Source organism: Colossoma macropomum, unplaced genomic scaffold (assembly GCF_904425465.1).
Source record: "Colossoma macropomum unplaced genomic scaffold, Colossoma_macropomum, whole genome shotgun sequence".
Taxonomy (NCBI): Eukaryota; Metazoa; Chordata; class Actinopteri; order Characiformes; family Serrasalmidae; genus Colossoma; species Colossoma macropomum.
This window is the reverse complement of record NW_023494798.1, coordinates 28059909-28131997: the sequence shown is the minus strand read 5'-3', so window position 1 is coordinate 28131997 and position 72089 is coordinate 28059909. Positions and strand designations below refer to the sequence as shown.

Here is a 72089-nt window from a genome sequence, read left to right as displayed (position 1 = left end):
ATAATTCAGTTTAAGTCAGTTTGCTTATTGACACAGTTCAGATTACTAAATAATAAGCCTCCTAGTGTAACAAGTAAATTCAATGGGGAATTTTAATGGGGAATTCTCTCAAAATGTCTACATGAAAAATTGGTTTTCAACAAAGTAATTCAGAGTGCTTTGATGTGAAATTATCCGTTCTTCAGAAACTCAGAATTCTGAATTGCCCCTAACAGTGGTGATAGGAACCAGACATCCAAAGTGTTTAACCCTGTCAAACTGAGCATTCAATCCATTTGAGGAATTTGGTGATAGCCCCTTAAACACGTTTAAATCTGCAGTCAGAGGCTGTTGGCGGGAGTGAAGCATGTCTATGTGTAGAATCTGAGCTTTTTGTGTCATACAGTGTTTTCTGTCACTGCATATAACATGCATGATGCTCTCTTTATTGTTGGATGCACTGTACATTTTTTCTTCGTAAGTGCAGAAGCTCATTCAGAGTGCAGTTTGGGACCCAGTTAGTCAAACAAAATAAAAATCCACAGATTTTTTGGCTGATCACATTCTTTGCATGTCAAATAAATGCAACAGCTTTGAGAAATCATAATGAAAAACAGCAAATAAAACAGCATCGAGCACCTACTTTTTAGAGATATTAAAGCAGACATTTTTTTAAACAGCACTCAAAGAAAACTTTTTTGGCTATTCTATTATTTTCCAGCTTTCAAAAATACATATAAAAGCATAGATGACGTTTAGATTTGGATAGTAGATAAAATGGCTATTTTTGTGTTGCAGACATCGCAACCCTTGTTCATTTTACCATCAGTGTGAGGCTGCGATCAGCGTATTCCAGCTAAAATAGCATTATATCCTACGGCAGGATGTGGATTCTGTGGACTCTGAATGTATTTATTTCTGCTTGGATTGAGTTAAAAAATTTCAACTTCAGTGGAAAACCTCCACACAACACGCTTTTCACGAGGTAATCAATCAGAAAAGAGGGCAGGTCAAGTTTAACAGGAGAATGAATGTGGGGCAGTAAGACATTTTTGCTCACACTTGAGATTTAAAAAATATTCAGCTCAAAAAGAACTATTTATTAATTCGCGTTTCACCCCATCTTTCCCCTCCAAAAAGAAGCGCGGTAAGTGCTCGTTTTTGGAGTCTATGCATTCAGGGTGATGTGTGATGTGGTGTTGAACTTCCTGCCCATTACCATCCAGCCTGCTCCACTTCCTTGCAGTTCAAATATTTATGGAAAATATTTCGCCATCTGAACGTAGCCTAAAGAAATCTGAGTTGGAAAGTTTCTCTACAATGAACTACTTTGCAAAACACATTCTGAACACCTGTGATTGCAGCAATTGGATTATGCAGATTTTTGAACATTAATTGGTTGAATTCTCATTTAGGCAAGTGTAAGTGTTTTTAAAAATAGACTCAAAACGTATCTGTTCAACTGTGCCTTTCACACAAATTAATCATCTGTCAGCACTTTATTCTGCACTTTATTGAGTGTATTGTCAAAATTTTAATTAGATTTGTAATTATCCCAGTTTAATTTCTAATTTGATCTTTAAATTAAGATTTTCTCTTTCAAATATATTGTTTTTAATCATTTTTAATCATGTTCTTAATTTTTTATTCCCTTTTACTTTACTTTTTAAATGACTCCCATTTTTAAATGACTCTCATTTTCTCATTTCTCAGTCACTTTGAATGACTGCAGTGTATGAAATGTGCTATATAAATAAACTTTCCTTGCTTTAAGATGCAATTTAAAACCTGAACATCATTTTTTTTTTTATTTCTGCATAGTTGCATGAATCAAATATAAGTCTTTGGAAGATTAAATAAATAAATAAATAAATAAATAAAATGCTAGGTGAGTTTGCATGGAATAACCCAATTGGCTGCAGGTTTAAAAGTAAATGTGTATAAGAGAGACTGTGTGAGTGTGTGTGAGTGTAAGCCTATGCGTGAGAGTGGCTGAGCAGCAGAGAAAGAGAGCAGTTGATTGTAACCAGACGTGGATGTGTTATGTGGCGGCCTGGCGCCTGGATCCAGACCTTATATATGGAAACTGTTAAAAAATCATTACGTCACCAGCAGAGTTTCTCTCCTTTCCATGATCTAGAGCAAGTGACTAATGCGGCCTTAAAAATAAACAGCATTTCTCGTCCCCCTTTTCCCCTTGCCCCTCCTCCAGAGCTTACATAACCTCCATTCAGCGTCCGACTTTTCTCCTCTTCGCCATCCATCGGGGGACGAGAAAATGAGGCTGGTGCACGAATGTGATGGAGGTGTTAGAGCGAATCGATCTACATTCGGTCAATAAAAAGAAATGTGCGCTAACATGATTGTATCACTCAAAAAGGACACTGGTTAATAAGCAGGGGACATTCTGTCTTTCGCTATGCCACATAACATTTGCTTCACTGAGGGAGAATTATCACTTACCTCACACATGCATTGTAGACGAAAGCCCAAAACTATGCGCTTTCATCATCGCTCAGTCTTCTCCAGGCAGAAAGATGCACACATCCATTTTATGCTTTGCACTCTGCAAGATGAGAGTAGAAATTAATTACATTGCTGCATAGCAATTAAGCTCATTACACTGCTACAACTTCCTTCTAGTGCAAAGTAGCACTGACCTTCAATATATTGAAAAGTCCATCGAAAAAAAAAAGATGAATTGATTTACTTGATTCAAATTTATAGATTAATTCTGAAGGAAATAATACATACACTCATGTGAAGAAGTAAGTATACCCTATGAAAACTTTAGACTTTTTCAGCATGTTTGGTGATAAGAGTATGAAGTGTTCATTTAACCCTTGTGTGGTGTTCAGGTCTGTGGGGACCCATTTTCAGTGTTTACCAAAAGAAAAATGATGTGATTTATTATTATTTCAACCTCAAACTTCTTAGCCTTGGTTCATTTTCTGTGAAGAACATGTAAACAAATTTTCATTGACTTCACACTGTACACCCCCCCCTCCTATGCATTTATATTACACATGTGGTGTTCGGGTCCACATGTAATAAAAGTGTGAAGGTGTTCTGTCCCTTCACTCTGTCCTCCTCCTATATGGCTTGCTGGTGAGACCTCAAATCCAGAGAAGACAACACATCCCAAGAGGCCCAGCTTCTATAGCCATCCTGAGCAGGATTCAGGAGGAGGAGGCTGGTGTCCCATCAGCCCACAGACCCACAGAACAACCATCTGCAGAAGCTGAGGGAGTGTGAGATGCTGTTGCATGTGTTATGTCTTACTTTCTTACCTTGACCAACTATAATGTGTGTGTGTGTGTGTGAGAGAGAGAGAGAGAGAGAGAGAGAGAGAGAGAGAGAGAGAGAGAGAGAGAGAGAGAGAGAGAGAGAGAGAGAGAGAGAGAGACAGACAGACAGAGATACAGACAGAGAGACAGAGAGAGAGATGTGAGGAAAAATTCCTGATCTCAGTATTTTCATCATTCTAGGTTGTGGCCAGTAGCAACAAAAAGAAGCACTGTGAGGTGTGTGGACCCAAGATGGACAGAAGGACACAGCATACATGCATCATGTGCAAGAAACACATATGCAACACACACCCAGTAAAACTCTGTCCCCTCATGTGTTGTATAGGCTGGCATGAGTAGACTATGTGTTCAATGGGGCTGGTGTCTTATGTAGACTGATGTGGATACTGTAGGTGATCAGTGGTGCTGATGTTTTTCAGATTAATATAAATGTTTTTTTCTTAGTATTGCTTCATTTAGATTTGTTCAAAATAAATGTTTTTCCACCCTTATGTTGATATTGATTTTCCTATTTTTTTGCATTTTATCACAAAAAATGGATAGCACTATTGTTTATAGATATGGACTAACAGAGGTAAATGGTAAATATTAATGGTAAATGGTAAATATTATATGCTGTCTTTATTGCTTGTAATTGGGACAATTAAACAGTGTTGACAGATAAACGTGAATAGAACCAAAATAAACAGCATGAATCACTACTTCAAACATGTCAAATTGAAATCAGGTGCACTCATTCAGGTGCAAATGATTAGAACACCATTAGAGAACTTCTTGTAGAAACCTGTCTTGTTTAAACCTCAGATACCTGGTCTGGTTTGTTCTTTGTTATTGGAGTGTCTGGTATCATCGTGACTAGATCAAAAGAGCTCTCTGTGGCTCTCTCTCTCTTCAGAAAGAAAGTTGTGGATGCCTATGAGTCTGGGAAGGGGTTTAAGAAGATATTCAAAATATTGGGAATCAATCATTCCACTCTCTGGAAGATCATCTACAAGTGGAGAAGATTTAAAACCACTGCCATTTTGTCCAGGCCATGCCGCTCCTCCAAATTTAACCCCGGAACAGATTAAAAGAGCTGAGATTTCATCACAGGACCTGCAGGTAGCTTTTGCACCGTGGGTGCATGCATCTACCGTTAGAACAAAGCTGCACAAAATTGACCCACATGTGAGGTGCGCCAGGAGGAAGGCTTTCCTGTCTAAAAAGAACATCAGGGCAAGACTCAAGTTTGCTAATCAGCATCTAGGCAAGGACCAGGACTTCTGGAACAATGTGCCATTGACAGACTAGTCAAAGATGGATTTGTTTGGCCAGAGCACCAAAAACCCTGTTTGGCAAAATCCAAAGAAAGCATTTGTTCAGAAGAACTTCATACTAGCTGTAAGGCATGATGGTGGAAACGCTACCTTCTAGGGCTGCTTAGCTGCCTCAGGGCCTGGCCAACTTGCAATCATAGAATCAACTATGAATTCTTTTTCATACCAAAGAGTTCTTTAGGACATTCTGAGACCATCTATAAAAAAAAATTAAAGCTGAAGAAGTGAACCTTCCAACAGGATAATGATCCCAAACATACAAGTTAGGAATTACTCAAAAGAAAAAAAGGAGGGTCAGGTAATGGCCTAATCAAAGCCCAGATTTGAATCCCATGTTGCGACAGGGATTAGAAACCAGTTGTACATACAAGAGGCCCTTAAAACATTGCACAGAAAAGAATAATGCATGGCGGTAGGGGCAAAAATGTATGCCAGTAGATGTCCGAAGCTGGTAGACAGTTATAGGAAACACCTACATAAAGTTGTTTCAGCCAAAGGGGGTAATACCAGTTACTGAAGCAAGGGGTGTACTTATTTTTTCAACAGACAGAAATGACATCTCAGTTCATTTTTTAAAAGTTGAATGATCATAAAGTAAAATTTGCTTTGTTTTTTGTTCTATTATGTAGTGTTTATCGATACATACTGTTTAACTGAAGATAACATACTGATATGTCCACATATATCAAAAAAGAGAAACAATTCACAGGGTGTTACTTCTTCACATTTTATATATATATATATATATATATATATATATATATATATATATATATACATATATATATATATATATATACATATATATATATATATATATATATATGTATATATATACATATATGTATGTTACATCAACATCAGAAAAAAAACAAAAAACAAACACGTGCCCTGTGCAAAAGGTATGGCATATTTTATATTTAAGATTTTTTTCCAATGTGTTAAAAAAATTTAAATTCATAGAAATTGTGCACTACAGTTTGCAGACAAATGCAATACTTAAGTCTGTTCCAAGTAGAGAGGATGTATTGAAAGTCACATTATGTAAGTTTTTGTTTTGTTAAAATTAAGTAGCATTATTGACTTAGTAGAGAAAATATTGCGCGTGTGCACTACTGCAAGTCACCCTGTAAAAAAATAATAATAATTTTAAAATAATAATAAAATTTTGAAATAATAATAAATTTAGAAGTCAGACGTGTTGGGTCGAGTTCGTGGGAGTTGTTCAGGCCATGTCTGACATCTTTATGTATAATTCACTCTCATCCTCAGAAGACACGTCTTTCACCACGTTTTGAGTTCTCTTTGAATACTCTTTCAACACACTCAATCATCAGATTCATCCACTTGGGAAAGGAGTTTGAAGAACAATCCACAAAATGCTCTACTGCACATTGTATGCAATTGTACTTTTCGACCAGGGATCCCCAAATCTTACGTAGTGTAGCTTTAACTTATTTTCACTTTGAAAATCAACTTTTGCATAATACTGTGTTTATATGGTGAACACATTTAAAATGAATTGAATTCATGTTTTTTCAATATAGATAGATAGATAGATAGATAGATAGATAGATAGTCTAAAAGATAGTCTAAAGTCAAAGCTGCTGATGTTCTCAGAACAATGGGCTGTCTACCTCAGAGTCCAGACCTCCACAACAGTGAATGTGTTTGAGATTGCTTGGATTGTGAGAAGCAGGAAATGCAACCAACTTCTAAGACTGAACTTTGGAGGTATGGAAAAATATCCCTGCAGATTTCTTTGAAATATAACAAGCATAATATATAGAATGTGTCATATGTAGTATACAAATATTACAAAAAGCTGTAAAAAGGTATAGAACAGATGTATACTGGGATATATTAATGTATGCTACTATTTGATGGACATTGTGCAACATTTTATTTTTTCCCTTCAGTGTCCCATTTGAAGCCTCTGGTTCCTCCCTGGGTGTCTCTGCCCTTTCCTGCCCACAAAGTCACCCAAGTTCAATCATGGAACCTATTTTTGCAGCCAAAGCAAAGAGTGATAGCCCCCTATCCCATTTATTATGCATGAGTACGCAATGTAATGCTTTCTCAACCCTTATGTCCTTTAATGGTCTCTTGCACAACAGCACCATTTATGAATAAGTAATGGCAGTACAGTTCAGCCTTTGTCAGGATGTATAGGCAGACATGAATCAGAAGGCGCCGTCAGTGCAGCATTGCACTGTTGGAGCATTTGCTGTAAATAATAAAATACCTATTTGAACATTGAATAGCTGTTTGTATAGAATATGTATGCGCCTTGGACTGTTGGAGTGCTTTATACATAGTGTAATGTAAGAAGTCTAACTAACTTCTGTGTGGACATGTCAAGGGTGATGTTTCCAACATAGTCTTTCTCCCAGAGACTAGACTTACAGCCAGTTTTGCTGCATCCTTTACATCAGATATCAGAACTCGCTCATAATTGACTTATTTACATCAGTTACTTAAAACTACAATTAGGACTCTGCTAAACTAAAGGTTGCCAGTTGTGAACTCAAAAAGAAGAACTTGTTGAACAATTTGATCACTTTAACTGTTAAATATACAGTATTTTTTTTACTTAATCTGGTTATTGAATTTCAACATTGGGGTTTATGGTATTTAATAGGAGGTCCAGCAGCCTGCAAACAGCTATCAGTGAGACATGATTATTTCTATTATGAAATGCTAGTCAATGAAGGCACTGTGGAAACTGAATTTTCTCATTGTGATAGAACTTCTACTACTGTAAAAGCAGACATGGTGATATCTTCACTATTTTCTAATTATAAATCTATTTTTTTTTTAGAAGTGTTTAAAGTGTAGATAACAGTGTTTACAGCACTAGAGGGCCTGCGTGAAAAGGCTACAGGTGATGCGTCTTTGTAGCCACAGTGCTGATGCTGTTGAACGGCCTAACACTGAACATTGCTTTTAACACAGGGCTTAACACACGCTTCTTTACATCAGGGCTCCTGTGTATTTGAGGCATTCCGTACCATAACATAGAGTTGTAGGCAAAGGTTGCAGGCAAAGTGATAGTAAATTAAACAAATGTAGGAAGTAAACAGACAAACTACACACACAGTGTTTAGTTTATGTGAGTATGCATTTTTGTGTGAGTGGGCATATGCTTTGTGTGTGTGTAGCATGTGTAGTTTGTGTACTTGGGTAGTTTGTGTGTGCATGTGCAGTTTGTGTATGGTTTGTGTGTATGTGTAATTTAGCATGATTAATCACATTATTTTGTGTAGTCCATCGCAATTTGTCTTATTTTTCTTTTAAAAACCAACACATTTTGTAAAAGCTATATAAGAGAATGAAATAAACTACACCCTACTTTCAATAATTCAATAATATCTTTTTCACAAACCTGATTTCATCTGATTTCTATAGCTACTTCAAGTTTTCGTCACCGACGTCCAGTGAGAGCAACAGGAGCTGCATGTTTCCACTCCTCTGAGATAGACTAACATTTGCTAACATTTTCGGCACTGAGTTTTCTTTTTCAAAACTCTTCATGTAGTTGCACTGTTAGAAATAAAGGTATTCTGCTGGTACATTTTTCATTCATGAAGGTACAAACAATGTAAATGTACCCTCAAAGGTACAACAGTGGTTTTAAGGTCCAGTTGTGAACCTTAAATTAGTCTTTCCCAGGTGAAAAGTACAGATTTCTACCTTTTTCATAACCTAATGTTTTAAAACAGAACAAGAAAATAAAAAGCCTGGAGACGAGACGGGGTGTGTGGAATTAATACAGCTTAGAAAATATAGTTTCAATGGATTATGGTAGTTATGTTCCCTGACTAAAGGTACTGAGATGTACCCTTGAGGGTACCACCCTAGTGACAAGAGGGATACTGCCCCAGTGACAGTTTCGTACCTTTATTTCTGAGAGTGTAGCACGACGCTGTTTGAACCAAAGCATGAATATAGAATGCATTCAGTGACCACAATGGTAACACTTTCTATGAATGTCACCTTTGTATGCATCTATAAACACATTTATAACATGTTATAATGTATTCATAAGGCATTAAAAACATGGTTATAAATATTTATAAAAATGAATTACACTGAATTACACTTTATAGCCATGTTTATTATACATTATGAATTGTTAATATAATGCATTATAAAAAGTGTTAATAACATGTTATAATGTCAGTGCCAAAGAAGTCAGTCCCAGCTTGGAGAGCATAAAGTAAAGACAAATACCAAGCTAACGGTGGTGTACATTTACTTTCCCACATTGGGTAAAACACTGATGGCAGCACTAGTTTAAACTCTGACATTTGAAGCCTGTAATGTGCTTTATTGTGTATGTTTTAGTGTTTCAGTAAATCCTTCAGTAAATACTTCAACTTGAAGCCTCACTCTTAACACTGGAGGAGGCTTTAGTACAGTACGCTTCACTTTACTTAGAGCGGATAAATACAACTTATGAGCTCTTATAATTTGTTATGATCAGTACTTATAATGTATTATGTTAATTCATAATGCATAATAAACATGGCTATAATGTATAATGCATTTTTATCAATATTTATAGCTATGTTTATAATGTCTTACGAATGCATTATAACATGTTATGAATGTGTTTATAGATGCTTACAAAGGTGACATTCATAGAAAGTGTTACCACCACAATTTCCAAAATTTTTTCATGAACCTCTCACTCAGTCCCAGCCTTTAGTAAAACTGTGTGTTTCCATAGCTCAGTTTGGAAACACTTGTGTACACTATTACAAAACTATATATCTCATCACATATCACTTATCACATATCACATATCTCCAGAACCTAACATGAAATATACTCGACATCAATTTGCTAAATCAATAATAATAATAATACAATATCAGACAAGAAACAAAGCCCACCAAATGATAATGCTTATGAAGACAAACTAACTGAATGTATCTAAATAGTCCAATCACAACAGATTCCCATCTCTACTGAAGTCCTGCCCAGGTGTTGACCATCTATAAAAGAGGTCACAGGACTTATTTTGTTCATGATGGATGGTCCATTTTGGGCCCAGCACATAATCAGCAAGTGCTTATTCATATGTGAATAAGCAAGAGAGGACATTCAGTGTGATGTAAATGAGAACATGTGGTCAAATGATGCAGATCAGGTAGAGTAAGCATTTATTGTATCTCTGATGTTTTTTCTTTGCTAGGTAACAGCTGGGACTGGCTTTTTTTTAGTTCCTTTTTCTTCACTTGTTCCTGTACGATAAAGATGTTCTGTTTGCAATGTTGTATAATGATGTAATGAGTTTTTTTTTTCATTCACTGTAAAAAAAAAGATGAGGTTAGATGAGCAATATCAATATTTTACATCAATTCAAACCTCAAAAGTTAAATTCTTCTGCCCTGATCCACTTTTACAGTGTTGTTTACATGATCAGCCAAAGAACTGCAGACTAATTACAATATGAAACAAAACTACTTATCAAAAAAGTCTTTGATATGTCATAGACTTACATAAAATAGTGGAACTACCATTCAAATCACCCGTCATATGATTTTTTTTCAGATTAGGATTACATGGTTTTTGGTATGTGCCAATACTGATTTGCTTCATGTCATTTTTGTACAGCTGTAAGTAAAGTACATTTCAATTTTTATCTGTGCTCCTCATCTGTCCATTTCAACAACAGTCTCTTTAGCACAGTGACAGCAGGAATCACATCCAAGGCTAACTCATGTGAGGAGCTCACTTGTCAAGTTTTATGTTTTTTGGAGTCTGTTCATTGGCTGGTTGAGCTGTAGTTGAATGTCCACTAAAGCCTGATATACACTGTGCGATTTCAGAAATATTGTTCTTTGATGACTCACATTGTACATTTGAATATACCATTGTGTACAGACAAAGCCTGTGATTTAAATGCTCACACTGGACGAAATCGATCAGTCCGACTGCCATGTTACACTGTGGGTGCTCACCAGTGTGCAAAACATCTCTTGGTATTTGGGGGTCTAATGTTGGCTGGCTATCCCAGCTTTGGCTGGCTGCTAACTCACTCACCATGGCGGCACTGATGCTCCAGTAGAAACAAAATATTTGGTTAAACAATTCTTCTTCTGGAAATGCTCTTTTCTAGTTTGGTAATGAGCTCTTCCACACACTAACTGAGATCTTCTCATCATTGGTTTTTGGTTTGAGAAATGGCAAATAATTCATTCTTTCCACCAATATCTTGGGAAATTGGCCAAGTTTTCAAATGTACAAATATGCAGCAGCATATAGTAATGTTTTTCAGAGGTATCCCAGGCACAGTTACAGCTGCTAGGCTATGAAGGACCAATTGAGTGAACCAGTTTGCTACAGCGCCACCCTGAGGCAGACCAGTGTTGCATCTCTTGTTAGTTAAGAATACCGAAAACAGAAGCTGATTGTAGGTGAAGCAGCTAAACAAAGGCCTTTTACTGAATTTGCATTTGAGGGTCTATTTTTCCCTAATAAACTGCATAATGTCATAAGTTTATTTTCACTGACCCCACATAATTTAGATTTTGAGACATTCAGGGGGTCCAAGAGGTTAACTAGGGGGTCTTGAACCCCCCCAAAATGCCCCCATTTTTCTCACAGTGCAAGTGAAACACAGCCCTACGGACAGCTCTGTCTACAGACAATTTTCAATAAAGCTGTTTCATGCAAAACAACACATAATAAGACAAATTAAAAAAAAATCAATATATTAATATTTGTACCTTACTAATCTGTTCAGTCAAAGTAAAGTCGGCATGTACGGACTATAGTTCGTCAAGGTTTTTGCCTCCGTTTTGCTAGCCTATGTGTGTTTAGGTTAAATGGTTGTGATTGCTTCAAAATGGGTTAAATCCCACACTGTATGCCTGGCAGGAATATGCCAGGGCAGAATGCTTAAAGTGACCAATGACTTTGGGTCTGACTGCCATAGTGCCAGCAGTGCTTCGCTGTGTGAACAGATCCTCATTCACTGCCAGCTTCAGTCATTTGCTAATTAGCATGGCAATGTATACAGTAGGCTTACATCACATGGTATCAGGTGATATCAGATGTTGGTATCCATTTTATGGATATGGAGTCTGAGTATGAGTAAATGAGCGAGCACCGTACTGGGTGAAAACCCGATACCAGGAGTGATACTGATGCATCCCTTATGTCAGCAGTTGTTTGAGTTTTTGTTTCTGAGATGATTCCTGTTGCAAGAATGCTAACATTTCTTTTGAGATATTTCTGCAGTGTTTTTGAAGACTCAACGTCCTTCAGTGATAAACAAATTCACCATTGCAGTAGCTGCAAATAACTGACAGTAGGTGAAGGCCGTCTTTCACTTATCTTTCAAAAGCTGTAGTTGAATGAGGGGATCTATAGTTGCATAACCATGGCAACAGCATGTGAGCAGCTGGGCTTCAGGCTGAAACTACTGATGATTCAATTGTCAAACTATGAAAAATAGTTAATGGCGTTAAAAAAAAAAATAGAAGTCATAATAATGTATCACAATAACTCATTATTAACACATTAATTTTGACACCACTAATATACACTGATTTATATATTAATTATGTACATCACTTCAACTACTGTTTTGTTAAATATGCTTCACAAATACTTTGCACACACAGATACACACTCACACTGCAGGAACGGAGAGGGGACACAGAAGGGATCGGAAGTGGGTAGGTGAGGTCATGGCTCTGATTGAGCTGAGCTGGTAGGGAAAGCTCCGGCAGCAGGCTCAGATGTTTTCCAATCGATCAGGACGACCTTGTCTGGCCTGCAGGTGTCATTTCAGCTCCGCAGCACAGAGACTTCGGAGTGCTTCAGTAAGAGATGAGCGCCAGTCTGGCACCGACACTGCAGTGTCATCGCACCCACAGAAAATAAAAAAAAAGCATGACAAGAGCCCTCTGCCATCATCTCGCCGGGATCTTTCAGTATTTCAGTCTTCTTATGGAGGTCAAATGGAGGTGAGCAATGCAATCTGGAAGCTAGAACTCAGAGAACTGATAAGAACGCCTGTGGAGCAGATCTACAAGCACATTCCAAGTAGTTTTGAAATCGTTCTGTTATCTTACGAGAGATATGGGCACATCTACACTACTGCAAATAAAATTCCATACTATGAATACAAGATAGATTAACTGTGTAGGCTGTGAGTCAGAGACGGTTCTGGTATTGATTTTTTTTTTTGGGGACCACCAGCAATGCTTGTTTTACATGAGATGGCAGAAATCCTTAACCAAAGACTAATAAATGAGGACATTATTAAATACATTTATAAAACTACTACTTTTATAGTCTCATTTTAAATATTTTCAATCATGTATTTATTTTTTATACTAGAATAAACCTCAGACCTTACTGTCCTTACTGACTCCAAATAGGCTATGTGCCTAAATATTTGTAGATTTTGGTAGAAGAAAGTAGGTCAAAACTTAACTTACCTTGGCAACCAGCTACAATAACATAGCAATGGCCTAGTAACACTTTAGCAACTTTCCTCTTCTAGTTAATTCAACACAGTCTCTGTTGTTTGAACCAGACAAGCTTTCCCACTTAAATACATACATATACACCGATCAGGCATAACATTATGCTCATTGTCCATTTTATCAGCTCCACTTACTATATAGGTGCACTTTGTAGTTCTACAGTTACAGACTGTAGTCCATCTGTTTCTCTGCATACTTTGTTAGCCCCCTTTTACCCTGTTCTTCAGTGGTCAGGACCCCCAGGTATTATTCGGGTGGTGGATCATTCTCAGCACTGCAGTAACACTGATGTGGTGGTGGTGTGTTAGTGTGTGTTGCGCTGGTCTGAGTGGATCAGACACAGCAGTGCTGCTGGAGTTTTTAAACACCTCAGTGTCACTGCTGGACTGAGAATTGTCCACCAACCAAAAATATCCAGCCAACAGCGTCTTGTGGGCAGCGTCCTGTGACCACTGATGAAGGACTAGATAATTAGCTCATACTGTACAGCAAGAGATGAGTGGACAGAGAGTGGACACAGTGTTTAAAAACTCCAGCAGCATTGCTGTGTCTGATCCACTCGTACCAGCACAACACACACTAACATACCACCACCATGTCAGTGTTACTGCAGTGCTGAGAATGATCCACCAGCCAAATAGTACCTGTTCTATGAGGCTCAGTGGGGGTCCATGGGGGTCCTGACCACTGAAGAACAGGGTAAAAGGGGGCTAACAAAGTATGCAGAGAAACAGATGGACTACAGTCTGTAATTGTAAAACTACAAACTGCACCTGTATAGTAAGAGGAGCTGATAAAATGGACAATGAGCGTAGAGACAAGGAGTTGGTCATAATGTTATGCCTGGTTGGTGTATATTTCTCAAAATAAATATATGATGATGATTAATCATATATGATTATAATTAAAATGTGATTAGCAGACAGAGGTGTGCCAAATTAATTATTTTTCACCACAAAGTGAGAGCAAATATAAAATAATAAAACTGAAACATAATGAAACATAGTGAAAATAATATTTCTGTGGCATCTAGTGTAAGTTTTTGATGAAACTGTTTTATTCATATGAGGAGGATATGGACTTTTCTCATTGTTTACTTTAGGAGGCTGGGTTGTAACACTGTATTATAACTAACCCTGTTATGTGAATTATTTTGTGACTTATATGCACAACTCAGTAATCAAAACTTTTATGGCACAAAAAAGTATGAAATACTTGTTTCATTGCTATCAACGTTTGCAGATGATGTTCTTATGAGATTACAAGAACAAGATTAAAAGCATGCTCTACTAGAACCTGTTTAATTATATACCCATGTTACATTTTACTCCACCTTGGTGCCCCAACCTAAATATGCTCTCCCTTTATGTAGATGTTTAGTCCTCTTTATATCATTTCCTTTGTGTGTGGTGAAGTTTATACATGTTCACTTTAAGGGATACAAAAAGGTATAAAAAGTGCTCTTGAGGATGGAACTCGATTTTCTTTTGTATACAATCAGCGCCCTCTGCTGGGTGACAGTGGAGTTAAAAAATCACCCTCACAGTAGACTAATGTATTGATGTAATGGCTCTCGATCCTAGTCCTAAAGGACCACTACCCTGCTCAGTTAAAAAGGTGAACTGGGTATGTTGGAGCAGGGAGAACACCACAGTATGCAAGGCAGTAGTACTCCAAGACCAGGATTGAGACCCAGTTTGTAGGGAAGGATGGGTTCACCTTTACATTCTTGGATTCTGTCAGTGTTTCTCCCTCAAGCTCTTAGGTTTTGGGTCTTGGTTCCTCTCTGTCTTTCTTTTGCACACTCTTGGGGAGTTTTTCCATTTTGAGTCTTGGTTCCTCCTTATGTTTCTTCCTCATGTTTCATCTGTATGCTCTAAGGGAGTTTCTTCTTTTGTATCTTCGTTCCTCTCCATGGTTCCTCCTCGTACTCTTAGGGAGTTTCTCTGTTAGAGTCCTAGTTCCTGTAAGTGTTTCTCCATCATGGTTTTAGGGAGCTTTTCCTTTTGAGCCTGGCTTTCTCTCAGTGTTTAATGCTCCTAGGGATCTGCTTCTTTTGAGTCTTGGTTCCTCTCACCATATCTATGTCATATATATAGGGGGGGGTATGCTTTGTATGCTGGAAAAGTACGATCACATCTCCTCTGGTCACACTGGGGAAACATATTACTGAAAAGTGTCAACGGAATCAAAGTTTATCCATATGATGATATGACACATGTAAATGCAAGGTATAAACAGGCTCTTGCTTCCTCTCAGTGTTTCTTCCTCATGGTTTTAAAGATTTTGTCCTTTTGAATTTTGGTTCCTCTCAGCATTTCTTCCTAAAGCTCTTGAGGTTTTTCCTTTTGGGTCTTGATGTTTTTTTCCACATGCACTTACGGAGTAAGTCTCCCTCAGCAACACTCATTAGATGGCTCAACCCACATTTCTGCTTTAGGGCCATGTCTGTTGTACAGAGCGCCAGTAAAACTGAATTGATTATCTATTGTGGCAGCTGCCACTTACAGAAGGGGCCTTTAGAGACGTGCTATGCAAAGAGTTTCCGGCTGTATTTCCGTGGCCTTTACTGTCTTGTTCAATAGAAAGAGCATTTCCAAAGCAGAAATTGTGGCCTCTGGTTCTCCTCTGTCAAGATGCCAAACTATTTTACAAAAACAGTAAACACGTATTAAAGACGAATATTCGAGTGTAGAATAATCAATTGTTAATAATTAATAGTTAATATCTAAACTAATATAAACGATACTCGCTATCAAAGCGTTCATTTAAGTACATAAACTACTAAAAACTACAAATCCCATCAAGCTATGCGCCACATCCGCGGCGCCGGACCCGTGTTTACTTCCGGATTTCCTGTATATGGCAGAGCTCTTTAGCGGCGGCAGTAGCTCTCACTGCAACCTTAAAAAGGACCTCAAAACCACCGAAACACGGCATCCACGACCTTTGCCGCTCCTTGGGGATGATTTTTGGATGACCGAAGAGTCGTCTCGAGCTCAGACGACGGCTCAGGACCACCTCTGACGGGAGAAAGTGGGTGAAAAAAACACAAATCCTCCCGCTTTACCCTCCTGGCAAAAACGGCAAAGTCAATGCGGCGCTTGAGGACTCGGCTGCAGCTCCGTCACCTCTCACTCTCTGCTGGTCACATTTAACTTCAACAGCAAGGAACACGGCACTTGGGCAGCCTTTGGAGCCGACGAACGACCTTTTCTGGCCGAGACGGAGGCAGACAGCTGGCCCGGGCTGAGATAAGATAAAAGAAGAGGGGGAAGGCCAGCTCTCCGTTGGGTTTCACCCCTTTTTCAGCCTTTTCAGCCACTATGGATTGGCTTATGGGGTGAGTGCTGGCATTGCCGTTCAAATTATGTCTTCAGAAATGACAAACAGCAGCCTTTTCTTTCTGCCATGAGCTCTAAATGCTTCATACTCCAGCCGAAGTTCGTACGAGGCTTGTGCAGCTAACCTGTCCAGGCTTATCTGGTGTGTCTGGTGTAGTTGTGCACAAACTCCACCAGAAAAGCAGCGTTTATGTACAGGTTTGGCTCCCCAAATGTTGGCTGGGATGCAGAGGCGAGTTTCAGCGTCCCACATTGGCGAGGCTGCCTTTACTATTTATAGTAGAGATCTCTGGGCTCTTTCTCTGGGTGTGTGTGTGTGTGTGTGTGTGTGTGTGTGTGTGTGTGTGTGTGTGTGTGTGCACTGCTGGGCACAGCTTTTTCAGCTTTTTGTCCTGAATTTGCAAACTGAGGTGGATTGAGAGTGTGGAGCTACCACGTGTTGTACTCCCTGTTACAATGGCTGGCAAAGTTGGTACAGATACATAATTCTGGCACATATAGGCTGTGAGAGGGAATTTTGTTGATCATCTTAATAGGCATGATGCAACTCGACAGCGTTTAAGCTTGGGAAAAATGGAAAGCAGAAATAGTGCAGCATGATTCTGGGTGAGGTTTTAACCCATGTGTCAACACAGTCTTTGACCTCAAACAACTCTATTTAACTCTATTTTTGTTACCACCGTATACGGTTTGTCTGCAGTACAGTCTTAAAAGTAGGGTTCTGCCTGGGTACCTGCAGGCTGATGATGAGGCAGTGAAGGCCTTCCTCTGATCAGGTGGGGATTGAAAACAATATACAGAAAAGAACACTTTTCTCAGCTGCCTTAAGTTAAAACTATCCTTTTCCTGAATTTAATTTATTTCCTGAGGTCTTTTTATGACATTTATGTGATTTTATGCACCAAAAGGTCATAATTCATTCTTCATGATTTCCAACCTCTCTTTAGAATGAAACAGACTGTTTTTATTACTGTGTCTTTCAAATTAATATATGTAACAGAGGTCTGCTCTGATTGGCTGCCTTGTATTTTGCCCTCTTTTCAACACTCTTTATAACATCAGCATGTGTGGGCGGGGCTAAGCTGCAGTAGGCCGAATAGGCTGATATATGTAAATGTTGTTGTTGTTGTTGTTGTTGTTGTGTTGTTGTCACCAAAAATGAGCTGTTTCTGTATATACTGGGATGTGATCAGTAAATTTTGTTACTTTAACAGTGTTTATATGCTACATGAAGCTCTTTTATTACAAAAAAGTGAGGAAAGTTCAGTGATCCTTTTAAATTTTTAATCCAAAGTTTCTGACACTAGTATTGTTGCATTCATTATACACTACATTTACTCATATTTGCTTCTGTATTCACATTGCATCTCTTCTACACTGAGGTTTGTAATGGTTTAAAATTGAGCTGGACTGATGTAACCCAACAACAATGGGAATACTTCACATGCTTTTTACGTATTACAGTCGTCAGATGTTAGATGTGAAGACTGGAGCTGCATGTCTGAAGGTGCATGTAGCCTATTCATGCAAAAGAATGTCAGATTTGGGCCTCCATGTCTCTGCTCTAAATAGATGAGAGATAGGCCTACACAGGAACTCACTGAAGCACTTTTTTGAGGTTAAATGCATGCACTTTCTGTTTTGCAGTAACACTGATGAGCAGATCATGTTTTTTTAAATTTAAATGAAATATACTTTCAAAAATAACCATGAAGATGCAGCTTTCTGCCCTTCTCCAGACATTGTCCCTCATGCTTATCTTGATCTACAGTCATACTGTTTGCCTTATGTGACTCTCCCCATATACACCCTGGTGAAGTCTGTTTCTTTCCCAGTTATTGCTGCCCAGGCTGCTGCAAGCAGCAGCGTCCACTCTGAGTCACCTGCAGACTCACCAGGACTCACCTCTGACGCAATCAGGCTGCCCAGGGGAGCAGCTGTAAGCCCGTTCAGCATGCTCGCTTCTATTTGTGTTTAGTAAGTACTGTTTAGGTGGCAATGAAGAGCAAGTTCTATCGAGATAAGTGGAGCTGCAGTGCAAGTTCTGCAGTAATTAGGGTGAGGGATGAGCTGCTCTCATGGCACTTCCTTTTCTTTGTGAGAGTGGTTTGAGGGGAAAATGGTTGAGAACTGATGCGTGGGGTGCTCCGAGATGTTTTGATGGAAATGAACTGAAACAATAGTGTAGAACTCTTGGTTATGAAATGGAAAGGCACAGGAGGCAGGTGTGGCTTAACGCAGCGTTGTCACATTTTCTTTTTCAAATCACCTTAGAAACTGCGCTTTATTTAAGGATTACAAAATAAAACGACTGCATACGAAACCACATACTGAAAAGTATGCAAAAAATGGTACACCACCAAGTCCAATCATGTAGTGTAGTATGTGTAGTATAATAGTAGCTTTGGATGCAGCTTATGTATATTTGGTGCTCAGACTTTTCAGTGTCAGGCTCTGTATCGTGGGTCCTCTCTCTCTAGTCTCTGACAGCCTACTGATTGAAAAATGCACATTAGCAGGCCGCCTTTAACCACACACAGGTGCAGACCATTATTGATTATCTGCTTGTTCGCACAGCCCGCCTCTCCATCCTCTAGCCGATGCTCAATCGCACCCCTGCTGACACAAAGAGGATCGTCAGATTATTCTTTTCTTGGCTTTTCAATGTCACCTTTTCACCCTGATGCTTACCTATGTCAGGACAATTGGTCATCCCCAGTGGGCTAACAGGGAATTCCACTGATTTTGAACATTTATGTTCAAAAAGTTCAGTCATTGAGATGTAAACCAAGTCCTTCAGAATGTTTTGATGTGAAGTAGTTTGTAAAGAAAGGTGGTTTTACAGGTGTGGTGATAAGAAACAGGGGTTGCAATGTCTACAGTGCAAATATTGTTATTTGATTTGCTACTAAAATGACTAGTAAACCTTTCCTTTTTTCTTTTTACACAGTTTTTATATGTAACATTTGGAAAGGCTTTTCCTTTGACACATCGTTGCATGTATCTCTCTGCCAAAATTTGTTTTATGCCAAACTTTATCAGAAAACTAGAATAAAATGTCTCAGGCAGCATGTGTAGGACCATTTCATGTAATTTATGTAAGGTAGCTTTTATAGGCAGTAAATGCTTCAGATGTCTGGTCCCTGTGTTTACATGATGTTTGCATGATTGAAGTGGAGTAAATCCAGCTTTTTTGCCTAAATGTGAACACACAAAAATCTGACCTTTTTTCAGATCATGTTTGTGCCGTTTTTGTAAGGTAGTTCTTAGTCAGATTGATATTCAATACATGGGTATGTTAACATTTTTTGCATCATACTTCACCCCCGTGTCACTGTAGTCATCATTTGTTGTGGACAGTGGTTTAGCAATGGCCAACTTGAAAAAAAATGTGCACATGCTGGTCCTTTCAGGACAGAGGTGTGGCCGATATGGGTCACTTGCCTGCACAAATGTGAACCAGCAGGACAGAGAGATCAGACCTGAACATTCTCCAGATCCTTCTTCTGTTCTAAGAACTGGAAGATTAGACTTGGATTGCTACCAGCGTGGATGCAGTGTTTGGTCTGATTTGAGAAAAGCAGAGAGAGACATGAGCCTACATATGCTGGAGGTGTGTTCATGCAGGGCAGGTCCATGACCTCGTTCTGCTCTGATGAGAGACTGTTTTTACAGTGAGGCCTGCCAGCTGACAGCTTTGACCAGTAACGGTTAAATAAAGAGCCTCAGATTGGCCATGCGTAACGAAGAGAGAGAGAAGGCGAGAGAGGAGGGAAGGGCCAAAGTACCCAATTTCACCGCCTTCGTCTCCCTCACACTTGGGTTTTTCTGTCTTCTGAACACAAAGCATGAACATACAGTATAACCTTCAGTCTGGACTTTAAAGTCACAGCATTGTAATTTAACTCATTGTCTATTTATAGAAAATGGAACCAGCTGAGTGATCACTCTTAGGTCAGCATGCTGTGTGTTTGGTGTTAAATTGGCAGCGGGCAGGGCAGTTAGAAGACTGGCTAAAGGTCACGGCTCAGGAGATGCAGTAGGTAATCAAAATCTGTAAGCTTTGCTTGTGTAAGGATGCAGATATGTAAGAACATGTGCACTAGTGCTGTCACTGTTGAGTATATTAGGAATCAAGGGAGCTGCTGATTTTGTTGATTACTCAAGTAGTCCAGAGTTTTTATAAGACAAAATAAAAATAAAAGGCTGTTAATTTGGGATATAAATGCCAAATCTTGGTCAAAACATGAAAAAAAACCCTCTTCTACAGTAAAGCTATGGGATTCTAGTAGTAGCACTAAGCTAATGGCGATTTGCATGGGTGTGTTTGGGCCATTCTAGATTAAGCGCAGACCTCGAAGCTTCTGAAAGACATTCTGTGTTTAACTTAAGCTTTTGACAGACATTAGCATACATATTTTAAACTGAAGTAGTTTGACAGTGACTCTAAGTAGAAAGGCTGGTGTAGAGCTGCCGCCACTGTTTTTAGTTTTTATCAGCCCGTTGACTAAGCTACTGCTTGTATTCAGTCAAAGGCACATTAAGGAAACATCTAGGACATGTATTTTATTTTTTAGTTCTCAGAAATCATTAAAGCCTAGAGGGCCCTGAGGGTTCCCCTTGGACCCCCCTTTCAGAAATTTCAAGATATGAACAAAAAAAAAAAAGAAAAATGTGGCAAAATGCATATTAATGTGTTATTTTTTAAACCAGTAGAATTTAAATAGAAAATAGACAAATAGAAGAGTCATGGCTGCTGTAGCTAATTCTGTTAGGAGTTTGTTAAAGTTAATCTGGCATGTTTTCGACATGCCCGCTTCTCTCTTGTAGTGGTTAAGGTTTACATGTGGGCTTTAATTACTGATCGTAGATTAGGACGACAGAGAAACCCTAAATATTCAGTCCGGCCTGAAGTCCTCGAAGACACCTGATCAGAGCATGTCATTGGTGTCTGGCTCCAGGAAGTGTCTGTTAATCCAGAGCAGTTATCTGGCTGAACAAGTTCTGTTTGTGGATACATAGACGACTCATAGGATCAGACATTCCTGAAGTGCAGTCTGTTGATTGATGAGCAGATAAACCGTCAAGGTGGGCTGTGTTAGGGCTCGCTTCATCATTTGAGAAATTAAACATTAAGTAGGCGTGACCTGTTTCTTAGTTGAAGATGTTTGTTTTGTTGGTATTGGCATGTAATACAGCCATTAAAGGTTATAGTCAGCATGGTTTCAAGTACAGGTGTTTTGTCTTTTTGCTCCATTTAACAGCTTTATTCCTTTGTGATTAAACAGCTACCAGTTAGTCCACAACTATTTGAGGGTGACCCCCCTATGTTCTATCAATAATTTTGCCTCTTTGAACTTGTACCACTCAGCAGGGGTCTTCAGTTCTGGAGGGATGGAGTTCAAAAGTCTTCAAACTGCACCCAAAATGTAGTAACTTCTGTCAACACAGTTGTTGGAGTTGGAGTCCAACACAGTTGAATTCCTTGCTATAACACATTAACTAAACCTAGTAACTGACCATTGAGTTGAACCAGGTATGCTTGAGCGTGAAAGTCATTGGACCGTGCTGGACTTTCCAGGACCAGAGCAGATAACCCCGAAAAGTTTGGTAATAAACTGGAAGACTATAGAAGTTGACTGAAGTCAACTGTAAAATGCAAGTTTCAGTCTGATGATTTTTCATACAATCCGAGACTGACAGCAGCACTTGCAGCTGTGACCTCACTGAGAACTTCCCCTTTCATTCAGTTAAGCTCTGTTTTCCTGCTGCACCAGTTTAATTCAGTTCAGTTTTCCCACTTCAACAATTTGTCAGTTCAATTTTCTCTTTTTACCAGTTCAGTTAGGTTCAATGTCTGTTGATATTGACAAACTGCACCAGAGTTTGTTTGCAACAAAGCCGAGACCGACCTCCTCAGAGAGTCTTGGTCCTCTAAGTTGGCTCACCAGTGTTCGAATGTTAGCGTTCTCACCTGTTCTAATGAGCCGCACTGACGGAGCAGTTGCACCAGGTTTGACTGTAATGAAACCAAACCTGCCAAGTTTGAACAAGCCCTAATAAACGAGCCTAGGATGGCAGTGGCAGAGAAAAACAGCTCCACTTGAAGAGATCAGGTGGGTTCCATAAAAATGCTAATGATGCAAACATTAGATGTTAATGAAAATGAAGTGTTATTGATTAGCATTATTTATATTGCATAATGCTAATGGGTGTCTACTGGGTTCCGTTCATTCTTAGCAACCTTAGCACATTTATTTGAACTATTCCTTTAACAGCGACTCGAAGGAGAGCTAGAGCTCCCCCAATGTGCTTTCTCCTGTTTCACATCCAGAGCAGCTAAATTTGCTGTTCTGTTCATCGTAGACGGAGAAAAACCGTCACAAGGTCATTCTAGAGGTCATTTACAAGGCTCTGTGCATTTGGGCATCTAATGTCCAGATTAGCACAGTCATATTCCAGTGACCATTCTAGACTCTTGTTTGGATTACAGACAAGCTTTGGAATCCAGATACACTGGACTCCATTTAAAAGTTCATAGTGTAAACATTTTAAGCCCAGGCGCTTCCAACCTGCGCATTACAGAGTACCACTTTAAGGGCGACTGAGTTAGACAGATTCAAGTTGACACAAGTTGTTTGGCATACATATTTTAATAAAAGCTGAAGTGCATGAGTTGATGAAGTGTTCTGCTTCTTTTGAGTCTTCAGAAGTGTGAGGGAAACTGGGGTGATGTGTTCTATTCACACAGTGATGTCGGGATGGAAAAAATAGCGTTTTTCACTTCCTCTCACTTCCTGCCTCAGCCAGCATCTCGTCTTAGGCCACAGAGGGAGCAAAAGAACATGTTGTGGTGAGTCCCCTTCCCCAGGCAACCACAGTGTACTTTTCTACATCCAGCTCACCCCAGAGCAATGCTTTGGCTGTGTGACTGGGGATGTGGTGACACATGAACATCCTCTAGTGGGTGTGACTACTGTCTGTTTTGTTTTTTGTTTTCGTTTGCCTGAAACAAATGCTGGGACATAACATGTTGTGTGTGGATGTGTGTGCATTTGGGGGAAGCAATGGATTGTTTTTACCAAAAATTAAAATTGAAAATTAGGCCTGTCAAACAATGAAAATAATGAATTGTGATTAATCACATAGTACATATTTACCTACATATTTATACTTATTTGCTCTAAATCTCATATAACAAACACAAGGCCTGCAGGCCAGATCAGGCCCGCAGGACAATCCTTTCCGGCCCAGGAAAGTATTTTAATTTTTTACTATCATAAGCCCGTTTCACAATGCTCTGCACTACAATCCCCAGCATGCACTGCAACACAATGTGTGCTTCCACCCCCTCTCCCAACAACGATGTATGGGCCAGCAGATGAACCACAGATCTAGCAGTCATGTCACCAAACACACTAGACCTTTAGACCTCTTAGGGATATTTAAGGAGGTTTAGTCTAGCCTAGCGTTTTATATATATATATAACTTGAATATTTTGTTTTAATTATAACAGTTAATGAATTGGGAAAAAAAAAACAGGTGCTCTCTGGCCCATGGATTTGTTGAGACTTTTTAATATGGCCCTTTTATTGGTTGAGTTAAACACCCCTGCTCTAAATTGACCTTTTTTTCATGTGAAAGCAGTGCAAGGTATAGCTGTGTAGTGGACAAAATAAGCTTCATGGGAATGTATTTATGACCTTCAGTAATTCAACCTGAACATAAAAGTCACATGACCTTGGAAAAAGGTGAAATTGGAAACTGTCTTCACTTTTTTTGGTCACCAACGTTTAGTGAGAGCAACAGTGACTCTGTGACTGTAGTCTTCTTGCTCACATAGTCCTACCACTGCGTTACAATCTTGTTTCAAAGAAAACTGAGCAAAAAGAGTTTTCCACTTTGCCATTGGTTTTGTAAGTTTGCATGGTTGTTGTTGTCCTAGTTCTTCCGTGAGTGTAGTGTGCCCCATACTGTCCATTCAGGCAGTTGCTGGACACTCCAGAGCCTGCAAGTCAGGCCTTATCTGTCCATCTCTGTTTTTCCCTCGTGCTTTCTCTATCCCTCCCTCCCATCCCGTTGCTCCATGAGTGTTCAGTGTGACTCGTGTTACTGGTCTGAGCCCAGGGCGCTCGTTGGGAACATGTGTCCACTCTGCCTGCGTGCGGATGAGCCACTCTCCACTCGGACTTCGCTTCTGCCACTGGGGCTTTTTATAGAGCACGGCCTCAGCTGAGGAGAGTGAGCGAGTTTTCTGAAGGGTTGATGTGCGTGGATGGGAAGAAGGGACGGGAGGGGGATTGTGAACCATCTTAGCTTCTGTTTAAGGAGTTCTCCTCTCCTACATGCTCCTACATGCTGGGTTATCTGCAACAGTGACCCTGACCCGGGATGTCTTTATTGCTTCACTGTTCTTGCATTTTGCCCAAGTGAGCACTGGGGGCAGGCCAGGTTGCTTTCCACTGGCAAGATGGGTCAGTATGAGTTCACTGTACTTTTGGATTGCTTAACTTACTGTTACTGAATGCTGCAGGACAGCTGTACTTGGCCTTCACTGAGGGTGACAATGAGCTAAAGCCAGTGCAGTGATTGCATGGAGAGGCTTGTATTTGCCCTCGTAGAAGCAGCAATGGGCTTTAATTGGATTATTGTGCATTTATATCAGGCTCCTTACAGGCTTCCCCCAAAGCCCACAGATCAGCAGAGAGCTAGATGTAAGCATTTATGTGTGTGTGCGTGTGTATGCATGCGTGCATGTCTGGCTGTGTGTGTGTGTGTGGATCCCAATTTCCCAACATGTTTATGAGCTGGTAAATATATATACGGACAGTAAATTAGTCCACTCTCTAATTCTCTAATTCACTGTTTTTTGCCTTTTACACATCACCATCGAGTAACTTGTCCATCATTGATGGTATCAGGTTATATTGCCGTATCCCCCAGACCTATACTAGATAAAACATAATCCCCCTGCATAAGGAGGTGGAAAGTCAAAGAAACAATAAGTGGACAGAAAAACAAACGTTTTTAAAACTGAATTTTAAAATATTATTGAAAGAAACAGAAAAAAATGGACTCATAACAACCAAGCAAGACCTGGTAGACCACGAAAACTGTCCCCATCATATAAACAGCACTTAAAGCTCTCATCTTTGAGAGACACTATCCTTTTTTTCAGAAAGCGATTCCATAGAAGAACTCCATTGCTTCCCTAAAGAACTGTGTTTAATGAAGAGATTTGTACATATTAAAAACCTTTTAAAAGGTTTAAAGAACCTCCACATAATGTACAAGTTCTAGAAATAACCATTAAGCTGGCAGACGACCTTTATTACATATACAGGACCTTTACAACTCTTGTGTGTAGATATACTGTAGCATTTAGCGTTTCCTGCTTACCTGCCATTAACCTCTCTGTCTTAACATGCAGAAACACACAAGCTGTCCGTGTCTTGGGTCAGTGAGCTTATTATGGCTCTTATGGAAGAAGTGGAAGCTGAGGGGAAGTGTGAGCAGCTGTGTTTAACCTCGAGCTGCTTATCTAGAGCAGGGACAGGCCAGAAAAAGGTGCAGAAGGTGGGGTAGCTGTCAGTCAGAAAGGAGAACCACTTTGCGTACCCTGCATTCGTTTGGTTGGACATTTTGATTGACATCTCTGTTGGTTAGGAATTTCAAGAATGAATTTAACTTGTCTATTCAGTTTAGCTCAGCAGAGAAAGTAGGACATGGTAGCAGTCTAAAAAACATCTAGACTGCTACGTAATCAACCTGTAGAACTGGGCTAAGACTGGTCCTGTAGGGATGTTATTGCTGCTCTCACATGCTCATCAGTTAGTCCTGTGTACACACAGGTCATTCACTCACGAGTGCGCTAGTTAGCTAGTTAGTCAGCTCTGCTGATCTGTTTTTGGTATCTTTTTAACATTTTCCCTCTTTGTAAATTGCAGTACAGTTACGAAGTCTTTGTGTTGAAATACTTGGTAGTCAGAAAGGTGATTAGCTAGTTAGCTAGCCTAATCCATTTTATTTATATATTATTTATTTTGCCCTGTTTTTTGTTACAGATGTAACTTATGCCTATCAATGCAGTAACTAAACAGTGATTATACAGGTTCAACAAAATGTTTAAGAATTTGTATTTTTGTATCTGCTATACTCCCTCCACCATGCTTCACATTTGTATTTTTTTTTGCTGATGGTTTGCAGTGTTTTGTATTGTCCTTTTCATAAAAGCTTAATGAATGGTTTAAACATTTGTCCACAGAACATCCCAGGATTGCTGTGTAACATTCTCTTTTCAAGAAGTCATTATCCAAAATATTGTCCTACAAATATTACATTTTCCATCAACGACTTTGGCTCTTTGAATAATTTGTTCAGTAAAAGACAGCGTGTCCATTTTATGAGGTACACCTACTTTGTACCTATGCTCATTGGCCATTTTAGCTCGTAGAGATGAATATAAAAAATGAAAGAATTAGCTGCCTTTGACTATTGAAACAGTCACTTCCTCCATCGCAAGTCAATTATAAAGGTTTGTTTATCTAGGCTTAGTTACTAAACTTGTTTTCCACTGTTTCAACTTTAGAGATCTAAATGATTAACATGAGCTGTTCTAATAACATCATTTAAAAAAAAAAAGTTAATTTAATTTAATTTCCAATAAACAACAGTCCTATTTGAATAGACTGGTTTATCTTTCAAGTTGAACAGTTCTGCTAGATAGGCCTGCAAAAATAATGAGGCACACCCAGCTAAAAATAGTGGTGTTTAGGACCACTTTTCGAGAGGACAGTAGCACAACGACAACAATGTACCACTTTGAAAAAGAACATCCACAAACAATAAATAAGTCACGCAAGAGTGTGTCGAGTTATAGAGAAGGAAGTGGTGCTTTCAAGGGCTGCTGAGCCAAAACTAGTCCAGGTCATGGCATTTATGTTCATTTTACCTTGGGCTAATAACGAGTGGTAAATATAACCTTATAACTTTACAATATGGGACTTTCAGTATATTAGATATCTTCGTCAGCTATTTAGTTTTAGTTATATAATCATGTTGCAGTTGTCAGCTCCTCAATTTCACAAGACCAGGTTCTCATATTGGATATGTTTTAATATGCTTTAGGGCCATTTACTGTATGTAAGCGCTAATGCTTGGCTGCACCTATCACTACTACATCCACGGTCAATACAATACTGGTGCAAAAACACAGAATGCAGTTGATTTTACAATGAATTTGAACGTGGCTTAGTGAATTATATTTCTGAACTGGAATTATTTGTTGTATAATTGACTTTAAAAAATAATATATTGCTCCTACTAATTACGGTTAGTTATTAATAAATATAATTTGCCAAAATTTACACTCCTAACTTAAGCAAATGGAGGAAAAACGATATTTGATAGCACATAGGGTAATGTAATATTCAGACTGGTGCCAGTGCTGGTCCATGTGTTACCACTGATCAGACTGGTACACTTTGAGCTTTATCCAGGTGCACTTCACAGCCCTGTTATGTAATGGCTGAACTCAGAGAGACCTTGGCCTGCGAGTGCTCCCCGAAAAGTAGGTCTCAGAATCCCATCGGCCAACAGCAAGACCTTATAATGCATGAAGTCTTCTTATACGGAGACTCTGCAGCTACCATTTGTCTTATTGTCTTCAGTGTGGTAGGAACCTGTTTTAAAGGCTCACTGTGAGGCCTTAATGTAATTGTCCAGTGTCTTGACAAATATTCTTTGACAAGTTTGTTACAGTACATTAGTCTTGTTATGCCCTTCAACTGTGCAGCATTCTTTCAGCTTATGTAAACCAGTGTGTACATATTGAACTGTGTGTTGTTAGCTGGTAGAGATGGAGGCCTCTTTGGCTTGTGCACTGTCATCTGTATGTTGCATAAGGCAGAGCCAGCTGTGGAATGCACTTTGCTTAATGTGAGGGTAATCCTGCAGCATGGCTGCTGTGGACAGGGATAGAGGGATGGGGCACTTCCCTTTTCGGCTTCCAACTTTTGGATTTTCACTGCGTCTCTTTCCACAGCTTCTGGGATTAGGAACTGGAGTGGTCCTCGCAATGGTGTCTTCAAGCTTTAGAGCAAGCTTATACTTTATTTGCCTCACTTTTTCTTTTTTTTTAACTTAAACGGAAAACATTTTATTATATATAATATTTTTTACTTAAAAAAAAACTTAATTTTTTAAATTTGTTTCTCTTTCTGGCTTTCTGCACAAATAGCTGTCGTGATCGGTGATGTTTTCCATCTCAAGTCATACCAATAGGTAATGTTTTTTACTTTTACTGGCTATTTTATTAGGCGCATCTACAATGATGGTACACCTTGTGCATGTATAGTTCGTCAATTTCCATTCATTGGAAATTTTGTTTTTGTAGGTCCATCAACCAAATAATATCTGGTCAGTGGTGGTCCTATGGTGGTCTATTTCTATTGATGAACGGGGCATAAGGAGCTGAGAAACTGTGTGGAAACAATTGGGTAAAGTCTGTAACTGTAAAACTACAACGTGTGGTAGAGGTGTAGCTGATAGTGTAGATACAGGTGTATCTAAAAAAAAAAGAAAACAGCCCACTCTGTGTATTTTATTGGTCAGATTATTCAAACAGCCAAGCTTCTTGATGGAAAAATGTATGTAGGATTACATTTAGGATAAGAACTTCTTGAAAAGAGGATGCTCCTCTACATGCTCTGTGGACAAATGTTTAGCACGTATCTAAAGGGCGAATACAAAACACTCTATACCTACACCAAAACTATGAAGCATGGTGGAGGGAGTATCTGTGAAGTATGGTGGAGGGAGTATGTTAGCATAGGGCTGCTGTATTTTAAAATGGTCAAATCCCTTGCATCTTGACCTCAGAACAGATTAAACTGCTCTGTTTTAATCTGAAGCAGGTTGTATAAGTAAGGTTTCCCAAAAATATACAAAAAACTAACTGCTGTGCAGGACTGATAAGCAACTACAGAAAGCATTATGGCACTGTAACATGTATCTCTGCGTGTTGGCACTGTATATATTTCCATTTTTGTTTGTCCACATCATTTGAACACAGCAGCTGCACCCTTTGACCAATGGACCAATGATTGGAATAAAGTCTTGCTGTATTAATTACATTTTTTTGCCACGTTTTTGGAGAAGCATGGTTTTGTGAAGACAGTTTGACAGTTTTGGTTACTATAAATTTTATGCTCCACTAATCACTAAATGTAAGAGTTCTCATTTTTTCCATCAATGAACATGATTTCTTTAGACCATTTGTTCAGGGAAAGTGCTTTTGAATGAAAGATCAGATCAAATTTTAAATGCTTTTCTCTCAGCTGTTCATAAAGGCACACACGGATGTGCACACACCCCCTAAAATCCTGTCCAAGCTCGCAGAGGGCCAGAGTTGCGAGTTCTTTTCAGGTTTGGCTTGTTTGGGATTGTGCGTGCCCTCCCTCAGGCTTTTGTTTTTTTTTTGCGCTGCTCTTTTTGTGCTGCTGCTGTGTGAAAGGCGATTGGCTGTAATTAGGGAGGACTGTTTCACAGCAACTAAGGCTCAGTCACTCCTTCAAGCAGTCCGAGGCCTTTTAGGATGGTGCACATTCTATGACTGCTGCTTGACTCCCACATCCCAATCAAGTAAGGAGAGGACAGATTGTGAAGGCGAATCATATGTGCTGTGTGAATTGTTTCCTGTACACAAATGACTGGGCTTTTTATCAATTCATTATAAATTCTAGGGGTCTATTTTGTTAGAGGGTGGTGCAGCAGGCATTGCAAGTTATTTTTGTAAGCTTTTCTTTGTTTGAGCCAAACCAATCTGTGTATTATATAATTACAGCAGTGTAGAATAACCTTTAATGTAAAAAAAATAAATAAATAAATAAATAAAAAATAGAGTCATTTATAAAGGCTTCCCAGTAGTTGTTTTTTATTCGCTTTTACAGTGAAAGTCTATGAAATTTGAGCTCATTTATTTGCTAATGGCTACATTTGATGAACCATTGACTTTGCAGCTGTTGGCTCTGTGGTAAAAGAAATGCATTGTTGGAAGTGTAGTAAATCAGACAGAGCGTAGTTGTACCCAGTCAGTAAATGTGCAAATATTATCTAAGTTTTAGTGGTGTGCTGTTAACAGTGCCCAGCAGAGGGAGCCAGAGCTTTGAATGAATGACCTCTTTGGATCTGAGGTTCTTGCCTCCTACTGTAGTGGGTAGTATGTGCACATTGCTGTGTGAATATGCTTTGCAGTTTCACAGAATTAACTGTACATAGTGTCCAAAGGTTCTGCAGAAGTGGTTTAATAGCTTTTGTATTTTAACTGACATTCAAAAATGTATTGCCAAGTTATTTTTATATCATAAATACAGAAATATAGAAAAACACAGTTTGACCTCTTGCATTTTGTAAACCATGCACCCATTTTTATGTGCTAATTACCCAACACTCTTAATCATATCTTTAATCTCAGCTGCCTCATGAGCCAATCCTGACCACACTCTCCCAGTCCTCCCCTCGTGATTTGGGAGTGGGTGCGTTTGCCATTTTGGGCGGTGTAGGAGACAGGAAGTGGGTGAGACGGGGAGGAAGGAGTGGGTAGAGGCACACGAGAGGGTTCGGCTCCTTCAACGCTTTCAGAGCGGGCGAAGACAGCAAAGTATAAACTAGAAGACCCAGTCAGGAATCTTTGCAATTTTGGTTTTTTCCATCTGAATTTACATGACCAAATCGTAAGGCAAATTATTCAGTAACTGCATGAAATAAATGTACATTTTTATTTTATTTTTTATTTATTTTTTTTTTGTAAAAGCTCTCCTCAAATTAACAGAAAATGTGTTTTATGATACACATATTGCTGTATGCTTACAATTTACTGCTGAAAACCCAAAATCTTAGAGGCTCTTTGTATTATTTTATAAAAATCATTTTTACAGAGTATATCATTAAAGAGACGCCATCTGTTTATAGTTTATAGCCCAGATTTGTGGGAAAATGGGTCGACTTTCAGTAGACAAAAAAAAATGGTGAGTTCAGCTTCTTCTGTTATGAGGGTTTAAAATTACATTACCCATCTATTTGACTGGAAAGAAGACAGTTACAGCTCTCATACGACACCAACTTTTTTGAATGTAGCTTATGAAATATGGAAGTTATGAAGCATTTTGGAGCCACCTGTGGTTCCAAGGAGTTTAAGAGCGAAGCACCTAAATAACAACATATATTAAATAAAGTGAGAACTCTTGGCCTAACCTAGAGCTGAACGCTATTTTTTTTAAATATCAAAATGGCAATTTTGAAACATGCGATTTTAATTATGGCCGACATTATCAACAATGTTGCCCTTACAACTTCTAAGTGTGTCAATTGTACCTGATAGACAGTTTATGAGCTCTGTATTATATGGGAGTCTGATTGATAAGAAGCAACTAAGCATCTATATGCGGTGGAGTCTTGCAGTCTGGTAACCTACATTCAGAGATTAACCCTGAAGTAAGAAAAAAAATGGAATTTGCTGTTCTTGGACAAACAAATGGGCATAAAACTTAATCAGTAGAATATAATCACTGTTTTAATTACAGTCAAGTGGTTTTAAACCGGGTTGTAACCCACTCATATTACATGGTATGAACAGTGATTACAGATGGTTTGTCTGATGTTTCTCGTAGGATCTGTAAGATAGTTCACTTTGACCATTTATGCTGTTTATTTGCTGCCTCTTTAACTGTTTGAATGCATCTGCACTGACCAGCACAGGAGAGCAAAGAAAATAAACTGCATTTTTAATAGAGTTGCACCAATCCCAATACCGTATCAGTGATGAGGGTACTGATACCACTTACTGAAGCAATTTTGATGCACATGCGCACCACTGAATGACCAGTGCATGGATGTCAATAGATGGAACTTAACAACACACCGGTGATGTGGGTCAACAAGCAGCAGTAAAATGCTCGTGGCAAAATCTGTAACTCCAGTATTTTGTTGAAAGGCAGTAGCAGCAGGTGATAATACCAGCTAGCATGCTTCCTAAGGTACTAGTTTCATTGGTACACAAATACACCAGATAACTCAATGTAGAAACAGCATAAACCATGCTAACAGGAGCCCCTTACTTAAATGGCTTAGTCAGACTTCTTTGAGTAATCCCTCATCTCCTGCTGCATAGTCAGTTACAGCCTGAATTAACGTTAGTCCAGGTTGTTATTGAAGGAAGTGAACATTGGAGAAACTTATGAAAGGAACTGCCAGTCTCTTAGGGTAATGACAGCCTTTAGCCTTAAGCATAGCAGCATGTGTCCCAAGCCCCCCACCAGCAGTGCACCTCCGTCAGTCAGTTTCATCACAGCGATGGGGTCTCGCGGCCTTTTCCTTCAACCAAGCCGAGGAATCCGCAGCACGACTACTACATTCACAGCATGAATGACTGTATATGTGTGTGTCTGTGTATGTATGTATATATATATATATGTATATGTATATGTATGTATATGCACCACAGGTTTATCTGGGTATTGTGCAGTTCTGTATTTAATTATACAGCAACATAAACATATAAGAGTAACCTTTTATTGTTTATTTACTACGTATGTGAGTTGATGCCATTCATTCAAACTTAGTATCTTTTGTTAGTGACAAAGAACACAGCTTTTACTTAAAATTAAAAGTGGAAGTAAAAATTAGGACTTAAGTTAATATCGATATTAGTACTTGGTATCAGCCAATACTTAAGGATCAGGTAGTCATATCCGTGCATCCCTAGTTTTTAATCATTGTTTCTCTTTTTCACTGCTATTACAAGTAATTGTAAAGTCTTTTGACGCTTAGTTCTAGGATAATGTTGTTTTTAAGCTGAGTAACTCAGCGTCACCTGCTTTTCTGTAAACACATTGTCAACTATTGATAAGACACATCGACCAATAATGTTCATATCTGCTGATACTGATATGATTCAAATCTAGCATTCCTAGTTATAACTGAATTATGCCAAGCCTTTTAAAAGTTGTGTGCATTTGAATTGGAATGAAGGATGGGGTCATCTGCTTGTGGGCTGATCTGGCCTGAAATAACAAGTTCGTAACAATATGCAACATTACTGCACTGCTGTAGAGCAAAGCCTTGTATCTAGGAGTACAACTCATTTGTATTTGACAGGTTATAATAATCATCCAGCTCAAAAGTGGTCAGTGTTTTGCTGTAAAATCGCTAGTAGGTAAGGTGCAGAGTGCTTAGAATTCTTCTGTAACAGAAGAAGAAGAACAGCAAGAGCTCCAGCTAATAAGGCGAAGAATGACTCCCTCCACTCCCTTAGTTACATAATGGAAGAATGCTCTAGAGGTGGAACTCACTAGCCTGAAGGATGGCGGCTCTGCTCACCCTGAAAGGACCCTGCGCTCCAATGGTTGAGCGCTCTGACAGAATAGCCACCGAGGCTCATTCATCATAACCTAACCTTAGCTATGCCAGGGGAAATCTTCATGTGGCTCGCATGCCTCGCGGCGGCGGATTAGCATGCAGTGATGCAGCAAAGAAGCACTGACCCTGACCGTGATGTCATCAGAAGGGGACGGGGGTTGTATTCATCTTCGGCTCTAGTATGCCATCTAGCCCTGCCTGTCAGAGGCTGTGTTTTATGTAGCGCTGTGCTTCTCGAGGTCCTTGGCCAGAACTGTTTCTGAAAAAGACACTAGAACCCGTTGATGTATGTAATATAGGTTATGTTAATTAATTGTGATGCATCAATCTGAAGGTTCAACTGCATTGAATTTGGAATGCTATCATTAATTATAGTAATATAAATAATCCATAAAGTGTGGCCTTAATAAAATTCTCATACTGCAAAAAATATATTGGCAAGTGAAATCTTTTTAAATCTAATCGACGTATCTCATTTTTCTCATTACGAGAGAGGTGGAGGAGTTTAAGTATCTCGGGGTCTTGTTCACGAGTGATGGGAAGAGGGATCGTGAGATCGACCGCAGTCTGGGACAGGCGGCAGCAGTAGTGCGGTCACTGTACCGGACTGTAGTGGTGAAGAGGGAGTGAAGCCATAAGGCGAAGCTCTCTGTTTACCGGTCGGTCTACTTCCTGACCCTCACCTATGGTCATGAGCTGTGGGTAATGACCGAAAGAATGAGATCGCGAATACAAGCGGCGGAAATGAGCTGTCTTCGCAGGGTGGCGGGCTACACTCTATTGGACAGGGTGAGGAGCTCGGCCATCCGGGAGGAGCTCGGAGTAGAGCCGCTACTCCTCCGCATTGAGAGGGATTATATCTCCTGGAGGGATTATATCTCCAAGTTGGCCTGGGAGCGGCTTGGGGTCCCCGGGAATGAGCTGGAGGAAGTTGCAGGGGACAGGGTCATCTGGGATTCTCTGCTCTCCCAACTGCTACCGCGACCCTATCTGGACTAAGCGGTTAACGCCGATGACGATGACGATGACGAAGATGACGATGATGATGATGATGATGATGATGATGAGAGAGATGTACGTTAGAATATTAAAGGATTATCTAACTTATTTCTAGACATTTCTTACTTAATATACATCATTTTATTTGTTGGAATGATTGTTCTCTTGGCAGAATGTTGCTTCTTTCAAGAATTATTATTGAAACAAGGAAAAATATCTGAACTATGCCTTGAAACAAAAATCTGAGCAAAATTTGTCTGCCAGTGGAACAATTCTAGAAATATAAGTCCAAAATATGTCTAGAAAAAAGTCAAAAATTGCCTACAAATAGGTTGATCTTACATTCTTACAACACAAAATCTCAAGATCAGAAATACGACACATACTGACTAGATTTAAGATGGTTTTGCTCACCAAAATATTATTTTTTGCCAGTGCAAATGTAAATATTCAGAAAAAAATATTTTTATGCTGCTGTGTAAATAAATTTTCTAGTGTTCCTTGATATTTTTTTAATAATTCTGAACGCAGACTAAAATATTATGTGTTTGATTCCTGTAGAATCACAAGACCTTGCTTCCTTACAGAATCCTTATGTAGTCACATATTTACACCTTTTGTTAATTAGCGAATACACTTGTTACTAATATATTAATGGGATTATGCTCAAGATCATCCAGGACTTGCCTTCACAAATGGTTGGATGTATAGAGTTTAACCAAAATCCCTAATTTGGTGAAATGTTTGCTCCTGTCAGTGATCGTAACTGAATAAAGAGTTGAAAAGTAGGACCATGTGGTTCCACTGTAGTAGAAGTACAGTTGACGATAGCAGCTGTAGCTGTATTCACACTGTGGCTGTTGTGTCAAAGCCATGGCAGCTCTCCATGTTCACATCCAGCACTGTGGAGCAGAACTTCAAATTGTAACATTTTGTTTGATTTCCTCATATATTCATTACGCCTGTAAGGACTCTTATGAAGGGCTGCTAAAAGCAGCTATATGCAGTGGGGATGGCAGAAGAGTTTATGTACATGGTTAATCCTCCCTGTTTTCCAGGGTGTGGAAGTCATTAGCTCTGCTCTGTATTTGGAATCTGTGTCATGGTAAACAGGGTATGTGAGGGATGAGCTTGCCACACTGAGGAAAAACATGATTGAAATAACAAAGTTGGGATTGGCTATTACAAAATACAAGTGTAGGTTCAGTGCAGATTTAAATAAGTAGTTTGTTGAAAAATCAGATTTGTGCAGTTTCCCCCCAAAATGCATTTGATCACCTATGACATATTTGGTGCCCAGAGTTTGCTTCTTTAGCTTTGCACTGTAGGTAAGTGACGAATGTAGCTAACAAGTAATGGAAGATTATGTTCCACCTATTAGCATGTCTTAATCACATGCTTGCCTCACACTTGTGAGTTAAAGGGCCTATTTCATGGAAAATGTAAATTTCCTTTTTTGGAAAAAAAAATTAATTGATTTTCAAAACGTTTGATTCACTTTCTAGTCCACACAGTTCATATAAGGAAATTAAACTGCAAAAACAGTATTTTTCACCTTCATTGTTTTTGTGATGTCACAAAAAAGCATATTTACATATGTGTCTACTAAATCACATTTCAGGCTGCTGCTTTTAGACTTAAGTGGATGATGTGGCGGCTGTTGTTCTCTGTGTAGCACCTCAAACACGTTCAGCTCCACAGTAGTGCTGGCCCCGGCCTGTACTCTGGGAGTTTTTCTCTGCTCTCCAGTGGGCGGTTTGAGTGCTGCCAAAGCTAAAATTTGCTGTATTTGGCTTTATACCACAGGCTGGTTTGGGTGGAGCTGTGTGAAAGGCCACACCTCTAAACCAAACCTCAGGCTCACTGTTCATGCTGAACAAAGTCTCCAGTGTGTGTGCTGAGGGATGGTCTTCTCTAGTTCTGAGAACAAAACTTTCAGTATGTGCGTTCGCACATATGCAGACAGAGTTCAGTTTAAACCCTCACAAATAAAATCTTTTAAAAGAGTCTTTTACTGCCAGCGTGTGAAAGCAAAAGCGATGTAATTAGTTTTGCAGTGTAAGCAGAGTCAGGGCAGTGAGGGGTTAAGGCATGTCCAGTTCTATTCTTAGCCTGGGCTCTGTCTGCCTGCTTCTATTTGGCTACAGAGGCCTACAGAGCAGCAACCTTACGCTACAGCAGCAGCCCATCATGCACATAACGACAACAATGTGAAGCTGGGTTTTTGGGTGTTTTGTAGAAGCAGTTAAGAGGAAAGGCCTGACAGAAGATCTGATCATTTCCGACATCTGGATTTTTGGATATGATATATATGTGTGTGTGTGTGTATGTGTATCTATATATATATATATATATATATATATATATATATATATAATGTATGTGTATGTGCGCGTGTATATATATATATATTACACATGTATCCTCCTTTTCAGCAGGTTAGCCCACCCACTCACACTAAAGTTATAAGGAATGTTTCAGCCTGCACTGCTTTCTGAATAAGATGCAATATAGGGAGGCTAAAATAGTCCAGATAGAAAACTTATTTTTGTCATTTTACCATTGTAAACATTACATATAAGAACCCAAAAGAAAAGTGTTGATTCATTGGTCATTTTGGATAGACAATAAAAGGGCTATATTTGCAAATTTTGTAAATATTGCGACCCCTGGTTCCTGTCACCACCACTGTAAACATATCTTAATTGATAATTCTCTGCAGTGACCCAATTCGCATCAAACCACTCTGAATTACTTCACATTTTTATCGATTGACGTTTTGAAACCTTGATGGAATTCCCCTTTAAGATAACACTGTGAAAGGGGAAAACATTAGGATTAATTATCTTAATTGGATTGTTTTGTTCAGTTAACTTAGGTTGCATGTGTGCTCACCACACCACTCGTGTTGTATCCAAAGGAAACTGTTGTTTTGTCTGCTTTCTACTCTTGATGTTCTAAACTCTTTTACTTTTATAGTTTGTGTTACTGTTCATTTATTACCTACAAGATGCTCTTCTGCCACTATCTTGGATAGATCTTTTTTTTGGGATAATAATCTGGATCGTTTCATCCAAGCCTTCTCTGCTGGGATGAGGTTTAGAAGGATTGGCTCGTACTCTCTGAATAGGTGAGGTTATTCTAGTTTTATGTTTTAATATCAGTTTTATGTTTTGTAGTGTAAATTAGGGTGCGACTGAAATTTTGTGGCCAATACTGATTGCAAGGGGCTATAAGTTCTGGTATCTGATAATATAGGCCAATTTAACTTCATACATATGTGTTCAGATTCACCAGTTCGGCATGTATTGCTGTCACATTTTTAAAGGAATTGTTCGTCCAAATGTCAAGTTTACTCTGTGTCCTGAACCACACTGACTAGTCTGTGCAACCTAAAGAGCTGGATGCGGTTTGAGTGAGTTAAGTGAAGCTTTGTTGATATATTTTTAAGGAAATTATGTGGACTTTTTGGGTGCTAGATGTTGTGGTTAGCCTCTCTGGCCTGAATGAGTTAAGAAGTTCCTCACTTGAATAAGAACGTCAAGTGATTAGGGCGTCTGTGGTGAAGCGTGTCCCAATTACACTCAGTGGTTTGCTATCGGTTACGTTAAGCATCCTTAAGCAGTGACTTGAGAAGAAAAGAGCTGCTGCAGGAAAGGCGATGTGTTCTTCTTTTTTTCCTCAGGTGTTCTCTGCGTCCTGGACAGGGTGATAAGCCGATAAGTGCGCGCTGTGTTTCCGTGAACTCAACTCACTCTCTCTTTCTCCTTCACTCTTTCTGGAGGACTGGGGGGACTTGCATGTGCAGAATGAGGGTTGCTTTGTTTTTGTTTTGTTTGCTGTCCACTTTTTGCTTCAATGTCAAATTCCTTTGTAGCACAGCTATGCAAATCTGCTTCTTTTGTCTTGATGGCATTCTTTGCATCTCATGTGTCAAACAGAAGGCCCACGGGCCAAGTCAGGCCCGAGACACAGTCCTATTCGGCCCGCAAATTTAATTATCTATTCTTATTAACCCATTTCACCCTAAAATGCACTACAGTCCCCAGCATGCACTGCAACATAGTGTGCGTTCGGACCCCCTTCCCCTAACAACAATCTATGAGCCAGTGGTTACATAAAAAGAAAAGATGCTTGGTGTCTAGTTCAAACAAACAGGCAGTTTTAAAACTACCTAAAACTATTTATTTTTGTTTAGAATTATTTTTTAAGTATTCAGTGCCTGTTTATCTGTTGCAGTTTTGGTATATTTTGAATAAACAGTGGCCAGTTCAGGCCATGGCAAAATGTTAGGTAAAAATGAAATAAACACAGCTGGCCTACAGATTTGCAGAGATTTTTTTAATATGGCACTTTTAGTGGATGAGTTTGACACCCCTGCTTTACATTGTCCTGTGAGCTGAGTGATGACAGAACACTAGTTTTGTGATTTGTAGTTTTGCATATTGTGATAGCAATACACTCTGCAATTACAGTTTGCTGCTGTCTGAACAAAACCTTGTATCCATTTTTGACAATCAATATTTATTTATTTTATTTATTCATTTATTTATTTTTACACCGGATGAATGGACCAATAGAAATAGTTTAAAAGTACTTGGAATCAAATCCTATTAGATTAATTTCATTAAAAAGTAAAGCCCTTTTTTCCTTCATTTGTAAACTTACTATTTTAGAGAGGCAAAGTTTTGATCTGTGGAAATGACAAACAGTGTACTGTGCTGCCATGCTATGAAGACACTAGCTGTTGGTGATGGTAAGCTGCTTAGTTTTCTTCTTTCTTTCTTTCTTTCTTCATTTTTTTTTTTTATTTTTTTTTTTTTTTATTTATTTTTTTTTAATCATTTCTAGAGTCTGGAGTACAACCTGACCAATATAAGTCAGCTGATAACTTTGCTGATAACACAGCGATAATTTATTTGTAACAATACTGGCTTAACATGTAACACCTATTTTATAAACATGTTATAACAATTCATTTATTGAAGAGAAGTGAAATGGAAAAGGTGATCAGCAGAAACCAAAAGCATGAGGTGTGGCTCCACCTCAGGGATACTGTATACTGAGTTTCTGTTTAATTGAGTTTAATTGAGTTAAAGCACTGTTGAACTAAAACTATTGGAGTATTAACTTAAAATCTAAAATACAAACATACAATTATATTGGCTGACATCAGAATTTTTAGCCCCCCTGAAACTGGTATCTGCCATAAAACCTTCATATCGGTCGTGCCCTACTGTAGAGGTAGACAGACTTGGTCATCAGTTACTATAGACAAAAAAGATTCTGTACATTTACAGTTAAAATACTAGCAAGATAAAGTGGCATTAGATCAAGAGTTTTCTAAAATACCAGCCACAGACAACCTCAGATTAATTTATAGCAACTGTAATTTATGGTTAAAGACAATGGAAATGTTTCCACACTCTGAAGCTGTCTTTTTGAAATACTGCTGTATCATTTCAGGCCTGGCATCTGTTGTTTTGGTTGTAATAAATATGCGTACGGTGTCACAGGTGTAGCACACAGCCTCAGTCTCCTCAGCTTAGCCATTCTTTTCTCAGGAAGTCTACAGCCCTCTCTTTAGCAATAATATTTGAGGAAGGTGCACTGGCAGCTTCCCATCAAGCCGAGAGCCTGTGCAGGTCCTTATCGAGACCGCACATAAACACAGGAAAGCTGATTGTGTATATGAAAACGTCCTAGGAAAGGAAATGACTCTGAGTAGCACACAATACAGTGCAAATTCCTTTCGTCGTCTTTTTTTTGTTCTTCTAGTCCTTCAGGGACAGGAAATGGTGAAAGTGCTAACCTCCAGGGGCCGAACTTTAACCCATAATATTCCCACAGCACCAAAGGGTGGCCACGATGGACAGACATGTTACGTAACAGCAAGATATCTTGGTGGTGTTTTCAGAAACAATGTACAAGTGTTTCACTTTGAATATTGGTGGAGAGGAATGGGGCTTTCACTGGAACTTACTGTACAATTAGATTTTTTTTATTTTTTTGGGGTGATCCTGTGATGAACAAGCTTACATTACAGCTCATATATAAAGCACATGATGAAGCATGAGATGAACTATGTAGCGGTGGGATGGACCATAAGGATTCCACAGGTCCGCAAGTGATTCCGGAGTTAAATGCTGGAAGCTTGACTGTGAAATGGACATGCTTTCTGTGCATTTTGTGGTCTGTCCTTACGTCTGGCTCCAAAGAGTTCCTAAGTTCCTCGCTTAAATAAGGACATCAGGTGATGAGGGCATCAGTGGTGAAGCATGTTTCAGTTAGTGCATATTTAGTATTCGGAAGCTTCGTGGTCTAAACCACAACACATTTCATTTACAAAGGTCTTCAAAAGAGCAATATTCACATACGGAAAATGAAGATAAATTGTAGTTTAGTAAAATACATTATAAGCTCATGGGGGCATCTGTCGCCTCACTTCAGCACGGCAAAATGCACTGCTTTCTACACAGCCATAGAAACTGAAATAGCTAAGACACCTCATTTTGTGAGGCACTTAACTTGTGATGAGAAAAACGCTTAATGTCAAATAGGAGGGTGCAATGTTTTTCTGAGCATGTTATGACAACCAACTTAAAAACAGAGCATAATTAATTATTTTTGATTGATGTAGTGCGCTGCACTAAATCTAAAGTTTAAACAAAAATCATTTGTATATTTACATGTGGCAGTGCTGAGATGGTCTTTTCCAACTTGTCAGACCTCAGAAAAACAATCATGATACATATCCTGCGTCATGAAAATGTCTTCAACTATCGCAGTTTAATATTTTTGCCATATCTCCCACCCTAGTGCAGAATATATAGAGACACAGCTTCACGCAAGTCGTGGTGCTTTATTTTCCAGCTGTTGTTGGCCACAGATACGCCGTACATAAGCAATTTTCTTTCTCTAAAAGCTCATTAACCACCCAGCTCACAGCTCCTGTCTCACTGCTCACGCACACTCAGGGGTGGCTCCTAGCCTCACCCGCTACAATGAGACTCCTCAACAATATTATCCCAGTGAATAAATGCTGAAAAGAACGCAGACTTAAATCCACTATGTGAACATTTCTTGAACACCCTACAACATGATAAGAGGGTTGTATGATATTTGGCAGGACAAGTTAGTACTGTGAAACTTAAGAGAGACTAGCGGTATTCAGATGAGGTCGATGATAAATGGGGTACCTGCCGAGGCGGTCTTCTCTTCAGATGGGCCTGTAGCTCCAAAAGCTCCTCAACCCTCCACTCTGCTCTCTGTAGCTCGGCTACTGAGTTCAGTGAGTGCATATTGCCCTTGCTGCTGCTTTTCATGCTAATAGAAAACGGTGAACTAGCCAATTAAAGTAACTTGATAAAATAAATAAGTGACTAACTAAAACAAACTAAAAGTAGAACTGTGATAGTGGTAAATAAAATGATCATTTTAATTTGTTATGCACTTAAGGCCACTGCACCCTGGATGCGCCGTGTAGTTGAGCAGCACCCAAAAATTCGAAACCATTGATTTTTTTAATGGAGGTACACACACTGGCACCGACACTGTGTGGTGGCACTCAGCAACTTCAAGCACTGTTCAATTTCTCAGCACCTCACAGCGTGCCACTCAGCATTTTACCATCAATAGATCAAATTAAAGCCATTTTGAGACCACAGAAAGCCATAGTAGATCACCTATTAAGTTACATAGAGCAATGCATTCAGTCTTTTAGGTAAACAGTCATATTTAGTTGACTAATTTATTTGTCAGGGACAGTGCTCAGTAATAAACAGAACCGCCATGGTTAGCCCCAAGGGCTAATTTTTGTCTCTAGTCCCTGGTTAGATGTTAAAATGCAACTATAAAACATGGTAATTCTAATAGTAATATTGCATGCAATGGAAAACATAATGGAAACCATGATTGTATTATATTTGTGTGTGTGTTTATGTTTTGTCTTGCCTGTAATATATTGTCTTAATAGGCCCAAAAAGCAGGGAAAAACAATATTTGCCATAATTAACACAAAATAACTTAATTTTACACAAAATGTTGATTGTTGCTGTGCTTTTGCTATAAAGCAGAAAACACTTATTTTTTTCTTCATGAATTGTGCTGGTCACTCTTCAGACACAGTGAGGTCACGTACACTAATCTGTGAGGACTAGGCCTACTGACGACCCTCTTATCATCCAGTTCAGGCAAAGAAGAGACTTATCCAGACGCCGCAGACAGAGTTTAGCTCTCTGCCCCGGAACTGTGGCATTGCAGAGCACTTGGTTATGAATTGACTGTCTGTGTGGTGTAGAAACGTGTTTGTTGGTTTCTGTCAAAGCGTAAGACAGAAATTTGGGAAAGGACTGCTCCTGCAAATTTGGAGGTATGCACTGAGAATGCCAAGATGGCGGAGGCAGAGGGAGATCCAGCAGTTGATGAGAGCAGTGTGGAGCAGCCTCGAGGAATTCTCAGCACTCTGTTTCACAGGTACTCCACTGTACTCACAACCTGTCTGCTGTGAAATGCACTGTGTCCTGAGAACAGAAGTGTATTTCACACAGCTGTATCTCTGATATATCTGGTCAAGGTTTAGCATGGTGAGTGTTTGAGGAGCTGGAGAAACGGTTACAATTTTAGTCCACATTTCTAAGCATTTGACCTCCTGTGGCCAGTTGCACCAGCTGTATGCATTGTAGATTAGTTAAGACGTAGGTTGAGTGCCCATATTCACAAAGCTTCTCAGAGTAGAATTGCTGATCTAGGATCTTATTTACTTTGACTTTACTGAGAGGGACAGATCTTAGTTCAGCACTCATAATCTGAGAAGCGTAGTCAATGCCGGGCCTGGTTTACAAACTACCCAATCCTAGCTGGTTGTCCCACACAAACTAGCTTCTATGTTATATAGTTACTACATATTTACGACTATTTCAAAGTGTTGGCGAAACTAACAGGGAACTGCTTTGACAGCCAAAGATAAAAACACGACCCCAGAAAGGATGATTACTAACTTGTCTTAGCAAAACAGTTTAACAAACACTAAATTCTTTGTGCTGTTTTTTACTTCATCAGCTCTGCTGGTTTAACTTCAAACATGGAACTACAGTGAGACCATAGCTAGCATCAGTAGCGCTAGCCTTGCAGGGCCAAATTTGGTCTTGTCACAAGACCATCTGGAGACAGCCTTGTGAAAATTTTAGCTTAGTATGATGAAAATGTAGACTTATTAGAGTGAGAAGAAACTGAATGTGAAATCTGTAAACCAATCCAGTGTCTAGTGAGGGTGAAACACATAGTAGGGGACGATTGTCACTGTGTTCGCATTAGTTAATTGATACAAGTAAAATTATGACTCACTGTTTGGAAGTGCAGTCAAAGGGATGGTTTAAAACGAACTAGTGTTAAATAAGGACTTTATGCAAAACTTAACAATTCTACAGCATTCTCTGTTGTCTACTACAGATCAGCCTTATAACAATGTTATAATTTTCGTGATGTGATAATGATATCACTAAATTCTTTCAAGAGTACAGGGTGATTCAAAAAGATTCATCCAGTTTCAAGGTGTCATATTTTTCCAACCGTGACGCGCCTAGGAACCAATCACATACCAATTGAAAGAGGGGGTCATAAAGTTTCGGGCTGTCACCGGAAGATGGCTCCCTTCAGTCTGAGAGGAGATGGAGACCCCTGAGCAGAAAGCGTTTTGCGGTCTCCACTTCAATAACAGTGAATCTGTCATAACTGTGCAACATGATTTTCGTCGGCAGTGAACCTCCTACAACTCAGAGCGTTCGGCTTTGGTTCCACAACCTCAGATGATCTTCGAAATTGCATTGAAAGAGCTGACTGTCGCGTTGATGTCCGTACAGCTGGAGGAGGTTGTAAAATAACATAATAAACTCACTTAAAACTGCATTGTTCTGTAATGATTTACAAGTGAAATAAATCATTTTGAAATTGGATGAATCTTTTTGAATCACCCTCTATATTACAGGTATTGGAAATATGTCTGTCTAGAGCAGTGGTTCCCGAACTGTGGTGAACCTACCCCCAGAGTGCTCTAATAGTTTGGTATGTTACTTTTTCTTCTCTAAAACAATCTTTTATAATAAAAGTGTTTTACTTTTGACTAACTTTGACTAACTTAAGTCACATACCCCCCAGACATGGCCTTTATACCATTGTTACTTTCTGAATAATATTTTTCTTGTATTTATTTATAAATACATATATAAAAAATATACATAAATATTTTATTTTTGCTGTATGACCCATTCCCAGCATCTGCATGTGTTTCTATGACTGTGGCCTGTAAGTCATTAAAAAGACTCTTGGTCCTGTTAGGACTGGGTCTATTTTTGGACAGAATGAGGTGCCAGACAGGCTATAGCTATTAGGACTTATAGTTACAAAGAAAACACACACCGCCCTTTTTTTCTCTTCTGTGTAGCGTCACTGCTTTCGTAGGCACACTTCAATTTTTACTTTTTTTTTTAAACCTGTAGCTATAGTGAAAGGGGCCTCTGTTCTGCCTGCGTCTGTTCACCTGGCTCTGCTCATGCCCCCTGGACAAACTTAGGCTGTGAGGCCTTTCTGAGCAGTGCTGGACCCCTCCCCTACCATTACATAGTCTCACGTTATTGTCATCATGTGCACAGACACCCGCTCCCGCACGTCATTCTAGAAACCTCACTTTTTCCAAACTTTTTTTCTTCCCCTTGAACGTTTATTTCAGGCTGACCTAAAGAGAGTTGTGCAACTTTGAGCAAAGGGCTGACTCTAATGTCAGGTACATAGGAAGAAACCAGACACAGCTTGATCTGAGATCAGTATGATGGCAGTTTTATGGGCCAGCTGTGCAGAACATGATGATTCAAAGCGATTTCCCAATGGCTACTTTTTTGATGACGAATTTAACCATAGGGCTTCAGCAACATTGAAGCTGTGTGAAGTTCTGTCAAGTGAGATGACTCAAATAGTTGGATTATGCATTTCCTTATTGTGTGGCCACTTGCTTAACCTACAGTTTCTATTTTAAAATGTGAATATATTTAACCGACTTACGCAGCCCCCACACTCCTGCATTAGGGGTATTTATAGTACATGGGTATTTGCAGCCTATAGTCATGTCTGAGTGGAAATAGAGCTGGTATGTGGTCACACAGCAGGACACAAGTATACCGACTATTCAGCACACATTCTGGACCAGAATTTGGGCCCTATTATTAGCTTCCTGATTCTCTTTTAGGTCTGCAGAAGAATTTTTTGCTGTCTTTTAGGCCTGACAGCAAGTAGTAGTACTTTTTCTTCTGCAAACCTCTCTAGTAGCATAATTTATGGTACTATTACTGCTATATACAATACTGTGGGAAAAGTCAGTGACCACACTGTTTATTTAATTTCCAGTGAAAACAGATGCTTTTCTCGCATCCCTGGCAGGAAACTTCTCCACAAAAGTAGAATAGTTTCTTGTAAAATGTCTCTCAATGTTCGACCTTTTACGAGGCTGAAGTCAGTTTCTTATTCGCAAACTTCTTGTTTGAATTTTCCTGTTCCGCCTTAAATAGTGCCTGAGGCGCCAGAATGTAACTGCTACACCATTTAAGGTGGAATGGGAAAATTCGAACAAGAAGTTGGTGAATGAGAAACTGTCAAACACTGAAAAGTCGCGAAGCTGAAGTCAGTTTCTCACAGCAGATTACACGTATCAAGAAACGAGCTACGGTGATTATAAATACAAATAAGTCCATTCGTGTTCGTTAACTACTAACTACGCCCAATTCAAAGAAATCTACAGGGATATTTTCTATACCTCTAAAGTCTGAGAAGTTGGTTGCATTTTCTGCTTTTCACAATCCAAATAATCCTAATTACAAATTTCGGCTCTTCACCTTACTGCACATCTCAGATGTTCAGTTTTGGTGTTCATATGCGTACATATCCTTTCAAACCCATAGTGTTGAGTTGTATTATTAGTATTATTATTATTATTATTATTATTATTATTATTTACAGTTTTGGTGGTCTACTAGGTCATGCAAGGTTGTTAGGAGTCCCATTTTCTTCATATCTTTTAATTTTTTGTTTTGAGCTCCAATTTTAAACTCTTTTAAACTCTCTTTTTACTTTCTCCTTTATTATGCAAGTGGGTTATCTTGTATCTGACATAATGGCCATTTTAATGGAAACTAAATAAATGAAGGGTGTCTGACTTCTGCATGAAACTATATGACAAGCTGTAGGGATGTAAGGATGCAGCTCATCATGTCATTGTATCGTGATGTGTCATAACTAGTGTGTTACCTTGGGGCTAAAATATTAGCTTGTGACTGGACTGTTCAGCTGGGACACTATAAAGCACAGCTTTTGTTTCACATACTGCAGTTTTATAATGTTAAATGCTGTAATGAACCAAAAAAAACATTAGGATATTAGTCCATGACACATTTTTTTAAAGGAAATCTGAATTTCAGGCGTCGTTACGGCTCTAATCAACAGAAAAATTGTCAAGTTGTTTACCACCATGTTTTGGCTCAGTAAATATAGCACAGTAATAACCTTATTATTCTCACGCTACTGTGGTGTGGCGAGTCAGCTTCTGTGCCTTTAGCATTAGGCCACTAGGCCATTAAACAACTCTTCTATTGTGAGAATTAAAATACACTGAGTTTAGAAGTGTATGTTAACAAGCCAGCAAGTCTCTAACAAGTGTGTCTCTGTCTGCGTTGGGTTGAAAATCCATTTCCCCCGGGCAGAAGCCGTCAGCGTCATGTCTGAACATGCCTGCTTAGCAGTGCTGGGAAATTCCAGCCTGTTGTACAGCCATATGACATTATCACAACATGTCTGCACAGTCAAAACAGACTGTTAAGGCAGTGGTGTGGGTTGCACTTTGGTGGAAATGGGCTTATAATGTTTTTTCTTGTTGGATGCTTGACCCCTTAAAAGATGAACATTTCCTGGAGGAAGTATTGCGCGGCTCACTTCGAACGTATTTAAGTTAATAATTCTCCTACATAAATAGAAGCCGCTTCCAGTAAGTTATAAAGAGGAGGAGTAATCCTGGGACGTCCACAACAAATGACAGTGTTGCTTGGAATAAAGCGGAAGAAGGAAAGGAAATTATAGTCTCCAGTGATTCTCTATCTATCTGTCTACGCTCACTGAGCACTTTATTAGGAACACCTACCTTTTTCTACACTCTTTGTCCATTTTATCAGCTCCGCTTGCCATATAGGTGCACTTTGTAGTTCTACAATTACAGACTGTAGTCCATCTGTTTCTCTGCATACTTTGTTAGCCTCCCTAACAAAAGTCAGGATCACCACAGAGCAGGTAGTGTTTGGGTGGTGGATCATTCTCAGCACTGCAGTGACACTGTTGGTGACGTGTTGGTGTGTGTTGCGCTGGTATAAGTGGATCAGACACAGCAGTGCTGCTGGAGTTTTTAAACACCTGTCCACTCACTGTCCACTATAATAGACACTCCTACCTTGTTGGTCTACCTTGTAGATGTAAAGTCAGAGACAGTAGCTCATCTACTGCTGTGTTGGTCATCCGCAAGTCCTCTAGGACGCTGTTGGCTGGATATTTTTGATTGGTGGACTATTCTCAGTCCAGCAGTGACACTGAGGTGTTTAAAAACTCCAGCAGCACTGCTGTGTCTGATCCACTCAGACCAGCGCAACACACACTAACACACCACTACTAAGTCAGTGTCACTGCAGTGCTGATCCACCACCCAAATAATACCTGCTCTATAGTGGTCCTCTGGGTTTCCTGACCAAAGAACAAAGAACAGGGTAAAAGGGGGCTAACAACAGGGTATGCAAAGAAACAGATGGACTACGGTCTGTAACTGTAGAACTACAAAGTGCTCCTATATGGTAAGAGTGTAGATACAAGGTAGGTGTACTTAATAAAGTGCTCAGTGAGTGTATCTAACCATCTGTCTCTGTTTATTTAAAGTGCATAAGAAAATTCAGTTTCCAGGGCTGTATTCCGCAAAGCCGGATTTCTCAGTCAACCAGATAATTTATGTCCAAAGTTCAGGTTTGTAAATAATAAAAAAATTAAAATAAATAAAAATGTGCCCCAGCTCTTCTCCTGTTGGACAGGCTTAACATTGAGCTTCAATGATCTGTTTAAACGAAGGAATTCTGCTTTGTGAGATACCCTTCATAATTTCTTCTGCAGTTCTTTTATTAATTGCATTCAATGGGAACAAATAGTTGCATTGTGTGGCAATCCTGCAAAGAGGACAGTGCAGTAGCCTAAAATATCACTGAACTAATAATAATAAAGGGGAAAAAAAACCTGCCCAAGAATCAGGACCAAAAACTACAAACTTCTGAAGTTCCACCAGTAGAATTGCACTGGAATTTCTTAGTACATCCAGCATAGGAAATGTTTGTGCTGTTCTTCTCCATTTTGGATCCTTTTAGTCTAAAATAAGATGCTAAAGCTCCAAAGGGAGCAACAGCAAAACAATCCAGGAGCTGAAGTGCAGAACGCAATTAAAGACCCCCCCCTCTACCCCCTACGTACCCAGTTCCAAGATCTTTTTTAAGTAACAAAAAAGAAAAAAAAAACAATTATCTTAAGCTGTTTTTGGATTTAGTTGTATAAGAATCTATTTGTTTTTATGTTGGTGTATAAACTTTTGGCTGCATATTATATATTCCATATTTTTAGGCTGAAGCAGGTCAGCAGAAGTTGTTTTTATTATTATTATTATTATTATTTTTTTTTAAGTCTTCTTTCTTTACCTTACAATCCGTCCCTCAGTAAAACGCAGAACTACATTTATAAGACTTGTGCTTATGAAGTGTCTCTCAGTTGCTGCAAAGGTTTGTTTTGGCACTCTGCACCTCTTGGCCCCTCCCACCCTTTTCTCCGATTGGCTGGAAGTTGGGCAGGCGGCCCAATGAGCGCGCGCTTCTGCCGAAATGAAACATGAGTGAGAAAATCTGCGCTGGTTCAGTCCGAGTCGCGCGATCGCGTCAGGTCTGAGAAGGTCGTGAGGAGAGTTCAGTAAGAGACGCAGGAGCGCGCGTTTGAGCCATGGTGGGCGATCACACCATACCCGGAGACGGCGCTCTCAACCAGCGCGCTGCCAAAAACGGATTAAGCTGCAAGATGGTCCTGCAGGCGGTGGGCAAAGTGCTGAGGTAAAGGCTGAGACCGCGTGCGCGCGTGTGCGTCCAACTTTCAAGTCACCTTCTTATCCGTCAGCTTCTTGTTCCAGTTTTGCACCATTTAAGGTGGAACGGGAAAATTCGAGCACGAAGCCGGCGGGTAGGAGGCCAACTTCAGCCTCGACAACTTTCAGAATGGTTGCTGTGCTGTTTGGTTCCTTACAGCTTGACTGGGGCTTTGGTTTGTAGGCTGTGTGGAGTAAAACTCAAGGGTCCTCTTGCTTTCGCTTTCACACATTTATAGTCGTTGTAATGTCTTTTACTGACTTGTGCACGAGAGAAAACTAGGTTTGCACTGTGCAGAGTTGGCTCGTGAAGCCACGCTGCAATAAACGTGTAGTTACTAATGCATCAAACCACACGTTAACTGGCTGTCAAAACCAGCTTGAGTAAAAACGTACCTGGACTGAAACTTGTGCACTGCAGCTTCGTAGAGAAATTCAGCATCTGTCAGCCCTGACCAACTTTAAGGGGAAGTCCACCCATTTTTCAAAATTTTTGAGATATAAACAAAGTCATTCATAGTGGTTTTTGATGTGAAATGATTGGTTCTATGTAAACTGCTGAGCTAGAATGGTTCACAGTAGTGGTGATGGTGGAACAAGACGTCTAAAAAGTGTAATGCCTGTAAAAGCTGCATCACAGAAAATAATTACATGGTTTATGGTTATGAAAATGATGCCTGAGACATTGTTCTATGACAGTTTTAAGAGAAACATTTGGGCTGTTATGTATAAAAAAAAAACTGTTAATGGTGGAGAGAGACGTATAGAGTGTTATAAGGCAAATAGTCCCCAAAGAAAACTTTTTTTTTCCATATTTATGAGTTATGTTCCCATTCTTAACATGACATATCACTGAGAAGATGTGTAGGTTCACTGGTGGTTTTTCATAGTAAATAAAATGCCTATGTTCCCATTCTTAACATGACATATCACTGAGAAGATGTGTAGGTTCACTGGTGGTTTTTCATAGTAAATAAAATGCCTATGTTCCCATTCTTAACATGACACATCACTTAGAAGATGTGTAGGTTCACTGGTGGTTTTTCATAGTAAATAAAATGCCTATGTTTGTAGACATTGTGTCCCCTGGTTCCTGTCACCATATGATATCATTCATATCAAACCACTTTATTTACTTCTCAATGAGTGAATTATGCTTTCATTTTGAAAAATCCCCTCATTTTGGATTCCCCTTTAAATACATTTGCACCTCTGTACTCTGTATTCAGTGCTTCTGAAGACTGTAGGCTGTGCTGAGTAAATCACTAGCTTAGATACCTGTTGCTACACGATGCACTATGTCTGTGAATCTTCTGGTGTGGTATTTGTTACTAACCAAATGGCTGGCAATCTCACTTTATGGCTTAGATTAGACATAAGTAACTGATTTATTATATGTATCTTATGCATTAGAATTCACTGTTTGTGATGCTGGGGAAAAGTTGGCTGGTAAACTTTAAAGGGGGGTTTCAAAACTTCTATGTAATTAAATAGTTAAGTTGTAAAGTCATATAGAAAGGACTGATATAAAATGCCCCATTCTAGAGAAACTTTGAAATAGTTGAAAGTTGTTCCTAGCAGTGGTGATAGGAACCAGACGTCGGAAACATTTAATACTTTAAGAAAGCTATTATGTGAAGTGGTTACAAATATGTGATGATGCTGGACGTATTGTTTAACAATAGTTTTAAGAAAGTTTTGTCACTTTTTCTTTTTTTTCTTCTTAAGTTTTACCACTGTTTAAAAATATAACTAAATAGACGTGTGGCTTGACTGGTCATTTTGTGTAAAGGATTAAATGGCTGTACTTGTGTTGTAGGCATTGTGACCCCTGGTTCCTGTCATCACCACCACTGTAAAGAATCAGTCTGTAAATGTTTCTACAATTTGCAACAGCCACTTGACTTTGTTTACATCTTAACAAATTTATTATACAGAAATTTTAAATTCCCTTAACTTTGCCACTAGACGTCATGAGTAAATGTGCTACATTAGGCCTAAGTGATCCATTGTCAGTAGCCTTCACATTAGAGGTTAGGTTAATGCAGTGTTTCTGATGCTGAAGAAAGGGGCATGTAGCCTAAACTTGACCCTGTGAACTACATCATTTATGGTTTCAGGTCAGACGTGTGAGCAGTTTTATCAGTAGACTATCGATTTTAATGGTGGCTAATGGTCTTGTTTATTTGGTGCATGTAGATATGGTCATGGATCTCTTATCCGCTGGCCTCAGGTGAGATATAAAGCGGCATGTTGAAACAGCAGCGTTGTCTTCCTGTTTCAGTGTATCCTTGCTCAGAATTGCCCCTGGGATTTTACTGGAACGTCATAACATCGGAACTTGCGCTGTCTTGCATGTTGCTGTGGCTTTGGTTTTGTATTCAGTGTTACAGAAACTGAAACGTTATGTCAGTGTTTTACAACGCATAGCAGTCCTTTTGAATTAACTTGTATCTGTGCCAGGTTGGCATTAGCAGCCAGCGGGTGATTAGAATCAGTGCACCTGTATTAAGCAAGTGTTGCAGTTTGATCAATATTTTGAGGCTTAAGGCAAAACATGGAATACATTTTTGTTGCTGAACTTGTTTCATTTGGCCTATTATTTAAATACAACTCAGCTTCAGATTATGTACTTGTTTAAAATGTATGTCAGTTGGGTTGTGTGGTATGGTTGCTTAGTACATACCCAGCTATACAGTATTAGGGGGCGGAGCCTCAGGTGTGACGGACAGCAGCACATAGCAGCTGAAATTATACACGAAAAGTAATTGCTGATCACTAACTAATTAAGCCAATTTAAAAACCTAGGCTTAAATGTATTACTAGGATAAGTTTTATTTATAACTGTAACGACATCCGTCTTTATGTAATATATAAATACAACATATAGCATCATATCTTTGAGTATGAAAAAGTTAATGAATATATGACCATGTTATGACTTATATGGGGGATTTTAGTGTTTAAAATAGACAAGAACTGGAGAAGTGTGAGTGACACAGTGACCAAATTAGTGGAAGTGGCTACTGTCCTGTGGTTTAGGTGGTCAGTGGACTTTTGAAATGCTGAACCTACAACCACATCTGTTTCCCTATCGGCTACTTACTGTTTGTTCTGCCTCCATTGACCAATTGCTAGTTGTTCTGCCTCCATTGACCAATTGCTGAGTGTTTGGCTCCTTTTACACCAGCTTCTTATTTAAATTTCTTTTTTCACCTTCAAGTTTCCTCCAGCACCTAAATGTAACTGCTGCATCAGTGAAGGTGGGAAGGCAAATTCAAAGAAGAAGCCAACTTTAGCTTCATATTACTAATTAACTACTAAATGCTGATTAAATTCACACAATAGATTTTCAGTACTTCAATAGCAAAAGGCCCTTTAGCTTCTTTCCTCATGTGACTTCAACCCAACCGTGTGCTATCAACATTATTTATCTAGTTACTGAGATACTTAAGCATTAAGCTGATTATTCAGCTCTTCTTAACTCCTTTAAGATTTCAAATGATATCCTCAAATTTAACAACCTAAATATCCCACAAATGTTTTGTACACAATTAGCTGAAGTGCAGCACATTGTAAACAGCTCCGTGTAGCACTCTGGGCTAATGAACAACATAGTGAGGACAGTTTTATAACTACAGAAAATAATGTAGCGTGTCTCAGCAATACCCCAGACATTTTGTAGAAAGTATTTTGAATTTTGGGCCATGCATCTCATTTTTGCCATCTAAATAACGGTGCTGGCTTTCCTGTAGGCAAAGTCTTCCCACACTCTGTGGCTTTTCAGAGAAAGGACTGATTTGGTGCTTCTATAATGGGATTTTAAATGGTGGTTTCAAGGCCCCGGAGCACTGCAGGCTGTTAGTGGCAGCCAGACTGGAGTCTGACTCGCTAAACGACACTCAGCGACTGCAGCTGAAACCGAACCTATTGGGTTCTTTATTTTTCAGCGTATGGTTTGATTTCCAAGAATAGCACAAGATTAGTCTTCTGAGTGGGCGAAGAATCACTCTTTACGCGTTGTAAAATAGCCCAATATAAATCAAAAAGCAGGATTTGGCTTTAGCTGGCTTGGCTTTTTATGTGAATGTAATTTTGTTTTATATGTACAGTAGTGTGCAAAAGTTTTGGCACCCCTTGTCAAATTGCGTGTTGGTTTTCTAAGTGAAAAGGAGTACACGTCTTCTACAAAGAACATGACGATTATTGTTTATTTGCTAAATTTAACATGTTGGGGGAATATAAAACAATGTGTGGAAAACTTGTGGAAAAGTTATGGCACTTCTTATATGTTTTATTGTTTCCGATATATTAAATTCAGCAAAAATATGGACATTTTACATTGAATTTTTCTGAATATATGTATTTGATCTCTGTGGAGGATGTGTCATTTTCGTTTACAAAATCAGCAAAACATGTAATTTGAACAAGCAGTGTTCAAAGTTTCGCATATGACTATGTAAACATTAATTTAATTGGATGGATGGGAACTGTGGGCTGATGACTGTACCTCCTTTATGTAGAAACTGGGACTAAAGCTACACAGATAAATAAATAAAACATTTTTTGGGGGGTACAAAGTGTGGATTTGAAAGAATGAAAGAACCATCCTTTACATTGTGTCAGAACATTATAATAAACTGACTAAAACGAATGGGCCCCAAGTAGTTGGGGAAAAATGTCATTGTATTAACTTGCATTTAAAGTTAGGGATGTTCTTCCTTCTCCTGTAAAGTTGCTGTTTTAGAGATGCAGGGTTTTGTTTTGGTAGTGATGATTTATTTCTGTAGGGCTACAAATGCAGTACAATGCATAAAATGCAGATATGTTAGTTTAGTAGCCCACCATTGCTTAATTTTCTGCTTCTCTGTTGTACAAAAATGTCATCTTTTTTGAAACATCTTTAAAATCTACACATCTGTCTGATAAACTAGCAGTTATTGGCCGATAACTGTGATTCCGATGTCATCGTACATCTCTAGTGCTTTCTTTTGCATTTTTCTGACTTTAATCTCTTAACGTATTTTACCTTTCCTACCTTCCAGCTTTGTGGGATCAGATGTGTATCTGAATCGGACATTTTCCTCTCCTTTTGTTGTGTGAGGGCGTTCACTCATATTTCACATTTGTTCTTTCTTTGTTTTGAATCATGAAGGTCAGTCGGTGCGTAGGATGCTTGTCTTTCGGGATTGTTGAAATAGTTAACATTCTGGAAGGGGAACAGACGACTGAACTTTTTGTGTTCCCTATGAATTCAGAAGTGAGTATAAATGGTAACTAAGAATAAAAGATGTCACACATTCATACTCAGCCTTGTTGACTTTCCTATTGTCTTATGTATCATCTTTCTGTGTTTAATTGCTTAAGGACATTTTCAAGGTTACATAAAGGGTCAATAAAGTCAGGAATGCATTTTATCATGCGTCTTGTCTTGAAAAGTAAGAAAATGCGTCAGCAAAGCCAGAGGAATGTTTCTGAGCATGTCTGGCCCATAATGCAAAAGATATGAGGAGTGTCTGATTATTTGCCAAAGAACATGGTTCAGGATTATGGAATTAGCTTTGCAAGTTTGCTGATATGTAGGATTTGGTTCTGCATATGGCGTAACAGATTTCTGATAGAACTTTAGTTTAGTTTAAACTTTTCTTTTTAAATAGCTAATAAAACAGTTATTACATAGACATTGATAAACTGCTGTACCTGTGGTTATAATAAGCATTCTTAAATCCTGTATACATATTTGTGATTTATTTATTTATTTATTTATTTTCAAAGACACTGCTTATTTGCACTAATCTGAGGATACAGGCCCAAAATTCAAATTAATTCAGTGCTTCCCCTATCATTAAATTGGCCAGGCGGTCAGCCTGGTCAAACTCGCATGCTGCTGGTCTTGGATGAGATACAGACATGTGGATGTAACTGGCAGGCTAATGTTAGCTTCCTTATGCTTTGGTTTTACGTGGTATTTGCTCCTATTTTAGAGAAAATCAAAGTCTCAGTCTATTTTCAGATGTTAAGATGCACTAAATTGAGATCCAATCATTGATATAGCAGTGTGTGGTGGGCGAGCTGGCAGGATGAGGAGCACTGAACTCAACTTTAGTCTTCTAGTGTCCAGTCGCAGGTTTTAAAGGGCACATAACTTTCAAAACTTTAAGTAATATATAAACATTATTAAAGTTTTTCAAAACGTATCGTGCACTCCTCAGTCTGTATGTGAACTCCAGAGTCCATGTATGTTACAAAAATAGCTTGTTTTAAATTCGTTGTTTCTGTGATGTCACAAGAACCAGCTAATTTACATATATCTGCCTATTCAGCCTCCTCCTGTTTAGCTCTCATCATTCATACTGAAGTTCCAAAGAAGCTTCAGCTTTGAGTGCTTTTTGAATGAAGGCAGCCAACCAGAACGGAGCTCATTCATCTTACCGGTTTTACAGAGAGGTTGTTCATGTAAGAGTCAGTTATGCTTGTTTTTGGTACATAAAATACATAATTATTTTCTGACCCTGTAATTATTGTAGAGCATTGTCACACATGAATTCCTAGAATATAAAGGAGCAATCAATGAACAAATCACAGTAGCACTTCAAAATAAAAGTGTAGAGAACATAAAACGTCATGTATGGTATGTGTACTGTATTTTGATATTACACACGCAAGACTACACTGGTAGCTTTAAAGGGTCTACCAGCTGGCCTGGAAAAAATCTAGTGGAATTCTTAAGGTTAATTCTTTACTTTAAGAACCCATATCATGGGAAACCCTCTCGTTTTTTTAAAACAAAGAAGTTTTAAGTAATTTAAGTTTTAAGTAGTTTCGAAGGTTTCATTGCTCAGTCCATATGGTCCATATTTGGAATCTATGCTGCAAAAATGGCCCTTTTTTGAATTCACTGTTTTTGTGATGTCATGAGAACCAACTTATTTACATATATCCAACTATTCAGCCTACAGCTGTTTAGCCCCGTCTGTTCGTACTGAAGCTATAGGGAGTTTCAAGCCTGGACAGCCTTTAGAATGAGGTACAATACAGAGCAGCCAATCAGAACAGAGCTTATTTATCTTATATCAGCCTGTTTAATTCTAAGGGATAACGAGAGGTTGGAAAATGGTCTTATTGAAATTGTAATTAATTTTTGCTGCATAAAACCACACAAATGTTGTAAGTGGACCTCATGGGTCAAAACAAAACAAAACAATGCAATAAAAATTGTATGATATGGGTCGTAAAACGTATGACCTGAATCATGTAGCCTCATACTGTGACTGAAGTATGTGTCTGTACATATCCACATGACTGAAAAGCCTTTGATTACAAAGGCTTCCTTAGCTCTTTCTGCTTCCTTAGCTTTCAGCAGTTGCTCACATTTCTGGATGGATGCCCATCGCATCCCTACCCTGTCATAGCACTGGTCCTATCATGTGATCAACATGCTCTTTATAATCAGCATACTCATCTCTCCGTTGCAACCCATCTGCACTTAATACAGCTACAGGGCCTCTTCATGGAGACCAGAATAGCTCATGCGTTCCCACCACCTTCTTTCATTCATCTGTCCTTTAGCATGTCTGCTTCCCTCCAAGGCCAACCGTGCAGAGAAATTTCTCTCTGCTTTGGTGGCTGACGTGTGGACAGACAATAGCTCTGTGAAGGACTCGGCGGCTGCCTGTGTATCTCATTGTATTAGACTTTGGTCCAGGAAAGGGAAATGGCACTATTAAGTAGAAACTTCATTGCTGCGTTTTACTTTCCCGAAACTCATTCCATTCTTGACTGTGGGTTTATTTTGAGGAAAAGAAAACTTCCCCGGTGCCAGGAGTCGTCCTGTTAGCTGCCCTCCACCCACTCTCTGAATGATTAGCCATAAATGGAGCTGAATGTAGCCAGGTCAGGCAGCAGAAGCAGCCCTGCATGAGCTGAGGCCACAGGCATGTGAAGCTGCGGTTAGATGGGCTTGCGGAGTGCTTTACTGGAGTTGCTGATCATAGTATGAACTGTATGAGCAGAAAGACATTAAGGACTGATCTCAGGCTCAGTTTTGGTCTGGAAGCTGAAGAGCCAAAGTCTGGATTTACTTAGAATGTCTTGTTCAGCAGTGATGGCTTTACTTAGAAATAAAATTGGTTACGTCAGGACTCGATTTAGCCCTCATTCCTCTGAATTTGCACTACTTGACTTCCTTTGAGACCTTGAGGTTGAAGGCCCAAAAGCTTAAAGCATTTCAAGCTTGTGAACAAGGTCAATATATCTGTACCTGGTTTACGGGTACTAGCCAGGTCACCGGAATTGGTACATAAGTACTAATTGTTGTTGCTGATGAATCACATCAATTAACTCAGGCCTTTGTTTGGCAATAATCCTTTTGAATTCTTGACTGACGTCAGTGTGGTTCCTGTGTAGACCTTCAGGCTGGCAACCTTAAAGCCTTTAAAGACTCTGTAGATGCTCTGTTCACTCTGCTTAGTTTACAGTTATGATCCAGGTCACTGTAACTAGTTTGTAAGTACTGCTTATTACTAATTGACTCACATCTGTTACTTCAGGGCCTCTTTTTTCTGCTGAATTTTAAACTATTGACATCACTATGTTTCCCTTGTAGACATTTGACCTTGCCAACATAAGGGCACTGTAGATGTTCAGTTAAGAACCAGGTCACTCTGCCTAGCTTTCTGGTGACTGTAAGTGGTGGATAAATACTAATTACTACTACTTATGAGTCACACTTGTTTCCTCAGGCGCTCATTTTTGCAATCTGTCTGCTGAATTCTCTACTTTTGACATCAGTGTGGTTTCATTGTAGATTTTTATGTTGGCAAGGTCCAACCTTAAAGCTTCTCTAGAGTCTGAGCCAAACTTTGTGATTTTGCGTCTTTTGTCCTTTTTGTTAAGCTTTGAAGTTTTACCTGTGAAGAGTAGGAAATGGCAACACAGGTCTGTGTGCGAATATGAAAGGGAGCATGCAGGACTGAACGTGCCTGAGAAAGTCCTGCTTAATCGCAGAGGAATGCAAGCAACTTCTGTGCCGTAGTGTACGTGAGTGCGGGCAAGGCTGAGGCTAGGGTTGCACTGATCGTGAATTTTTAACTACTCTAGCTGATGTTAGCGAAGTACAGAAACAGTGAAAATATGTTTCTCTGACAAATTAACATAGTAACACCTCATCCGCCTGTAAGGAGGGGACGACTCCTTATCACCATCTGTTGCTGTGTCAGTTAGCTCATTTATCTCATCTGAAGAGTCAGCCTCCGTTACTCACTCAAGACAAAAATCGAACAATATCTGTTGGCTGTTTTTGAAGAATAATACATTTTTCAAATGGATTCCTCTGCAATTTTTTTGTGTAACACCAGGCTGACACCTGAACAGGTAAACCTACAGCCCTTTATGTCAGCTGAAGTCTGCTTTTTCACTGTTTTTGTTCATTAACACTTACAGATACTTGAGTATCAAAATGAGTCAAATTGCATTTTCCTAGTTGGAGTTAAAATCTACTGACCTAGATGTCATTCTACCCCAATTTAGACATGTCCAGAGCAGTAGATGCGCTATCACACAAGGCAAATGAGGTCTCATCTTGAGCTATTAGCCACCTGAAACCTTCCTGTGAGAAAGATACAAAGGTTTAACTGCACACCCGTTGGAATAACTGAGTAATAAAGTCATAAAAGCATGATATTGTAGTTGTTATGTTAATAGCAGAAAACGTCTTTGCATAAGCAGCCGTTCTCCATAATGAGGTGTTTTGGTTTGCGTGTTCCTTGGCTGTCTGCAGTTTTATGGTTTGTGCAATGACCTTCCAGTTGACAAATGTTCCTGAATCAGATTGTGCAACTTGTTTGCTTCCAAGTTGCAGAACCCATCTGAGGAATTCTGTTCTTTTAGAATACTTTAGATGGTTTCCTAGGAGGCTTGTGTTTGGCATCAGGCAGCATTCTTCCCTTCGGTGTCCTACCAGCTGCACCCCCAGCTGTCCCCTGCCTCTCCAGCACAACACAGGAAGAATTTTGAGCACGTTTTGTTTTCTTCAAAGTGAACATCCGCTTAGTGACCTGATATCAACAGTATGCAATTTTCTCATGTTGTCCATTGTCCATGTTTTATCGTGTTTTTTTTATTGTTATTTATTTATTTTTTTTACCCTGTGGATCAAAGGCTTGGCCTCTAGTTTCCTTCTGAAGTCCTGCTGGCTTCTGGTTCTGATTGCTACGTTGTTAAAGGAGACCACGCTAAGCCTGGAAAAGCACACTGTTAGCCCACGGGCTATCTCTTTAAGGCAAGGATCAGTGGCCTCTTCTTGGCTGTGGTACCGCAGTTTTCCAGGAATCAGGAGTCATTTGTCTGAATGAGCAGAAAAAGGGAGAGAAACAAGCCTGATGGACCCTGTGGGGGGGCGGAGCTTTGTATTTGAACAGAGGGAGTGTTCACAGAGGCCAAAAAGCAGGCCTACAAAGACACACGTTCTGTAAATTAAAGCCAGCTTCTGCTGCTCCTCACAGCTGTCCTGAGACAACCTAATATTCTGCTGTTTTCTACACCAGAGTATTACAAGGCTAAGAAACTGCAGGTTTGCCAGCAAAGTCTACAGACTATATGTTACTACAAGAATTTGCATTATGAGGTGGTGAATTGTACTGCAAACACAAACCAAACATTAAGAGAGACATAGATGGATAGTAGGATTTAGCAGGATGCTAGAAGCTACAGTCTGTTGATGAACTATACCAGTACTTTCATATTAACATTGCAATTAAACTACACCAATTGTGGAATTTTAGAATTGAAATTCTAAAATGAAAAATATTAACAGCACTTTCTTTTAATGCTGGTAACTAATTTTCCTAGTTTGACCTTTCAGACCATCTCTAGTAATGCAGTCTAAAGCCTAGCTGCAGCACACAGTTGCGGTGACTCGTGACTGTAGCCCTTTTGTTCAAATACAGGGTTTAAATGGCAAGTGCCGTTGATGGCTCTCTTGATATGTCATTTCCAGCTACTGCCAGGGAGATGTTGCTTATCACTGAAGGACATTGGGTGTGAAGCACATTGAGTCTGAAATATCTTTTTATAAGCAAAGCACACCACTGAGGCTGGCCATACATGTCATTTCAGTAATTTGGCAGACTATACTGGATAGAGCTTGCAGTAGACCAAGCATAAATCAATGAGCAACAAACTAACAAAAGCAACAGTAAAGTGGAAAGCTCCAGCTCCCCTTTTGAGCCTCCACTGTAAGAAGAAGCTGTATGAGTGAGAGCAAGAAACTACAGTCACAGAGGCGTTGGAACCATGACCTTTGTATTGTTGCTGTACAGAAAAAATATTCTTTTTGTTTCGGTTTTTAATTGTATAAACATAATTTTAACACAGCAGCAGTCTTTTACATTGTGTGATCAGTTCATGATGAATGGGCCAATGGAAATGCTCCAAAATGGCTTGGAATAAAATCCCTTAACATTAGCTTAGATTAAAAGTTAAGAATATTTTTTGCCTTCTCCTGTAACGTTAACAATTTGGAAAGAAATATTATATATACAGTAGTTGTTAGAACATGCAGCCGCTATTGCTCTCACTGGACGTCAGCGATGGAAATCGAGAACTACATTCATCCATTTTATTTTCACCCTGTGTTCACGTGAGCGATCTATTCACATGGTGAAAATAATATCACTGAATTACAGAAAGTAATAAATACATTTTGATGAGGCTTTTTTGCCCATTTACATAGCTATAACAAAATGCACTGCTTTTTAAATGAAAAAGAAATCTTACTTTAGGATCAAATTTGAGCAAAAAAAGACAAGATCTGATTAATTAAGTTAAATTATTTCAGTTGTCACCAGCGACCCAGAAGGATAAGCGGTTTAGATGATGTATGTATGTATGTATGTATGTATGTATGTATGTATGTATGTATTTCACTTGTTTGACAGCCTTAATAATTAGTTAGTTAGTGATAAAGTTCAACATAGTATGTGCTAATAAAATTCTCAAGCTTTTTAAAACACATGCGGCAGAAAAAGCAGCTTAGTGTTTTATTTTACTATCTATATGCCACCACAGTTGAAGTTACTCCTTCAATCATATTTTTGAGTTCAGTGAAGTTTTTACAGATGTTAAAAATAATCAGGCAGATCTAATCATGGTGGAATTTGAGATTTCATGATGCACGGGTTCATTTTGTAAAGAACTTTACTCAGAACAAATCCTTGAGATTTGCATGCCTGCTAGTTGGGCTTGTAGATAGTGTTTGTGCTGCTTGGTGGCGGTCAGTTAGTGGTCAGGGTGGAGAAGAGGCTCAGTGCATGGCTGCTGTGTATTTAGCCCTGCTGGCCCCTGGCAGGGCGCACTCCTCAGCCTCAGAGCAACAAGGCCAGGCTCTGTTTGCAGAGGACCAGCAGCCCAGGGCCTCTGCAGAGAGACAACATGGGAACAGCTGTTTAAAGAGCAGAGCCAGACTGCCTCCACACACGCACAGCTTTATACAGTAGTACTGCTGTTATAGGCTGGATATTTGCAAAATAAGAAGCTGACAGCTTGAGAGCAGCGTGGCATGAAATCAGGGTTTTCTCTTTTCACTGAAAAGGGTGATTGACTCAGAGAAGAGCTCTTTATTGTCAAAGATTAGTTGAACCAGAAAAGAGCAGAGAAGAACTTTGTGACAGATGCAGAAACGATATCAGCCCATCAGACACGTTTCTCAAGTTTCCTCTTTTTCGGAAATTGTTTTACTGGTCTACTACACACCTGCTCCATTACAGTAAAACTGCACTAAAGGGAAATGACTGCCATGTGCAGTGACAAAATTGAGGAAATGTAGAGTCGTCAAAACATCAAATTACCTGTAAATGCCCATAAATCTAATACCTGTAAATTGTTCACTATCAACTTGGTTTTAAACCATGGTTTAATGAAATGTTGATATTTATCACTTTCATCACAATTTATTTTCAAAATTGCTTGTCATTTAACAGCCCTAATTCTTGAAGACCTAGTTGTCATACTCACTAAACCAGGGGTCGACAACCCAAATGTTAAGAAGAGCCATTTTGTCCTTTCATCTAAAAATCAAACCACCATGGGAACCACATTTTGTGTCCCATTTTACCATCTTGGCTGTAAATGTTTCTCAGTATGTGCCAAAGTTCTAAACTATGCAGACTTTTTTGCTCTGCTTTAAGCTTTAGCTCAGCTATAGCTGCTTTTCTTGCATCTCTGGCAGGAAATGTTTCCGCAAAAGTGGAAAAGTTTCTGGTAAAATGTCTCAACATTCGACTTTTTACGAGGCTGCAGCTTCGTCAGCTTCTTATTCGAATTTTCCCGTTCCACCGTATATGGGGCCTGAGGCGCCAGAATGTAACTGCTGCACCATTTAAGGTGGAACGGGGAAATTTCGAACAAATATGTGGCAAATGAGAAAAGGACTTCAGTTTTGTGACTTTTTAGTTCTCGTTGCAGATTAAATGTGTCAGGAAACCAGCTGGAGTGATTATAAAGGCAAATAAGTCTATTTGTCTCTAAATTATCAATGTTTGTCTTAAATCATTGTCTTTGCCTTTTCATTAGCTCCCAGCTAGGTGAGATTGTTGTCTGCGTTACTATGGCGACCAGCACGCCAGCCTTCAGGGTTGAAGTGTGAATTAACAGTTATACGTTAACTCCAGCGATTAAGACCATTTATTGTTAAAACAATGTTAGAATGATCAGCAGAGCTTCATTTTACTGCAAAGACGGATTATTATTATTTTTTTTTACATAAAAATCTAATTTTGCTGTGGAGCCACAAAAGAACAGTAAAAGAGCTGCATGTGGCTCCGGAGCTGCATGTTACCGACTCCTGCACTAAACCTACTCTGATTTTGAGCTTTGAACTCAAATGTAAAGAACATATGCCATTTTCTTTTCTAGCACTGTTCCTTTGATATCTACTGTTTTGCTTAGCAGTCGGGCCGATACATTTGATCTATGGTATCCCAGTTATGTGTTGTATATTGTACAGTAGTGTTTTGCATTCAGTCGTGCCAGTATTTGTTGTTGTATTTGTATTATAACAAAATATACCAGGACAGGTGTTTATTTATTGAATACTTTCTCCTCAGTCAGACTGTAGAGTGCACTCATGAATGAATACCATATGTCTAGAATGGGGGAATGAGGTCAGTGTTGAATGTACCTTTCTTCTCCTCCATTAGCCACAGTCTGCTTGGCTCTGTCTTGAGCAATAGCACTGTGACGAACAGAAGCCCCCCCCCCAAAAAAAAACCTCTTGCGTTTGATGTTTGACCCTGGGTGTGGTGGTGGAGAGTGAAAGTTGGGATGGGGGTCTTCTGGTAACATAAACCCTTCAGCTCTAAAAATAGCCGAGGCAGGAAGAGCCTGCGTGTCTAGGGCCTCATTGGCTAATTACAGGCCAAGGTTAAGTGTGCAAGCAGGGAGAGAGAAAAAACTGGCTGCACCCAAAAGGGCTTGGGCTAAGAGTTAGTGCTAGTGCAGCCCTGGTCCTGCCTTCTGTCTCCAGTCAGGCCCTGTGGACTGTGTTCTTACTTGAGAGGTACTGTGTAATTCACTGTCCAGCGTCTGGACTGTTGTAGAGAAGTCCTGCCTCAAACCAAATACTGACCTTTTACACTTACTAGGAGTGTAACAGTGCATCGTTACATTGAGACATCGCAATGTAAACGTGACGGTGCATAAAGAATGAACATTCTATTATGCTGTCTAATGCAGTTACATTGTTTGAAGACTTGAGTTTGCCAGTCAACAGCCCACACCAGCATGTTCATTAGTAAACTGTGCAGCATTTTTTATTTGATTTTTGTCCAAAATATCAAATTGTGCACATGGAATTGAGAATTGTAATTGAATTGGCAGAGTATATTGTTACATCCTTATACGTTACCTCACTTCACTGAATCATGCCTAGGTTTGAAAGTTAGTTAACATTAGGTGGCTAAAATTAACAATGATTTAACATGGCTTAGTTACCATTTATAATATTTTACAGTCCTTTGCTGCATATTGCAAATAGCCAAACACCACTAATTATTTTAATACAGAAAAGAAAAAAAGTTACTTACCATTATTTTTAATGTGTCTTGCAGAAGTTCTGCTACATCACCTGGGCGATAACTTGCTCTACATCCCCTTTCATTTCCCAATGTGAACATAAACTTGTGTGTATTTGGGCACCCCTGTCAAATTACATGTTCTTGGAACACACTTATGCACATTTTAATGCACAATTACTGTTTCATTTGCTGAATTTAACATACTGGGGGGGAAATAAAATATAAAATGTGGCCTGTGCAAAAGTTAAGGCACATTTAGTATTTTTACATTTATTATTTTTTTTTATTGTTTTTTTTTGTTCCAGGACAATGAAATACAAATTTGTGCACTAAAATTTCCAGACTCTGTGTTTGACTCTGTGTTGGTGCATGCACAAGGTATGGGTACTCCAGGTCTAGGGCTGGAAAACCCTGCCCTAATAGAGGGCTTTGTTTTTGTAGCTATTCTGTAGGAATCCCGCACTTTCTAATAGCTTTGTTCTGATTTCAGTACAAGCAGAATTTGTCTTTGTGTGCTGAACAGATCTACGGTCAGGAAACTTACTGTTTGAACGCTGCTGATCTGTATACCCCTTTTATCCACTTTTATAGGAAGTCCAAGGCAAAGCCAAATGGTAAGAAGCCGCCCACAGAGGAGAAAAAGCAGTACCTGGAGCCGGACTACACCAAAGTGAGGGTTGTTGATTTTGACCTTAAGGAGCTGGTAGTGTTGCCACCAGAAATCGACCTGAACGAATGGCTCGCCAGCAACAGTAAGTCATCTTGAGTGACATTCGTCTTTATTCATCTTCAGTGGCTCAATGACAGGGGCTTGGAATGGTGATATCTGATGCAACTAGTTGCTCTTTTGGTCAGAACGAATTAATTGCACACATTCCAGAATTGCACATATATCTCAAATATAGTGATCCTATCAGATCAGTTCAGAGGAATGTTTTCAGACCCGCAGCCATGGGAAACCTTCCTGGTCTTATCATGTTGTGTCTACCGGAGATATTTCTACAGCCCTCCAGTTGTTTCACGTCTGTCCATCACAGGAAGAACCCAGCACGTTCTTTCACTTACATAACTGCTTGATAGACTGAACTTCGATTAACATTCCACATCCCAAAGATCATAGACCATTGTTTGCTTTTTCCTTGATTTTTATCTTTGGGTAATGCTTTCAGAAAAGAAGCCACAGAATAACATAAAACATGGGCTTATTTTGGGGGCCGTAGTGTTTTTCCAAGATGGAATCGACGGTTATGCAAACGCTACAGCAAGGCTCTGCATGAAAGCCTTATATGGTTAATTGAGACTATTGCTCTACGCTCATTTAGTGCAGTTGCACTTTAGCTTTTTTCTGCCAAAGGCTGGTAATTATTTTGGAATCTGAAAAAAAATTTTATCACTTGACTGCAGTTAGAAACTGAGGCAGTTTGTTGTAGTTATGTCTGAAGTAAAAATGCATGAGGTGATGTGGTGGTACTTTTCAGCCTTTTTTTCACATCACTGTAAAACTGAACTTAATCATAGCAATATTACACCTCCCTAATATTACTAACTTAACTCCTTGCTTAATTTATTTTTTTTAGCATTTTGTAAAAATAGACATTTATTTTTTGCTGAATAGCACCTCATTGACCTTGACTCAGTCACTGAGCCACCCACTCATGAGCTTGGATGATTATTGTCTGTAGAATTACGGTGTTAAATGATATCATCATGATCCAGATTTAGATATGAACTAGTGCACGTGAGCTTTACAGGGCCTTAACCTATAGCTTGCAATTTCCCTGAAGATAATATAAATACCATATAACTACCAACTGGGCTAGCTTCTAATAATACTTTGTTTATTTTGTTAACTATTCTATACAGATGACATATAACACTGTTAACATTCAGTGGTATTGCCAAACTGGTGCCCTTCTGAACAAGAATGTCAGTTTTACTCTCTAATGGAGAGTTTATTGCATATTCCTCAGTATTGTGTGTGACTGAAAATCGACCTTATGTTTTCAAGTGGTTGGCTTTTAAAATATGTGTTTGTGTAGTTAATTAGTTAATGTTCTATTTGTACATCCTTCAAGTATGAGCAATCTTTTCTAATGCATTCATTTTTAAAGCAACCATAATTTAGAATGATTATATTGATTGAATTGTTAAATAAAGGCAAAGCAATAAAAAATAAAAGGATGTGACGGTAAAGAGAACAAAAGAGCAATCATTTGCATAATATCAGTGCATACGTAGTCAAATTATGTTACGTTTTGTTGATTTTCTCAGGAAAAGTTAACAAGGGTGTTCATATATCTTCATATATCACTGTATTTGATGGTCAGTCTTTGCCCCAAAGCTACCCACTTGCTCAGTCACAGTCACTCACTCAATCATCTTTAGATGGCTGAAGATTCTCCACAAGAGGGTGCTAGTAGTAATTTGATGTCAGTAAGTTTTAGTGTTTCTGAGTGGTGCTTGACTAACACTGTGTATCCTTGTTATTTAGAAAGATTTTTAAATACTATGCTATATATTACAATATATCTTATTGTCCATTTTAGCTTTGCCTAACAAGATGGCAAATTTCTGTGTAATTAATTATAAACCAAGCCTGTATAGAATGAAAGTTGAGTGATCCAGTGAATAACCTGTGAGTCATCTTTGGTCAGATTACTGCAGACCAAACGAGGCCTTTCACAGTAACAACATACAGCAACACAGCCACAGTATGGTACTTCTGTCCATACTGTATGGCCTTAATTCCTGCCTGAGTGTAATAAGGCTATAAGACAGCTGTTTAAAGAGTAGGGCATACACTATAGCTCTTACTAGGTCTGAGAAAATGCTAGGACCCTGTTTGACCTTTTGTATTCTCTTTGTCTCCACAGCCACAACATTCTTCAATCTCATCAACCTGCAGTACAGCACAGTGTCAGAGTTCTGCACAGGCGATACGTGTCCCGTCATGTCCGCCTGCAACACGTAAGTCCTGCTGCTGCTCTGTTCTGGATTATTTATGCTCACTTTGCCATCCATTATTCATCCTGCAGCCTGAGGGAAAGACACGGCACAGGCAACTCAACACCTCAACCGGTGACCCTAAGGGGTCGTTACCTGGGCCTGAGGTCAAGGCCTAGCAGCGTGCTTTGCTGCTGGGAGATGGAGTTAGCAGTCTCGTGTTTTGGCCTTGCTGATAGAGATGAGACAGGAGAGATTACAGTGCCCTGAGCACAAAGGACACGAGTGCACACGTGCATGTGTGTATTTGTCAGTTTGTGAGGACCAAATGTCCTTGTAATAGGAGAACATGATAAAGTTAAAAAAATAAACAAGTGCTAAAAGATTACCTTTTTGTTACTAAAGGTAAGGGTGCGTTGAATTCTCTTGCTCCAGGCCAAAGTAGAAAATGATAGATTTTATTTCTAGTTCTGTTAGTGTTCACACTAACGTTGATCTGAAAGATGTAAACAGAAGTCGTGGACAGAAAGTCAGAACAGATTGGACAGATTGAATGACGAATATTTGGTGACAATAACTGTGATAATATCATACCAAACTTTGACACATGCTGTACTCTGGCTTAACTGATCTTGTGAGTTGTATGTATGTCTTGGTTTATCAGTCTTGTGATATTCATTAAGCCACAAGAAGCTGCTTATCTCCATGACACAAAGCTAAGTGTGTCACTGTGATAAAACACTGCCTTGAGTGTCTCACCATTTTCATAAAGCGAACAAAAACTTAAAAATTGAAATGAGAAGTCATATGTGTGTGCATCAAGCATGTCTCAGCTACATTAAAACAACAAAAAAACTGCATTTTATTAGTAGTAATTCAGGGATCATAAGCAGATTATAAACACATCTATGTGTCAAAACAGTAATTTTTTTACTGCAGGTATCAAAGACGTTATTTAGACCAGAGATGACGGCTCAACTCCACTCTCAGCTCTTGGAACTGGTTAGCCGATATTGGATGGTTGCTTAGCCGAGCTGTTTGAAATGGAGAGAGTAGAAGTGCTGATTATCTCTTATTTACTCTGATTCTACTGAGAGGAACTGATCCTAGATCAGCACTGCAACTCTGCTAAGCTTTGTGAATGTGAATACAGGCCCAGATGTGCTAACTAATTTGTGAAGACATCACCCAAATGTGTCGGTTATCGGACAGTAAAAATGTGAAACTGAAGCTAAAGCTTCCTATATATGTGTGTGTGTGTGTGTGTGTGTGTGTGTGTGTGTGTGTGTGTGTTATTTGTTAAAATGAATCACACAAACAGAGAAATCACACCAGGATTCATTTAAATGGAACCAAACCTGGCAAGTGTGAACACACCCTATCGGATTTAGGCTGCTCAGCTGCAGTATTTCCAGTCAGTGTGTTGGTCAGAACCGAGATTCATGATGTTCAGCATGGTTTATATCTAGACTGTTTAAATGCATAAAACCATAACAAATTTACCGTCTACTCTAATTCTTACTCTGTCCTTCCTCTTAAAAAAAAATAATAATAAATAAATAAATAAATAAAAGCTTGCAGGAAGATCATGAGGGTGGAAACTTTCATATGTGCTGATTTAGCTGGAAACGCTCTCTGTGTTCTTTGTCTGCTTGACTTTGAATTCTCAGTTTCGTTATTAGTGAAGTGAGGATGTGTGCATAGAAGAACTTTTGTTTGTGAAGGCGACGCCCAGGCAGCTGCCGCCGTTGCTGTAAATGGGTCACCTGCCAGGAGATAATGTGAAGAAGGAAAGACGTTGGCCCAGAGCCTCAGCCAGCAAATCAAACAGATCATAAATATACTGATCTCTATAAGCAGATGGTCACGTACACATTTTAGTTAATGATAATCCAGCGTCAGTTGGGCTATTATGAGCATTATATGGTCTCCAGTAATACAAGGAGATCAACAGTCATTTATTACTGCTGTAAGGAAAAGAATTGGAGAATATTTTGGGGCTTCGGGGAAAGTGTTTCATTGACACTCATCACCGTTCTGTCTCTGTCTGTTCTTCTCTCAGGACATACTACTGGTATGATGAGAAGGGAAAGAAAACTAAATGCACAGCGCCACAGTATGTAGACTTTGTCATGAGTTCAGTCCAGAAACTCGTCACTGATGAGGACATCTTTCCCACTAAGTATGGTGAGTATGGTCCTCTACTGCCACCTAGTGGTGGAACATAGACATTACGATCAGCCTGCTGCATACTAAAGATTGAACGTGTCTACTTTTGCTATTGTTTGAATCAAACTTTTTAATTTATTGAGTTTTGCTAGTTATGAGAGAATATTAGTAACATTTAATGATGGTGGTGTTGTTGTTGTTGTTGTTGTTATCTGTCCTTAACCTGGCATTCTGAATGAATCACTTAACACAGTGTCATTGGAAGAGCTGCAGGTCTAGTCTTGTTCTTTAAAGGGGATTTCCACTGATTCCTCCCCCCACACACAATTTTTACATAATTCTGTCGTTGCAAATTCATTCTTAGTGTTTCGATATGAAATGGTACATTGTAGAGAAAGTAACTGATTTTCTTTACAGTGGTGGTGATGGGAACCAGTAATCACTATATGTACAACTCAAATAGATCTTTTATATGCTCTACAAAATGATCAGTCAACCTTCATGTGTCTACTGAGTTTTTATATGTTATATTGATAATGATAAATCAGTGATAGTTACGGTAAAATAATGCATTATCTTAAAACTGTCATGTCTCAGGCATTAGGCAGTGTATTCGTAGTCATTTAATATAATTACTTTATATAAGGTACCTTTTTTACTGGGTATTTAATGCTTTAGACAATGAATAAAAAAAAAGTTTGGCACGTTTTTCCTTCTCTCTTATTAAGTTACCACTTTGAAGTTCTGAGTTTTATTGAGAATAATACAGACTACTCACTTTTATATTTCACTCATCCTCTGCAGGTAAAGAGTTCCCGAATGCCTTCGATTCACTGGTGAAGAAAATCTGCAGATACCTGTTCCACGTGCTGTCCCACATCTACTGGGCTCACTACAAGGAGACGGTGGCAATGGACCTGCACGGACACTTAAACACCCTCTACACACATTTCATCGTTTTTATAAGGGAATTCAATCTGATGGACCCCAAGGAGACTTCCATAATGGATGACCTGACGGAGGCTCTGTGCACGCCCCTGCCCCAAACTCCACAGAACCACGTCACAGAGAGATGAGGCCCATAGCCCTCTCTGGTCCTGCCAAGCTGGGGTCCCCCACCCCCCAACCCCAGGGAGGAGAGAAGGACTACAGCGGCCCCGCTGGTGCTGGAACTCTCAGCCCTTCAACCGCCCACAACTTTGCTCTCTTTTAGGACCCAGTCAGTCAGGAGTGATCAGCCAGACCTGCGAAGGGGCAGCACATGCTGAAAATTCTCCTGAGGCTGTCCTGTCTGTGAGCCTAGCCCTTTAACCAGGAACGATTCAGAACTTTCTTGCTCCCTCCTCCCCTTTTAAGAAAGCGGTTTGGTTTCCTTTTGCCCCCTGCACTATTGAGTTTGAGACACTTGCTGGTTTATTTTTTATTTTCTTTTGTCCAGAGTGACATTAGCGCTTCCCCTTTCAGCTCACGTTCAACAGAACGTGAGGAAGCTGATAGCAGCACTATTTTTGTAGGCCAGGTTGTCTACCTTTTCTCTTCAGTTTCCTTAATATAATGTTATTCTCTCTTAGTTTTAGTTTTTTTTTTTCCCCCCATTTGTTCACCTTGAATCCTCTGTCTGACTACTTTCCACCAACTGCTCTTTTACCCAGCATCTCTGTATCTGACAAAATTGCTGCACCTTTATTTTCCTTATTAGCGTAACCATATTAGATAATCTAGAGATCTAGAGAGACTTTACTGCCCCTCAGTGGTCTTGTGGTCAGGTTTGACCTCCTCCTGCACTGGAGCCTCCCGCAGGCAGTCATGTTGGATCGATCCAGGGAGCCATGTTGGCCGAACGT

The 72089-nt window shown here is 39.3% G+C and overlaps 1 protein-coding gene across 3 annotated transcripts; it reads left to right on the top strand.

Moving 5' to 3' along the window:
* Positions 1–15966: 15966 nt before the first annotated feature.
* mob2b (MOB kinase activator 2b) lies at positions 15967–71592 on the top strand. Of its 3 annotated transcripts, none has more exons than XM_036584881.1 (5): positions 15967–16453; positions 65725–65885; positions 68007–68100; positions 70139–70263; positions 71050–71592. In XM_036584881.1, the coding sequence occupies exons 1-5, from the start codon at positions 16437–16439 to the stop codon at positions 71319–71321; spliced, it is 669 nt and encodes a 222-aa protein (XP_036440774.1). In that variant the 5' UTR covers positions 15967–16436; the 3' UTR covers positions 71322–71592. The 3 variants fall into 3 exon arrangements, with proteins under 3 accessions (XP_036440774.1, XP_036440773.1, XP_036440772.1); XM_036584880.1 differs by lacking the exon at positions 15967–16453 and adding an exon at positions 43102–43344; XM_036584879.1 differs by lacking the exon at positions 15967–16453 and adding an exon at positions 49831–50030.
* The last annotated feature ends 497 nt before the right edge of the window (positions 71593–72089 follow it).

Coding starts and splice junctions, on each gene's coding strand:
- mob2b (XM_036584879.1), top strand. CDS start 49,924: ATGGTGGGCGATCACACCATACCCGGAGACGGCGCTCTCAACCAGCGC. Junction 65,886..68,006: donor CGAATGGCTCGCCAGCAACA/GTAAGTCATCTT, acceptor TTGTCTCCACAG/CCACAACATTCTTCAATCTC. Junction 68,101..70,138: donor GTCATGTCCGCCTGCAACAC/GTAAGTCCTGCT, acceptor TTCTTCTCTCAG/GACATACTACTGGTATGATG.